Source organism: Nicotiana tomentosiformis, chromosome 7, assembly GCF_000390325.3.
Source record: "Nicotiana tomentosiformis chromosome 7, ASM39032v3, whole genome shotgun sequence".
In the NCBI taxonomy this organism is placed as follows: domain Eukaryota; kingdom Viridiplantae; phylum Streptophyta; class Magnoliopsida; order Solanales; family Solanaceae; genus Nicotiana; species Nicotiana tomentosiformis.
The window spans coordinates 126307441-126379529 of NC_090818.1; the positions used below are offsets into that span (position 1 = coordinate 126307441).

General features: G+C 42.2%; 3 protein-coding genes across 3 annotated transcripts; 1 reads left to right on the plus strand and 2 right to left on the minus strand.

Moving 5' to 3' along the window:
• Positions 1 to 25234: 25234 nt before the first annotated feature.
• On the minus strand, positions 25235 to 26752 carry LOC138896340 (uncharacterized). The gene is made up of 5 exons (XM_070181140.1): positions 26738 to 26752; positions 26151 to 26620; positions 25808 to 26057; positions 25586 to 25762; positions 25235 to 25393 (listed from the first exon to the last, which is right to left on the minus strand). Exons 1-5 carry the CDS (start codon positions 26750 to 26752, stop codon positions 25235 to 25237), a joined length of 1071 nt encoding a protein of 356 aa, XP_070037241.1.
• An 829-nt stretch (positions 26753 to 27581) lies between these two features.
• LOC104095558 (UPF0481 protein At3g47200) lies at positions 27582 to 29428 on the minus strand. Its single transcript, XM_009601708.4, has one exon. It carries the CDS (start codon positions 29323 to 29325, stop codon positions 27976 to 27978), a length of 1350 nt encoding a protein of 449 aa, XP_009600003.1. The 5' UTR covers positions 29326 to 29428; the 3' UTR covers positions 27582 to 27975.
• Positions 29429 to 31925: 2497 nt separating this feature from the next.
• LOC138896341 (uncharacterized) lies at positions 31926 to 34265 on the plus strand. Its single transcript, XM_070181141.1, has 4 exons — positions 31926 to 32167; positions 32945 to 33495; positions 33757 to 33939; positions 34021 to 34265. Exons 1-4 carry the CDS (start codon positions 31926 to 31928, stop codon positions 34263 to 34265), a joined length of 1221 nt encoding a protein of 406 aa, XP_070037242.1.
• Positions 34266 to 72089: the final 37824 nt, after the last annotated feature.

Sequence of the window (72089 nt, forward strand, 5' to 3'; positions counted from 1 at the left end):
TTCCGGGTGGTTAATGGATTTGTGAAGTTGAAAATTGCAACTGGAGCTGCTACTTCTGCTATTTCTGCACCTGCGGAAGAAAGGGTCGCAGGTGCGAGGAAGGTGTCCGCAGGTGCGGAAGCTGGGTGATTAAGTGAGTTGCACAGGTGCGGTCGCGCAGGTGCGAGAAAATGGCCGCATGTGCGAAAAACCTGGGCAGAAACCATAAATAGAACCCTTCGCGATTTTGGTGCATTCTTCACCATTTCTATTCGGTTTTTGGAGCTTTTGGGAGAGATTTGAAGAGGGAATCAAGGGGATTTCGTTGAGGTAAGTTACTTGAGCCCTAATACTTATATATATGGTGATTTTCCTTTGTTTAATCATGGTAATTAGTGAAAATGAGGGGTTAGGGTTTGGAAATTTTGGAAAAGTAATTTAAGGATTTGAAGGACCAAACGATGTCGGATTTTGATGAATTTGGTATGGTTAGAATCGTGAGTGAATGAGATTTCTAGTTTTGTGATTTTTTTCGGATTTCGAGACGTGGGCCCGGGGCCCGGGTTTGAGCCAATTTCGGGTTTTGGTCTAATTTTGAAGCTTTTCTTGTGGAATTCATTCCATTAGGGTATATTGATGGTATTATACCGATTGTGAATAGATTTGGAGCATTTGGAGGCCGAGTCCAGAGGCAAGAACATTGCGGGGTAGATGTTTGACCGGTTTGAGGTAAGTAACGATTGTAAATCTAGTCTTGAGGGTATGAAACCCCGGATTTCGTATCATTCTATTATTTTGAAGTGACGCACATGCTAGGTGACATGCGTGTGGGCGTGCACTATTGGGAATTTGTGACTTGGTACGTCCCGTAATAACTGTAAAGTTGCATACTTTGTTGAAACCATTGATACTTATATGTTTTAGAAAGATTTTCTGTAAATTGGGCCGAATGTCATGGTTGGGCCTTGCGCCAATGCTGTTTGGCCCCTTAGGGGCTGTTTATTCATCCTCTCACTATTTTTGATTGACAATTCTATACTCAGTCATGTCTATACTTGTTTACCGCATAACTCAGTTTTATGACTCTATTTTGATGCATATAAATGTTTTGGGCCGAATGCCCCATTTTACTGAAATGCCCGAGTGGCTTGATTTGTGAGGATGAGTGTCGATCGGGGCTGCCCGCCTGCAACATACTTTATGACTGAGTGAGGTCGAGGGCCTGATTTGTGAGGATAAGTGTGGATCGGGGCTTCCCGCCTGCAGCATACTTTATGACTGAGTGAGGCCGAGGGCCTGATTTGTGAGGATGAGTGTGTATCGGGGCTGCCCGCCTGCAACATACTTTATTATTATCGCACATGAGTTGTCCATGCAGATTATAACGCTTGGGCTGAAGGAGCCCCTACGGAGTCTGTACACACCCCCAATGAGCGCATGTACCTACTGAGTGCGAGTGCCGAGTGCTGAGTGACTGGGAGGCATGAGTGATTGTGAGGTATTCCCGAGTGGCACGAGTGACTGTGAGGTTTGCCCGAGGGGATGTATATGAGTGATGTTTTGCCCGAGGGGCTGTTTATGATTTTATCATTTTTCCTCACTTTTGCATTGAGCCTTCGTTTGAAAAATATCTTTAAATGTTTTTTTTACTGGAACTGGGTTTAAACGAGATGTTTGATTCAAATCCTGATTTTAAAAGCATGTGGTATTCTACTGAGATTTTCCTGATATGAACGTTATATGCTTTACTGCTCGTCACTACTACTCAGTCTTTATTTATTGTTGTTACTTACAGAGTTGGCGTACTCACGTTACTCCCTGCACCTTGTGTGTAGATTCGGGTATAGCTGGACACGGTAGCGGTTATTGAGTGTTCTGGTTGCAGATTTTCTTGGAGATAGCAAGGTAGCTATTTGGCGATCGCAGCCCCTACTCTTCTCCCTCTTATCTTCCTCTAGTTGTATTTAGCTATTTTTTCTAGGATGAGCATGACATAGGTTAGTTTTGGGTCATGACAGATTGGTATCAAAGCCTAGGTTACATAGGTCTCATGAGTCATGAGCGGGTTTAGTAGAATCTTACGGATAGGTGCGGAGACGTCTGTACTTATCTTCAGGAGGCTGTAGAACCTTTAGGAAACTTCACATTCTTGGATTCTTGTCGTTCGAATTTTTTTATTTTAGTAATTAAACATCTGTTGTTTCATTCTCTCACAGATGGTGAGGACTCGTACTACCGGTTAGGAGGGCCAGCCACTAGTACCACCAGATAGGGCCGGGAGAGGCCGATGCCGCAGTAGAGGCCATGGTAGGGGCAGAGGTGCAGCCCGTACAATAGTTGGGGTAGTACCTACAGATCCATCGGTTGTCCCAGATCAGGACCAAGTTCCAGTTGTTGATGTACCAGCTCAGGCACCAATTGTGCCTATTGTGATTCCAGGCCTTCAGGAGGCCCTAACTCATATTCTAACAGCTAGTACTGGCCTTGCTCAGGCGGTCTCTATTTCGACGGCCGCAACCACTTTTCAGGCTAGGGGAGGCAGTCAGACTCTCGTCGCTCGCACACTTGAACAAGTTATTCAGGGACTTCAGACACCAGCGGCACCACCAGCCCAACCTTTTGTTATTGCTCAGGATTATGTGGTTCCTGCTATGCCTGAGGATGATCAGCGCAGGTTGGAGAGGTTTGGGAGACTTCAGCCACCACCTTTCAGTGGCACAGAGAGAGAGGATGCTCAGGACTTTTTGGACATGTGTCAGAGGATACTCCGTACTGCTGGTATTTTGGAGAATTGTGAGGTCTCATTCACTACCTTTCAGTTTTCTGGGGATGCACTCAGATGGTAGGAGACTTACGAGAGGCGTAGGCCTGTTGGTGCAACACCCCTTACTTGACAGCAGTTCTCCGTGGTCTTTTTGGAGAATTTTGTGCCTCGATCCCGCATATAGAAGTTGCGTAGATAGTTTGAGTGGCTCCGCCAGGGTGATATGTCCAGTGTTAGTTCTGCCATCAGCTTCAGGTTCTTACACCGTGTATTGTGATGCCTTGAGGATAGGCATTGGTGGTGTTTTGATGCAGGAGTGTAGGGTGATTGCCTATGGCTCGCGCCAGTTGAAGACCCATGAGAAGAACTATCATGTCCATGATCTTGAGTTAGCAGCTATTGTTCACGCCTTGAAGATTTGGCGTCACTATTTGTATGGGGTTCATTATGAGATCTATACTGATCACCGGAGTCTGCAGTATCTGTTAAAGCAGAAGAATCTTAATTTGCATCAACGGAGATGGTTGGAGCTTCTTAAGGACTATGATATCAATATTTTGTACCATCCGGGGAAGGCCAATATTGTGGCCGATGCTTTGAGTCGCCGGGAAGAGAGTTTGGGGAGTTTAGCATATCTTCCAGCAGCAGAGAGACCTTTGGCATTGGATGTTCAGGCCTTAGCGGGCCAGCTTGTCAGATCGGATATTTCAGAGCCTAGTCAGGTATTGGCTTGTGTGGTCTCCAAGTTTTCGCTTTATGACCGTATCAGGGAGCGTCAATATGATGACCCTCACTTGCTCGTTCTTCAGGACAGGGTTCGGAGAAGTGATGCTAGAGATGTGACTATTGGTGATGATGGGGTGCTGAGAATGCATGGCCGGATATGTGTGCCTAAAGTAGATGGGCTTCGAGAGCTGATTCTTGAGGCGGCCCACAACTCGCGGTATTCCATCCATCCGGGTGCCGCGAAGATATACCAGGATTTGAGGCAGCACTATTGGTAGAGGTGGATGAAGAAAGATATAGTTGGGTTTGTGGCTCGGTGTCTAAACTGTCAGCAGGTTAAGTATGAGCATGAGAGACCAGGTGGCTTGATTTAGAGGTTAGAGATCCTAGAGTGGAAGTGGGATCGGATTACTATGGACTTTGTAGTTGGGCTCCCACAGACTTCGAGGAAGTTCGACACTATTTAGGTTATTATGGATCGGCTAACCAAGTCCACACACTTCATTCTAGATGGTACTACTTACTCTTCAAAGCGGTTGGCTGAGATTTACATATGAGAGGTCCTTCGCCTGCATGGTGTCCCAGTTTCCATCATTTCAGATAGGGGTACTCAGTTCACATCGTAGTTTTGGAGGGCCGTGCAACGAGAGTTAGGTACTCAGGTTGAGTTAAGCACAGATTTTCACCCTCAGACGGACGGGCATTCCGAGCGCACTATTCAGATATTGGAGGACATGTTGCGTGCTTGTGTCATTGACTTTGGGGGTTCATGGGACTAGTTTCTACCACTCGCGGAGTTTGCATATAACAACAGTTATCAGTCGAGTATTCAGATGGCTTCGTAGGAGGCTTTGTATGGGAGGAGGTGTAGATCTCCGGTTGGATGGTTTGAGCGGGGTGAGGCTAGGCTCTTAGGTACAGACTTGGTCGAGGACGCATTAGATTAGGTGAAAGTGATTCAGGAGCGGCTTCGCATGGCGCAGTCCAGGCAGAAGAGCTACACAGATAGGAAGGTCCGTGATGTGTCTTTTATGGTTGGGGAGAAGGTTTTGCTGAAGGTATCACCCGTGAAAGGTGTTATGAGGTTTGGGAAGATGGGCAAGTTGAGCCCCCGATTCATTAGGCCTTTTGAGGTGCTTCAGAGGATAGGAGAGGTGGCTTATAAGCTTGCCTTGCCACCCAGCTTGTCGAGTGTGCATCCAATGTTTCATGTTTCCATGCTCCGGAAGTATATTAGAGATCCGTCCCATGTTTCGGATTTTAGCACGGTCCAGTTGGAGGGTGATATGACTTATGATGTGGAGCCGGTGGCTATTTTAGATCGGCAGGTTCGAAGGTTGAGATCAAAGTATATAGCTTCAGTGAAGGTGCAATGGAGAGGTCAGCCTATGGAGGAAGCCACCTGGGAGACTGAGCGGGAGATGCAGAGCAGATATCCATGCCTATTCGAGACTCCAGGTATGTTTCTAAACCCGTTTGAGGACGGACGAATATTTAAGAGGGGGAAGATGTAACGACCCGACCGGTCGTTTCGAGAGTTATAGCCCCATTTTCCCCATTTCTACTTCTTTTTTGTTATTCAGCTGTATTATGTTATATCAAGTTAGTTGGTTCGGGACCGGAGTGGTTTCAGAGTGAATTGAGACACTTAGTCTCTTAAGTAGAAACTTAAGTTGCAAAAGTTAACCGGATATTGACCTATGTATAAACGATCTCGGATTTGAATTCTGATGGTTCCGTTAGCTCCGTTAGGTGATTTTGGACTTAGGAGTGCGTCCGGAATGTGATTTGGAGGTCCGTGATAGAATTAGGCTTGAATTGGCGAAATTGGAAATTTGACGATTTCAGTCGGCAGTGAAAAGTTTGATATCGGGGTCGGAATGGAATTCCGGAAGTTGGAGTAGGTTCGTAGTGTCATTTGTGACGTGTGTGAAAAATTTGAGGTTATTCGGACATGATTTGGTTGGTTTTGGCATCAGTTGCCGAATTTGGAAATTTAGAAGTTCTTAGGCTTGAATCCGAGGGTAATTTGGTATTTGGATATTGTTTTGAGTGATTCGAAGGTTCGACTAAGTTGGTATATTGATATATAACTTGTTGGTATTTTTGGTTGGGGTCCCGAGGGCCTCGGGGTGATTCCGGGTGGTTAACGGATTTGTGAAGTTGGAAATTGCAGCTGGAGCTGCTGCTTCTGCTATTTTCGCACCTGCGGAAGAAAGGGTCGCAGGTGCGAGGAAGGTGTCCGCAGGTGCAGAAGCTGGGTGATTAAGAGAGTTGCGCAGGTACGACTTCTTGGACCGCAGTTGCGGTCGCGCGGGTGCAAAAAACCTGGGCAGAAACCATAAATAGAACCCTTCGCGATTTTGGTGCATTATTCACCATTCCTTTTCGGTTTTTGGATCTTTTGGGAGAGATTTGAAGAGGGAATCAAGGGGATTTCGTTGAGGTAAGTTACTTGAGCCCTAATACTTGTATATATGGTGATTTTCCATTGTTTAATCATGGTAATTAGTGAAAATAATGGGTTAGGGCTTGGAAAGTTTGGAAAAGTAATTTAAGGATTTGAAGGACCAAACGATGTTGGATTTTGATGAATTTGTTATGGTTAGACTCGTGATTGAATGAGCTTTTTAGTTTTATGAATTTTTTTGGATTTCGAGACGTGGGCCCAGGGGTCGGGTTTGATCCAATTTCGGGCCTTTGTCTAATTTTGAAGCTTTTCTTGTGGAATTCATTCCATTAGTGTATATTGATGGTATTATACTGATTGTGAATAGATTTAGAGCATTTGGAGGCCGAGTCTAGAGGCAAAAACATTGCGGGGTAGATATTTGACCGGTTTGAGGTAAGTAACGATTGTAAATCTAGTCCTGAGGGTATGAAACCCCGGATTTTGTATCATTCTATTATTTTGAAGTGACGCACATACTAGGTGACGGGTGTGTGGGCATGCACTGTTGGGGATTTGTGACTTGGTCCGTCTTGTAGCAACTGTAAAGTTGCATACTTTGTTGAAACCATTGATACTTATGTATTTTAGAAAGATTTTCTGTAAATTGGGCTGAATGTCATGTTTGGGCCTTGCGCCAATGCTGTTTGGACCCTTAGGGGCTGTTTCTTACCATCCTCTCACTGTTTTTGATTGTCAATTCTATACTCTGTCATGTCTATACTTGTTTACCGCATAACTCAGTTTTATGACTCTATTTTATTGCATATAAATGTTTTGGGCCGAATGCCCCGTTTTACTGAAATGCCCGAGTGGCTTGATTTGTGATGATGAGTGTGGATCGGGGCTGCCCACCTGCAGCATACTTTATGACAAAGTGAGGCCGAGGGACTGATTTGTGAGGATGAGTGTGGATCGGGGCTGCCCGCCTGTAGCATACTTTATGACTGAGTCAGGCCGAGGGCCTGATTTGTGAGGATGAGTGTGGATCGGGGCTGCCTGCCTGTAGCATACTTTATTATTATCGCACGTGAGTTGTCCGTGAAGATTATAGAGCTTGGGCTGAAGGAGCCCCTCCGGAGTCTGTACACACCCCCAGTGAGCGTAGGTATCTACTGAGTGCGAGTGCCGAGTGCTGAGTGACTGGGAGGCATGAGTGATTGTGAGGTATGCCCGAGTGGCAAGAGTGATTGTGAGGTATGCCCGAGTGGCACGAGTGACTTTGAGGTTTGCCCGAGGGGCTGTATATGAGTGATGTTTTGCCCGAGGGGCTGTTTTTGATTTCATCATTTTTTCTCACTTTTGCATTGAGCCTTCGTTTGAAAAACTGTTGGAAAAATATCTTTAAATGATTTTTTTACTGAAACTAGGTTTAAACGAGATGTTTGATTCAAATCCTGATTTTAAAAGTATGTGGTATTTTACTGAGATTTTTCTGATATGAACGTTATATGCTTTATTGCTCGTCACTACTCCTCAGTCTTTATTTATTGTTGTTACTTACTGAATTAGCGTACTCACGTTACTCCCTGCACCTTGTGTTTAGATTCGGGTATAGCTAGATACAGTAGCGGTTATTGAGTGTTCTGGTTGCAGATTTTCTTGGAGATAACAAGATAGCTGTTTGGCGTTCGCAGCCCCTACTCTTCTCCCTCTTATCTTCCTCTAGTTGTATTTAGCTATTTTTTCCAGGCTGAGTTAGCCTTGATATTGTTAGATAGATTTTAGCAGATGCTCATGACTAGTGACACCCCGATGTCGGGCTTTTCTTTTCCGCACTTCTTTTTTTCTTGATTTGAACTCTTTTAATGGAGGTTTATGTTAAATAACCTTGAAATTATCTTAAAAATAAAATATCGGTTGTTTTGGAAATGAGTCGGCTTGCCTAGTTCCACGATAGGCGCCATCACGACAGGGCTTAGTTTTGGGTCGTGATAGATTGGTATCAAAGCCTAGTTTACATAGGTGTCACGAGTCATGAGCGGATTTAGTAGAGTCTTGCGGATCGGTACAGAGACGTCTATACTTATCTTCAGGAGGCTGCAGAACCTTTAGGAAACTTCACATTCTTGGATTCTTGTCGTGCGAATTTGTTGATTCTAGTAATTAAACATCTGTTGTTTTATTCTCTCACAGATGGTGAGGACTCGTACTACCGGTCAGGAGGGCCAGCCACCAGTACCACCAGCTAGGGCCGTAAGAGGCCGAGGCCGTGGTAGGGGCAGAGGTGCAACCCGTACAACTATTGGGGCTGTACCTACAGATCCACCGATTGTCCCAGATCAGGACCAAGTTCCAGTTGTTGATGCACCAGCTCAGGCACCACCTGTGCCTATTGTGATTCCAGGCCTTCAGGAGGCCTTAGCTCAGATTCTGACAGCGTGTACTGGCCTTGTTCAGGCGGTCTCTATTTCGACAGCCGCAGCCACTTCTCAGGCTAGGGGAGGCAATCAGACTCCCGTCGCTTGCACACCCAAACAGGTTATTCAGGGACTTCAGACACCAGAGGAACTACCAGCCCAGCCGGTTGCTGTTGCTTAGGATTATGTGGTTCCTACTATGTCTCAGGATGATCAGCGCAGGTTGGAGAGGTTTGGGAGACTTCAGCCACCACTTTTTAGTGGCACAGAGAGCGAGGATGCTCAGGACTTTTTGGACATGTGTCAGAGGATACTTCGTACTGCTGGTATTTTTGGAGACTTGTGGGGTCTCATTCATTACCTTTCAGTTTTCTGGGGCTGCACTCAGATGGTAGGAGACTTATGAGAGGCATAGGCCTGTTGGCGCAGCACCCCTTACTTGACAACAGTTCTTCGTGGTCTTTTTGGAGAAGTTCGTGCCTCGATCCCACAAAGAGGAGTTGCATAAACAGTTTGAGCAGCTCCGCCAGGGTGATATATCTGTGACACAGTATGAGATACGGTTCTCCGAGTTGGCCCGTCATTCTATCTGGTTGGTTCCCACGGACAGAGAGAGAATCATAAGGTTTATTGATGGCCTCACTTATCAGCTACAGTTGTATATAACCAGGGAGCGGGTTTCGAGTGCTACCTTTGATGAGGTTGTCGACATTGCTCGGCAGATTGAGATGGTTCGCGGTCAGGAGAGGGTTGAGCGGGAGGCCAAGAGGCCTCGTGGTCAGGGTGGATTCAGCGGTGCTCCTTTTGGGGGTCAGTTCCAGCATGGTAGAGGTCGTCATTTCAGATAGGCTCAGTCAGCTCGGCCATTTCATCGGGGTGCATCATCTGGCCACGGTTCTCATAGTTTCTCATCAGGTCCACTCATCACTTAGTGCCCTTCAAGTTCAGAGTTTGTCCCGTGCTCCACCTGTTCACGGCTCTTCCATGCTAGGTTCTTCTACTAGTCATACTGGTGCTAGGGGTTCCCTTCAGTTTCTGCCGCCAACACCAGGGAGCTTTTTTGAGTATGGGGAGCTTGTGCATATGTGGAGGAAGTGTCCTCATCGTCATGGCGGTCTATCTCAGTAGAAGAGTCAGCCTCCGATTACAGTACTAGCTATCTCACCACCCACCCAGTCAACTAGGGGTCGCTCTAGAGGGGGAGGCATATCAGGGGGGTGGTCAGGCCCGTTTCTATGCTCTCCCTGCCAGACTAGATTCTATTGCTTCAGATGCTGTGATTATAGGTATTGTCTCAGTTTGCCACAGATATGCCTTAGTATTATTTGACCCTGGTTCCACATATTCATATGTTTCCTCGTATTTCGCCTATTTTCTGGATATGCCCCGTGAGTCCTTAGCTTCATCTATACATGTATCAAATCCTGTGGGCGATACTATTATTGTGGACCGCGTATATCGGTCATGTGTGGTGACTATTGGGGGTCTGGAGACCCGAGTAGATCTATTGTTGCTCAATATGGTTGACTTTGATGTGATATTGGGTATGGATTGGTTATCTCCATGTCATGCTGTTCTAGATTATCACGCTAAGACGGTGACGTTAGCTATGCCGGGAATTCCGAGGGTTGAGTGGAGCGGTTTTATAGATTATGTACCAAGTAGGGTGATTTCATATTTGAAGGCTCAACGCATGGTTGAGAAGGGTTGCCAATCTTATTTGTCTTTTTGTGAGGGATGTTAGTGTAGAGACCCCCGTCATTGATTATGTTCCGGTGGTACGTGATTTTTCGGATGTGTTTCCTGCAGACCTATCGGGCATGACGCCTAACAGGGATATTGACTTTGGTATTGATTTGGTGCCGGGCACTTAGCCCATTTCTATTCCACCGTATCGTATGGCACCGACAGAGTTGAATGAATTGAAAGAACAGCTTCAGGAACTCCTCAATAAGGGGTTTATTCGGCCTAGTGTGACACCTTGGGGTGCACCGGTTCTATTTGTGAAAAGGAAGGATGGTTCCATGAGAATGTGTATTGATTACAGGCTGTTGAACAAGGTCACAATCAAGAACAAGTATCCTTTGCCTCGTATTAATGATTTATTCAACTAGCTTCAGGGAGTGAGGGTGTTCTCCAAGATTGATTTGAGGTCCGGTTATCACCAGCTGAATATTTGGGATTCAGATATTCTCAAGACAGCTTTCAGGACCCGATATGGCCATTATGAGTTCTTGGTGATGTCTTTTGGGCTGACCGATGCCTCACCACTGTTCATGCATTTGATGAACAGTGTATTCCAGCCCTATTTGGACTCATTCATCATTTTATTCATTGACGACATCTTGGTGTACTCTCGTAGCCAGGAATAGCACGCTCAACATTTGAGGGTTGTATTGCACAGATTGAGGGAGGGGAAGCTTTATGCAATTTTCTCTAAATGTGAGTTTTGGCTCAGTTCAGTAGCATTCTTGGGGCACGTGGTGTCCAGTGAGGGTATTCAGGTGGATCCAAAGAAGATAGAGGCGGTGCAGAGTTGGCCCAAACCGTCCTCAGCCACAAAGATTAGGAGCTTTCTTGGTTTGGCGGGTTACTACCGTCGCTTTGTGGAGGGATTTTCATGTATTGCATCGCCCTTGACCAAATTGACCCAAAAGGGTGCTCCATTCAGGTGGTCGGATGAATGTGAGGAGAGCTTTCAGAAGCTCAAGACTGCTTTGACCATAGCTCCAGTGTTAGTTTTGCCATCAGAGGTTAGAGATCCCAGAGTGAAAGTGGGAGCGGATCACTGTGGACTTTGTAGTTGGGCTCTCACGGACTTCGGGGATGTTCGATGCTATTTGGGTTATTGTGGATCGGCTGACCAAGTCCGCGCACTTCATTCCAGTTGGTACTACTTACTCTTCAGGGCGGTTGGCTGAGATTTACATCCAAGAGGTCGTTCGCCTGCATGGTGTCCTAGTTTCCATCATTTCAGATAGGGGTACTCAGTTCACATCGCAGTTTTGGAGGGCCGTGCAGCGAGAGTTGGGTAATCAAGTTGAGTTAAGCACAGATTTTCACCCTCAGACAGACGGGCAGTCCGAGCGCACTATTCAGATATTGGAGGACATGTTGCGTGCTTGTGTCATTGACTTTTGGGGTTCATGGGACCAGTTTCTGCCCTCGCGGAGTTTGCATATAACAACAGTTATCAGTCGAGTATTTAGATGGCTTCGTACGATGCTTTGTATGTGAGGAGTTGTAGATCTCCGGTTGGATGGTTTGAGCCGGGTGAGGCTAGGCTCTTAGGTACAGACTTGGTCTAGGACGCATTAGATAAGGTGAAAGTGATTCAGGAGCGGCTTCGCACGGCGCAGTCCAGGCAGAAGAGCTACGCGGATAGGAAGGTCTGTGATGTGTCTTTTATGGTTGGGGAGAAGGTTTTGCTGAAGGTATCACCCGTGAAGGGTGTTATGAGGTTTGGGAAGAGGGGCAAGTTGAGCCCCCGATTCATTAGGCCTTTTGAGGTGCTTCAGAGGATAGGAGAGGTGGCTTATAAGCTTGCCTTGCCACCCAGCTTGTCGAGTGTGCATCCAGTGTTTCATGTTTCCATGCTCCAGAAGTATATTAGAGATCCGTCCCTTGTTTTGGATTTCAGCACGGTCCAGTTGGAGGGTGATATGACTTATGATGTGGAGCCGGTGGCTATTTTAGATCGGCAAGTTCGAAGGTTGAGGGCAAAGGATATAGCTTCAGTGAAGGTGCAATGGAGAGGTCAGCCTGTGGAGGAAGCCACCTGGGAGACTGAGCGGGAGATGCAGAGCAGATATCCATGCCTATTCGAGACTCCAGGTATGTTTCTAGACCCGTTCGAGGACGAACAGATATTTAAGAGGGGGAAGATGTAACGACCCGACCGGTCGTTTTGAGAGTTATAGCCCCGTTTTCCCTATTTCTACTTCTTTTGTGTTATTCAGCTGTATTATGTTATATCGAGTTAGTTGGTTCGGGACCGGAGTGGTTTCAGAGTGAATTTAGACACTTAGTCTCTTAAGTAGAAACTTAAGTTGGAAGAGTTAACCGGATATTGACCTATGTGTAAACAATCTCGGATTTGAATTCTGATGGTTCAGTTAGCTCCGTTAGGTGATTTTGGACTTAGGAGTGCGTCCGGAATGTGATTTGGAGGTCCGTGATAGAATTAGGCTTGAATTGGCGAAATTGGAAATTTGACGATTTCAGTCGGCAGTGAAAAATTTGATATCGGGGTCGGAATGGAATTCCAGAAGTTGGAGTAGGTTCGTAGTGTCATTTGTGACGTGTGTGCAAAATTTGAGGTTATTCGGACATGATTTGGTTGGTTTTCGCATCGGTTGCCGAATTTGGAAATTTAGAAGTTCTTAGGCTTGAATCCGAGGGTAATTTGGTATTTGGATGTTGTTTTGAGTGATTCTAAGGTTTGACTAAGTTGGTATGTTGATATATGACTTGTTGGTATTTTTAGTTGGGGTCCCGAGGGCCTCGGGGTGATTCCGGGTGGTTAACGGATTTGTGAAGTTGGAAATTGCAGCTGGAGCTGCTGCTTCTGCTATTTCCGCACCTGCGGAAGAAAGGGTCGCATGTGCGAGGCCGCAGGTGCGAGAAAGGTGTCCGCAAGTGCGAAAGCTGGGTGATTAAGAGAGTTGCGTAGGTGCATCTTCTTGGACCGCAGTTGCGGTCGCGCGGGTGCATGAAAATGGCCGCAGGTGCGAAAAACCTGGGCAGAAACCATAAATAGAACCCTTCGCGATTTTGGTGCATTATTCACCATTTATTTTCGGTTTTTGGAGCTTTTGGGAGAGATTTGAAGAGGGAATCAAGGGGATTTCGTTGAGGTAAGTTACATGAGCCCTAATACTTGTATATATGGTGATTTTCCGTTGTTTTATCATGGTAATTAGTGAAAATGAGGGGTTAGGGCTTGGAAATTTAGGAAAAGTAATTTAAGGATTTGAAGGACCAAACGATGTCGGATTTTGATGAATTTGGTATGGTTAGACTCGTGAGTGAATGAGATTTCTAGTTTTATGAATTTTATCGGATTTCGAGACGTGGGCCCAGGGGCCGGGTTTGAGCCAATTTTGGGTTTTGGTCTAATTTTGAAGCTTTTCTTGTGGAATTCATTCCATTAGTGTATATTGATGGTATTATACTGATTGTGAATAGATTTGGAGCATTTGGAGGATGAGTCCAGAGGCAAGAACATTGCGGGGTAGATATTTGACCAGTTTGAGGTAAGTAACGATTGTAAATCTAGTCCTGAGGGTATGAAACCCCAAATTTCGTATCATTCTATTATTTTGAAGTGACGCACATGCTAGGTGACGGGCGTGTGGGCATGCACTATTGGGGATTTGTGACTTGATCTGTCCCGTAGCAACTGTAAAGTTGCATACTTTGTTGAAACCATTGATATTTATATGTTTTAGAAAGATTTTCTGTCAATTGGGCTGAATGCCATGTTTGGGCCTTGCGCCAATGTTGTTTGGAACCTTAGGGGCTGTTTCTTACCATCCTCTCACTGTTTTTGATTGAAAATTCTATACTCTGTCATGTCTATACTGTTTTACCGCATAACTCAGTTTTATGACTCTATTTTGATGCATATAAATGTTTTGGGCCGAATGCTCCGTTTTACTGAAATGCCCGAGTGGCTTGATTTGTGAGGATGAGTGTGGATCGAGGCTTCCCGCTAGCAGCATACTTTATGACTGAGTGAGGTGGAGGGCCTGATTTGTGAGGATGAGTGTCGATCGGGGCTGCCCGCCTGCAGCATACTTTATGCCTGAGTGAGGCCGAGGGCCTGATTTGTGAGGATGAATGTGGATTGGGGCTGCCCGCCTGCAGCATACTTTATTATTATCGCACGTGAGTTGTCCGTACAGATTATAGCGCTTGGGCTGAAGGAGCCCCTCCGGAGTCTGTACACACCCCCAGTGAGCGCAGGTACCTACTGAGTGCGAGTGCCGAGTGCTGAGTGACTGGGAGGCATGAGTGACTGTGAGGTATGCCCGAGTGGCAAGAGTGATTATGAGGTATGCCCGAGTGGCACGAGTGACTGTGAGGTTTGCCCGAGGGGCTGTATATGAATGATATTTTTCCCGAGAGGCTGTTTATGATTTCATCATTTTTGCTCATTATTACATTGAGCCTTCGTTTGAAAAACTGTTGGAAAAATGTCTTGAAATGATTTTTTTTACTGGAACTGGGTTTAAACAAGATGTTTGATTCAAATCCTGATTTTAAAAGCATGTGGTATTTTACTGAGATTTTCCTGATATGAACGTTATATGCTTTATTGCTCGTCACTACTGCTCAGTTTTTATTTATTGTTGTTACTTACTGAATTGGCGTACTCACGTTACTCCCTGCACCTTGTGTGTAGATTCGGGTATAGCTGGACACGGTAGCGGTTATTGAGTGTTCTGGTTGCAGATTTTCTTGGAGATAGCAAGGTAGCTGTTTGGCGATCGCAGCCCCTGCTCTTCTCCCTCTTATCTTCCTCTAGTTGTATTTAGCTATTTTTTTCAGGCTGAGTTAGCCTTGGTATTGTTAGACAGATTGTAGCAGATGCTCATGACTAGTGACACCCCGATGTGAGGCTTTTCTTTTCCGCACTTCTGTTTTTCTTGATTTGAACTCTTTTAATGGAGGTTTATGTTAAATAACCTTGAAATTATCTTTAAAATAAAATATCGGTTGTTTTGGAAATAAGTCGACTTGCCTAGTTCCACGATAGGCGCCATCACGATAGGGGTTAGTTTTGGGTCGTGACAAGTAGTACCTTGAAGTCTCCTAAAATTAGCATCACATTCTAACCCCGAGGCTGATAGCTCGCACCTGGATCTGCACACGAAAACATATGCAGGGAAAGGCATGAGTACACCACAATGGTGCCCAGTAAGTGCCAAGCCTAACCACGGTCGAGTAGTGACGAGGTCATGTCAAGGCCCTACCAGAGTAAATATAATAAATTAAACAGTAAAAAATATAAGTAAAATTTATGGTGGCACAGTTAAAGAGATTCTCGAAAATTTAACGATTAAGGTAGCCCTCGGCTCAAAACAAGGTAAACACAATGAGAAATCTCCCGGGATACCGTCCCGTAGTTCTGAATAAATATGCAGTATATGGGGATCTCCCAGAATACGTCTGTAGTCCCAAAGTAAATATACAGTACTGGGGGATCTCCCGGAATACGTCCGTAGTCCCAATTTAAATATGCAACGCAAGATGAAATGGCAGATATGGCATCGAGTTATACAGTTACAGAACACAGATAAGGAAAATAGGGATTTAACTAAGCATGACGCACAGAATGTCAAGTAGGCAGTTAAAACACGTAAGCATGCTTTTCTAGTCTAAACTAAACAATTAAATATATTAGTACAATTTAATAAGAGAAACACTTTATGATTTAAAAAAGATAAACAAGATTTTTGCAATAACAGCCCGTGTACGTACTAGTCACCTCACGTACACGACGCCCACACACCAAATAATATCAAGATATCCTAAGGGAAAAGTCCCCAACACAAGGTTAGGCAAGCCACTTACCTCGAACCGCTCAAATCAACTCGATATCATGTTCTTGCCACGAGTATCCGACTCCAAAAGGACCAAATCTATTCAAACTAGTTGCATAATGTAAATATAACTACAAGTAACTAATTTAACTAATTAATTTGAAGCTAAAGCGTGAAATTAGGAAAAATGCCCAAAAAGTCTCCCCGGGCTCACGTTTCGAAATCGGGTAAAAATTACAAATTATGAACACCCATTCACTCACGAGTTCACTCGAACAAAAATCATCTAAATCCGACGTCAAATTCCTATTCAAATCTCACATTTTCAATTGGGGAACCTTTTCCCCCCATTTCCAAACTTTTACCCTCAAATTCCTTAATTAGACTAGGAAAACAATAATATATTATTGTATTATGATCAAAATAGAGTTAGAATTCATTACCCAATAGTTCTCCTTCAAAATCCCTCGAGAAATCTTCTCTCATCGATCTCCAAATCAAATTTTGTTTTATGAAATTTTAAACCCTCGAAATCCCCTTTTCTGCCCAGCGATTTCCGCATCTGCGCTCATGGGGCCGTATCTGCGGTCCCGCACCTACGGAAAAATCAACGCAGGTGCGGAAGTCACTTATTGGGCTGGGTCTGCATCTGCGACCCTTGGGCCGCATCTGCGGCTCCGCTTCTGCTGATGACCGGCCGTACCTGCGAGTTTACACCTGCGGACTCCCCTCCGCATCTGCGAAACACCAGAACCAGCAATGCACCAGATTTTCCTAAGTCTAAATTTCTCCCTGTTAAGCATCTGAAACACACCCGAGGCCCCCGGAACCTCAATCAAACATACCAACCAATCTTAAAACACCATACAAACTTAGTCGAGCCTTCAAACCACATCGAACAACACCAAAATCCTGAATTAAGCACGGATTCAAGCCTAAGAATTTAAAATTTTCCAAATTCTACAAACGACGCCGAACCACATCAAATCTAATCCGAATAACCTCAAATTTTACACACAGGTCACAAATGACACTACGAACCTTCAACCACTTTTGGAATTCCATTCCGAGCTCGATATCAAAATTTTCACTATCGGCAGAAATCGCCGAAAAACTAACTTTCGCCAATTCAAGCCTAAATCTACTACAAACCTCCAAAACATATTCCGGGCGTGCTCCTAACCCCAAAATCAATCAACGGAGCTAACAGGTTTGATGAAATTCCATTCCGGATCCGTCTTCATATAGTTCCGACTACGGTCCAAACTCCAAGGCTTAAACTCACAACTAGGGACTAAGCGTCCCAAAACTCTTTGAATTCTATAACCAATCACTCCGGCAAGTCACAAAAATAAAAACAAATATGGGGAAAGCAGATATTAGGGGATCGGAGCTCTAATTCTCAAAATGTTCGGCCGGGTCGTTACATCCTCCCCCTCTTAAAACAATCGTTCGTAGACATACCTAAAACTGTGAAAAGATGAGGGTACTGTTCGGTCTCCCAAGTTGCCTTCTCGACCGGCTGACCTCTTCACCGGACCCTTACTGAAGCAATATTCTTTGACCTAAATTTTGTGACCTGCCTGTCCAAAATGGCTACTGGTTCCTCAATATAAGATAGATCTTTATCCAACTGGACTGAGGTAAAATCCAATACATGAGTCGGATCACCGTGATACTTCCGGAGCATAGACATGTGGAATACCGGGTGAACTCCTGCTAGGCTGGGAGGCAAGGCAAGCTCATAAGCAACCTCTCCAACGCACCGCAATATCTCAAAAGGACCAATGAACCTCGGGCTCAGCTTTCCCTTCTTCCCGAACCTCATGACACCTTTCATAGGCGATACCCGAAGCAAGACCCGCTCACCAACCAAAAATGCCAAATCACGAACCTTACGGTATGCATAAATCTTCTGCCTAGACTGGGCTATGAAAAATATCTCCTGAATCACCTTCACCTTATCCAGGGCATCCTGGACTAAATCTGTACCCAACAATCAGGCCTCGCCCGGCTCAAATCATCCCACTGGGGACCAGCACCGCCTACCATACAAAGCCTCATACGGTGCTATCTGAATGCTGGACTGGTAACTATTATTGTAGGAAAACTCTGCAAGTGGCAAGTATTGGTTCTATGACCCTCCTAACTCCATCACACAGGCACGAATCATATCCTCAAGAATCTGAATCGTGCACTCGGACTGCCCGTCCGTCTGAGGGTGAAAGCTTATGCTCAACTCCTCCCTAGTAACCAACTCCTGCTGTATGGCTCTCCAAAACCGTGATGTGAACTGTGTACCTTTGTCTGAAATGTAGGCGGAGAATTGGGTCTGAACTAGTACCCAATTGATGGATACTGGAATACCATGAAGGCGGAGAATCTCTCTAATATAAATCTCAGCCAACCTCTCAGACGAATAAGTGGTCAACACTGGAATAAAATGAGCTAACTTGGTCAGTCGATCCACGATCACCCAAATAGCATCGAACTTTCTCAAAGTTCGAGGAAGTCCAACCACAAAGTCCATGGTGATCCGCTCCCACTTCCACTTTGGTATCTCTAACCTCTGAAGTAATCCACCCGGTCTCTAATGCTCATATTTAACCTGCTGACAGTTGAGACACTTGGCCACAAACCCAACTATATCCTTTTTCATTCTTCTCCACCAATAGTGCTGCCTCAAGTCCTGGTACATCTTTGCGTCACCCGGATAAATGGAGTACCGCGAGCTATGGGCCTCCTCAAGAATCAACTCCCAAAGCCCATCTATATTGGGAAAACAGATCCGGCCCTGCATCCTCATCACACCGTCATCACCAATAATCATTTCTCTGGCATCGCCTCGCCGAACCCTGTCCTGAAGAACTAGAAGATGCGGATCATCATACTGGCGCTTCCTGATGTGGTCATAAAGAGAAGACCAAGCAACCACACAAGCTAATACCCGGCTAGGCTCTGAAATATCCAATCTCACCAACTGGATGGCTAAGGCCTGAACATCCAAGGCTAACGGCCTCTCAGCTGTCGGAAGATATGCCAAACTCCCCAAACTCTCTACCTGGCGACTCATGGCGTCGGCCACTACATTGGCCTTCCCCGGGTGGTACAATATAGTGATATCATAGTCTTTAAGTAGCTCAAACCACCTCCGCTGACGCAAATTAAGGTCCTTCTGCCTGGACAAGTACTGCAAACTCTGGTGATCAGTGTAAATCTCACAGGGAACCCCGTACAAATAATGATGCCAGATCTTCGGGGCATGAACAATAGCTGCTAACTCGAGATCATGAACCAGATAATTCTTCTCATGCACCTTTAACTGTCTAGACGCGTAGGCAATCACCCTAACGTCCTGCATTAATACCGCTCCAAGGCCAATCCTTGAGGAATCACAATAGACAGTGTAGGACCCCGAACCTGTAGGCAATACTAATACTGGGGCTGTAGTCAAAGTTGTCTTGAGCTTCTGAAAGCTCTTCTCACACTCCTCGGTCCATCTGAACGGAGCACCCTTCTGGGTTAGCCTGGTCATAAGTGCTGCAATGGATGAAAATCCTCCCACAAAGCGACGGTAATACCCCGCCAAACCAAGGAAACTGCGGATCTCCGTAGCTGATGACGGTCTAGGCCAACTCTGCATTGCCTTCACCTTCTTCGGATCTACCTTGATCCTATTATAAAACACTATGTGGCCCAAGAATGCCACTAAATCAAGCCAGAATTCACCCTTAGAAAATTTTGCATACAATTTCTTCTCCCTCAAAGTCTGAAGCACGGTCCTCAGGTGCTTCTCATGATCTTCCTGAGACCAGGAATATACCAGGATGTCGTCAATAAATACAATGACTAAGGAATCAAGATAAGACCGGAATACATTGTGCATCAAATGCATAAAGGTTGTTGGGGCATTGGTCAGCCCAAATGACATGACAAGAAACTTATAGTGACCATATCTGGTCCTGAAAGCAGTCTTCGGGATATCCGGCTCCCGAATCTTCAACTGATGATAGCCAGAACGCAAGTCAATCTTGGAAAACACCTTGGCACCCTGTAACTGGTCAAATAAGTCATCAATACGAGGCAATGGATACCTTTTATTCACTGTAACCTTGTTCAACTTTCGATAATCAATACACATACGCATAGAACCATCCTTCTTCTTCACAAATAAGACAGGAGCACCCCAAGGTGACACACTAGGCCGAATGAAGCCCTTATCAAGTAACTCCTGTAACTGCTTCTTCAACTCTTTTAATTCAGGAGGAGCCATATGATATGGAGGGATAGAGATGGGTTGACTGCCCAGCAACAAATCAATGCCAAAATCAATATCTCTGTTGGGCGACATGCCCGGAAGATCAGCTGGAAACACATCTGGAAAGTCCCTCACTACTGGAACTGACTCAACTGTAGGGGTATCAATACTGACATCCCTCACATAGGCCAAATATGCATCACTCTCCTTCTCAACCATTCGCTGAGCCTTAAGGAATGAAATGACCCTGCGGGGAGTATACTCTAAGGTACCTCTCCACTCTAATCTCGGCAAGCCTGGCATAGCCAGCGTCACGGTCTTAGCGTGATAATCAAGAATAACATAATGGGTGACAACCAGTCCATGCCCAAGATAACATCAAAATCTACCATACTGAGTAATAACAAATTGGCTTTGGTATCAAAACCACTAAGAGCAATCAAACACGACCGATATATGCGGTCCACAACGAGAGAATCCCCCACAGGAGTAGATACATAAACAGGGGAACTCAAAGAATCCTGAGATATCCCCAAATGTGGAGCAAAATAAGAAGACACATATGAGTACGTAGAGCCTGGGTCAAATAATACCGATGCATCCCTATGACAGACGGGGACGATACCTGTGATGACTAAACCGATGCAACGACCTCTAAACGGGATGGAAGGGCATAGTACTTGGCCTGGCCTCCCCCTCTAGGGCAACCTCGACCTCACCGACCTCCACCTCGAGCTGGTTGAGGAGGTGGGGTGGTAGTTGGTGCTGGAAGGATGGACGGAGGACCCGGTGGAGCACGTAGAGGCTGATAAGTCTGTGGAGGTGCACCCCTACTGGATCTGGGGCAATCTCTAACCAGGTGACGACTGTCACCATACTTAAAATAACCTCTCGGAGGACGTGGCGGTTGAGACTGACTTAGACCTGGCATGCTGGACTGGTCGGTGATAGCACCTCGAGTAGGAGGCATACTGGATACTAGCGGTGCATAATAGGGCTCTTGAGGTCTAGGAGGAGTTGGGATACCGCTGGTTACTGGAAGAGCTGAATGAACAGGGTGACTCACAAAAACCCTACCATAGCGTGCTACTGGTGCACGAGCTTCTGAGTAATGACCGGTCTCTCGAAACCTCTTGGCCTCTCTCTCCTCTCTGTCCCGGGTGAACATGCCCTCCACTCTCCTAGCAATGCTCATTGCCTGCTGATAAGTTATGTCCATCTTCAACTACCTGGCCATACTGGTCCGAATACTGGGGTGGAGTCCCTCAATGAAGTGACGAACCCTCTCTCTGACTGTAGCAACCAGAGCTAGTGCATGGTGAGCTAACTCACTGAAACAGACTGCATACTCCGACACAGTCATAGCACCCTGACGCAACTGCTCAAACTTTACGTGCCAAGCATCCCTGAGGCTCTGAGGAACATACTCACGTAAGAACATCTCTGAAAACTAAGTCCAAGTGAGTGAGGCTGCCTCATCCAGACTACTCAGCACATAGGCACGCCACCACTGATATGCTACTCCCCTAAGCTGGAAAATGGTGAAAGAAACCCCACTCGTCTCCACAATGCCTATAGTGCGGAGAATACAATGGCACTCCTCAAGAAAACCCAGAGCATCATCTAAATCTAGTCCGTTGAAAGTAGGTGGGTGGTACTTCTTGTACCTCTCAAGTCTGAGCTGCTCTGCCTCAGAAGCATCTACCCTGATCTCATGCTGAACCGGAGCCACTGAGGGCATAGGAATATACTATAGGGCCTGATCAACCTGGACCCTCTGCTCAGGAGTGCGGGTTGCGGGAGTCTGTGCCCTTCCCCCGACCTGAGATGTGGCGGGAGCTATCGGAAATAGTCCAGCCTCAGCCAGAGTGCTGAACATGCTCAAAAACTAAGCTAAAGTCTCCTGGAGTGCTGAAGTAGCAATAGGGATCTCTGGCGCTGGCCCTCCAACTGGAGCTGTTGGGGGCTCCTCTGACGCAGCTCTCGCAGGTGCTCGGGCTGCACCACACGGTCGTCCTCTACCCCAACCCCGGCCTCTGGCGGCTCTAACAGGGGGCTCGGGTGCCTGATCTTCGGTCCTCCCAGTACGGGTCCTCACCATCTGTGAGAAAAAATAGAATAAAAGCTTAGAATATATTTTTTTAGGCGTGAATAACTCGCATGACAAGGAAATCAAAGAAATATGATTGTTCTTAACAGTTACATAGCCTCCCGAAGATAAGTACGGACGTCTCCGCACCGATCCGCAAGACTCTAATAAACCATCTTGTGACTCGCGATTCGTACGAACCTAGTGCTCTGATACCAACTTGTCATGACCTAAATTAACCCTCCATAAGGTATCGTGATGGAACCTAGTATTTACGACTAGGTAAGCCTAATATTGCAAAAAATATAAAGAAAACACAACATTTTAAAGATAAACAACATATTATAAATAGCCAAGAGTAGTACCACTCGGCATATACAAAATAAATTCCCAAGACCCGGAATATCACTAAGTCACAAGCTGCTATAATCTATGTAGCTCTATACAAAAGTCTGAAGATAATAAAGAAAGTCTCTAGGCGAGGGAGTAGAAGGGGACTCCGAAGATCTGCGGACGCAAGCAGTAGTACCTTGAAGTCTCCTAAAATCAGCAGCACGTACTAACCCCGAGGCTGATAGCTCGCACCTGGATCTGCACACGAAAACATGTGTAGGGAAGGGCATGAGTACACCACAATGGTACCCAGTAAGTGCCAAGCCTCACCTCAGTCGGGTAGTGACGAGGTCAGGTCAAGGCCCTACCGGAGTAAATATAATAAATTAAACAGTAAAAGATATAAGTTAAATTTATGGTGGCACATTTAAAGAGATTCTTGAAAATTTAACAGTTAATGTAGCCCTCGGCTCAAAACAAGGTAAACACAGTGGGAAATCTCTCGGAATACAATCCCGTAGTTCCGAATAAATATACAGTACAAGGGGATCTCCCGAAATATGTCCGTAGTCCCAAAGTAAATATGCAGTGCTGGGGGATCTCCCAGAATACGTCCGTAGTCCCAAAGTAAATATGCAATGCTGGGGGATCTCTCGGAATACGTCCGTAGTCCCAAAATAAATATACAAGACAGGGGGATCTCTCGGAATACGTCCGTCCCAATTTAAATATGCAACGCAAGATGAAATGGCAGGTATGGCATCGAGTTATACTGTTTATACTGAACACAGATAAGGAAAATAGGGATTTAACTAATCATGGCGCACATAATATCAAGTAGGCAGTTAAAACACGTAAGCATGATTTTCTAGTCTAAACTAAACAATTAAACATATTAGTACAATTTAATAAGAGAAGCAATTTATGTTTTAAAAAGGATAAACAAGATTTTTGCAATAACAACCCGTGTACGTACTCGTCACCTCACGTAAATGGCGCCCACACACAAAATAATATCAAGATATCCTAAGGCGAAAGTCCCCAACACAAGGTTAGGCAAGCCACTTACCTCGAACCGCTCAAATCAACTCGATATCACGTTCTTGCCACGAGTATCCGACATCAAATGGCCCGAATCTATTCAAATTAATTGCATAATGTAAATATAACTACAAGTAACTAATTTAAGTAATTAATTCGAAGCTAAAGCGTGATATTAGAAAAAATGCCCAAAACGTCTCCACGGGCCCATGTCTCGAAATCGGGTAAAAATTATAAATTATGAACACCCATTCACTCACGAGTTCACTTGAACAAAAATCATCTAAATCCGACGTCAAATTCCCTTTCGAATGTCAGATTTTCAATTGGGGAACCTTTTCCCCCATTTTCAAATTTTTATCCTCAAATTCCTTAATTAGACTAGGAAAACAATAATAGATTATTGTATTATAATCAAAATAGAGTTAGAATTCGTTACCCAATAGTTCTCCTTCAAAATCCCTCGAGAAATCGTCTCCCACCGAGCTTCAAATCAAATTTTGTGTTATGAAATTTCAAACCCCCGAGCGATTTCCGCATCTGCGCTCATGGGGCCGCATCTGCCGTCCCGCACCTGCAGAAAAATCTACGCAGGTGCGGAAGTCACTTATTGGGTTGGGTCCGCATCTGCGACCCCTGGGCCGCATCTGCGGATGACCAGCCGCACCTGCGGACTCATCTCCGCATCTGCGAAACACCAGAACCAGCAATGCACAAGATTTTCCTAAGTCCAAATTTCTCCCTGTTAAGCATCCGAAACATACCCGAGGCCCCCGGGACCTCAACCAAACATACCAACCAATCCTAAAATACCATACGAACTTAGTCGAGCCTTCAAACCACATCGAACAATGCCAAAATCCAGAATTAAGCACGGATTCAAGCCTAAGAATTTAAAATTTTCCAAATTCTACAAACGACGCCAAATCACATCAAATCTAGTCCGAATGACCTCATATTTTACACACAGGTCACAAATGAGATTACAAACCTACAGCTACTTTTGGAATTCCATTCCGAGCTCGATATCAAAATTTTCACTATCGGTCGAAATCGCAGAAAAACTAACTTTTGCTAATTCAAGCCTAAATCTACTACAGACCTCCAAAATACATTCCGGATGCGCTCCTAACTCCAAAATCACTCAACGGAGCTAACGGGGTCAACGGAATTTCATTCCGGGTCCGTCTTCACATAGTTCCAACTACGGTCCAAACTCCAAGGCTTTAACTCATAACTAGGGACTAAGCATCCCAAAACTCTCTGAATTCCATAACCAATCAATCCGGCAAGTTCCAAGAGTAGAAAAAAATATGGGGAAAATAAATATTAGGGGATCGGGGCCCGAATTCTTAAAATGACCGACCGGGTCGTTACACAATCTATATCTCCCCTTATACTTTTCACCTGGCAATGTATCATTTTAGCATCATCTTTAAGACCAGTGATAATGAGATGATTAGTATCCCACAACAACCAAATCCTTCCATTCCTAGCATCCTTATAATTTGTCACAACATTCCATCCAGGAATAATAGCTTTTGAAATCCTTTGAGCATTCCCTTCCTTAACTTTAGTTTCTACAAGACCTACTAACTTTATTTTGTTGCTCCTAATATACTCCCTAACCTCCTTCTGTTTATATCATTTATTTACACCCCTTGTATTCCAAAACAACCAATTCGTTACTATTGATTGCTACTTCCATCGCTATCACCAAGTGGAATGTGTACTTCATATCTACTTATAGATACTGCCTTAAACCTATTTCTCACTAGGATGGGAGACAAATGAGGGAAGTTGATGAGGTTAAGTTCATGACTTTGCACTGCTTTGCCTTTATCATCCTGTTTCTCAGCTACAGGCACCAAGTTTTGCTAAGTATTGCTCTTCTTAGGTTCAGGTGTTTGTGTTGCTCTTCTATGAACTTCAGCTTCCAGATTGGTGACAGCTTGTTGTTGAGTCTTAGATGAGGATGTATGCAGTGGCTCAGATGCATTAGTTATAGGACCTTTAGTTCACCATTCCTGTATGATTACCTTATTACTCCTTACTTTCTTAGGCTGCATTGGCTGCTGCATCATAGGTCTTGTTTGATTGGAATACTTGTGTCCCACAACCAAGCATTTGTCATAATAGGCAGGTTTCCGGTCATAGGTAACAACTTGCATAAACTTCTTTCCAGTTGGATCCATAACCATAACTTCAGTTGGCAGCTATGTAGTAACATTAACCTCAATAAGCATTCGAGCAAAGGATACCCGGGTCTTCTTAGTGGTGCACTCATCAGCAAAAATAGGCTTCCCAATCACACTAGCAATTCTACTGAGTGGGCCAACTTCCCAACAAGACATAGGCAACTTAGGAAATTTGACCCATAATGGAATAACAGTAGGAAATTCTTCATTGAAATCAAAGTCAGGGGTCCATTGTTTTAGAATGATAGGCTTGTTGGCTATATAATAAGGGCCAACACATAGTATTTCATGAGCATCTTCAATAGTTTGAAATCTAATTATGTAATAGCCTTCATCATGGTAGAACAGATCAGGCTCAGCAACATGTGATCAGTGTAAATTAATGTATCTCTTCATCGCATTATACCCTGGTCCATCTCCTAAAATATATGCAATCAATGCACACCTCCATTTGTTTTCTTCCGCTTCTACCTCTGATTTGTCTAATTGAACCATAGGCTGACCATCTACAATCTGCGGTGGGATATAGGAAAGTGACATACCATTTGTAGTGAATCTATTCTTCTGGAACAAAGTTGCCCATGGAGCTTTAGGTTCAGCTTCACTTGCTCTTACCACCTCTGCCTCTGCTGATTTCTCCGACGAATTTACTTGATTTTGAGCTGGCTTGAGCACATTTACTGTTCCATTGGCTGGTACTGTCAAAGTTGCTGCTACAGAACCAACTGACACTGGCGAAGTTAGATCTAGTCTCTTAGAGATGTTAGGATGGATCGATGTAGAACCAAATTCACATGCAACACCTTCCTTAGCTGGATCTGCATTTTGAGTTGTTGATGGTGGAGTAGCTTCTGGTGCTGCTTTCTCTATCAATGGCTAATTTCCAGTTATTGTCGAGCTTACAAGAGTAGTTAATGGGTATTTACGAGGTCGACCACGTCTTCTGCCTCTCCCTTTCGCCATGGCTACGCAAGCGGTGTACGTTTAACTAACGTGCGCCGAGAGCATTACGAAGGAGTTTTTAAGCGGTTATTCCTACTAGTTGTCACTTGTCTTCTTTTCTTCGATTTCACAATATTTAAAGGGACCCTTTTCAATGGGTATACTTGAAATTTATTGAAAACATATAGATACCTCAATATACAAAATTTGAGGAAGATTGGAGGTGATTTGGACTGGTTTGGTATCAAATTCGTAATTAAATCGAGTTCAAAAAATCCTTCTGCAACACATGTATCAAACATGTATCACGCATGTATCTCACACACATGTATACATGGATATATATGTGATACACAATTGATACAAATATGATACATATGTGATACACAGTGTGATACATATATTATTTTTTATGTTAATTTATTACTTCGAATTTTCAATTCAAACCAACTCAAAACTCCACCAAATCAGCCCAAAACTGAGATTCAAGCTCCTTAAGATGTATCCAATCTATTCTAATAATATTCACTCAAAAGAAAGCAAAATATTGACCCTTTTTGTTTTGCTACAAATAACTAATTGGCTAATATTAGTAATATTTGGCTGATATTAGTAATATTTTATAAATTGGCCAATTTTTGTAATGAGCTACTTATAATTAGACATAGCTTGGTAGTTTCCCTTTTGTATTTTGTCCTTTTAAGTACTCATAAAAATATCCAATTTTAATCTAAGTAATTCTTTCAATTTTATTTTACTAAATTGCTTCATTTGCTTCTATGATCTTCTTTTGGTTTGCAATTTTTTATTAATTCAAAATACATAGCTTGGTTCATCTCTAATTTACAAGACGGACGGATAAAATTGTGATCATGTTAATTTAAAGGGAAAAGACTAACAAAGAAATCCCTGAGATATATAATTCATAATACAATGAGGGGCCTAGTTGCTTAGATCTAGTACTATTCAATTGATGAATAATTAGAGCTGCTAATAAAGTATTGCGAAAATGACAAAACTAACAACAACAATAACAAATCAGTGCAATCCCACAAGTTGGGTCTGAGAAGGATAATGTGTACGTAGATCTTACCCCGACCTGAGAAGATAGAGAGATCTCTTGCGAAAATGACAAAACTATCAGAAATATTTATTTCCTAGACCATTGTTCTCAAAAAGCAAACCAAAAGTTTAAAGACATTACCTAGTTATTTTCTCTAAATTGATGAAACTACTTGACATAAACCAAGCCCACAAATCAAATATTGAAATTATGGTGCAAGCCCGAATCAAGAAGGAGGGTTAACATAACTCAGAATTGCGTAAAGTGCCTGTAGAACAGCCAATACCAAAAGAATTAAAGCAGCCAATGCTGAAATAAAAGACCAAGGAGAGCTAAAATAAGTGTACTTAAAACTAGCCCAATAAACATGCCAACTACTCTTATAATAATCATTCACCTTATTAAACAATTCCAACAAATAGCACTCATCAATATCAAACATAACATCTTTCCCAAGATTGTTAATGAATGTAGCAACCTCAGCATCTGTCCCAAAATAATTCTCAAGTATGTTGCAATCACACAAGTATTCAACATCCTTGTATGTGTTTACCAAACAATCAAGCAATGTTGCATAGGTTGTCATATGCTTTGAACAATCAACATGACATTGCTCATATGCCACACAATTTATCAAGAATGAACTCATGAAATCATCTATTGTAATTGTTGGCATTTCAATGAATCCTCTATTGAATTTTACAGCCAAGAATGTCTCTTCTTTTCTAGGTTTAAGCTTAATTCCCGCGCGACGAAGCTTGGAAATACATTGTATTACATGTGTAGGTGAGTTTCTTCTTTTTTTAGGGTTTTCATCATCTATGAAAATGTAACTTGATCTAAGAAAATCAAGTAAGTGTTTGCCTTCAAGATTGCAAAACTTTTCAAGAACTTCATTAGGCCTTTGTAGTGTATAGTTAAAGAAAGTCAAAGCTAATTTGGCTAAAGAAGGAGTTGATTCCTCACCTGGCATTTTTGTGAACTCAAACAAGGATTGGAGTATGAAAAAAGGGATTTGATTCTCGAGTCGGATTAAATCCCTTAAGAAAAAAGGGTATATCCAAGACATCGAGATAAGTGGATCATCTTTCTCCACAGGAACTACCCCTCCGAATTTACGAAAAAGTTCAATAATGAAACAACCATCAAGAACCAACATTTCTACAAACTCATCTCTATCGAAAAGTATAGCCTCAGAGTAACATTCCCTTGCTCCCATTTCTAGTGGTTGAATCACTTTCAAATAGTCCTCTAAATTAAGACCTTTTTCCTCAGTTCTCTTAAGCAAAGTGCCCAAAAATCTCCATTTGTGTTCTTCAATCATCTTGACATGATCCTTGCCATGGTGGTATGGACCAATTGACACTATTTGAGGCTCGTAGGATCGCCCATTGACATTAATGAAACTTTGAGGTACACGAAAAATACAACAAGAACTTCGGCCGGCCGATTCGCTTAGAAGTTGAGGTGGTTGGGAAATTTTTTGTTGCATCAATTCTAGTTGATTCTTGTTTACTTCCCAATTGATTGTGATAACATGTTGATCATCTTGGTTTTCAATGGGATAGTGACTCATTTTGATTTTGGTGAGAGAAATGCAGATTTTAGAACATAATTTCTTTGATTGAGTACTAGATATTTATGGAAGAGGACCAATAGGTGCATGGTACGTAAAGTATGTGGGGCGATAGGGTAATGAGCTGGAGAGGAACTATTAGGAACCAAAATAATTGAGTTAGGAGTGATATTTATTTATTAATAGGCAACTAGTTCAGCACCACCAATTATTTTTCTTTAAACTATGAGCAGTTATTTGCTTAGGGTATATTGTTGTTAACCTGTGAAAGCGCTTCCCCCACAACTTTAAAATATATGTTTAAACTATGAGCAGTTATTTGCTTAGGGTATATGGTGTAATTTAAACATATATTTTAAAGTTGTGGGGGGGGGGCGCTTTCACAGGTTAACAACAATATACCCGGTATAATTCTATATTGTGAGGTCTGGGAGGGTAAAGTGTACACAGACCCCTTACCCCTATCTTGTGGGGGTAGAAAGGTTGTTTCAAAAAGACTCTTGGTTCAAGAAAAATAATTCTCAGCAGGTTTGACGAGGAGAATAGTAATAAGGAGGTCATGTCGGAAATACTAAAGATAAGAACATTATTAACAAAAATAATAAAGCATTAATATAACCAAGCAAGGGAAACAACAAATGCTACTGGACACCACAAATAAGAAAATACTAAAATAATAAAAAACAAATAACTAAAACAAACATAGCAGATACGGAGTCCTAAACTTGACAACCTACTAACCTTTTATCCTAATCATCGATCTCCATATCTTCCTATCTAAGGTCATGTCATCCTAAGCTGCTTTCGGAGATTAAGTCTTTTGTAATTCATATTTTCTGGCTTTAAGAACAGAAAACAGAAAAGAAGAGTTATAGCCTATAGGAACGGTTAATTTGATTATTAGCAATAACATAAACATACACTAAATTTTCTCTCAATTCACTTTTGTACTTTAAGTTTTCTTATGGATTATTTTTAACTTAAATAATTAATTAAGGTGTCTGCCAATCTAATGTGCCCTTGCTTCTCTTATCATTTGAAATACTTTGAACCTACACCAACAGAATTTTTTATATTAAATACTTAAATAAGTGGACATTGCCTGTGCGCTAAAAAAACAAAATTTTGTAATACGTATAGAATACAATTTAGCAAATTCGTCTAACATTGTCATGCACCTCTAGATGGTTATGCTAGGCACTTGTGAATTGTGACAATTTTATTTTTTGCCGAATAGCCTAGTAGACCCCTGTATTTATTTGGTTTAATATCCCGGTCCTCCTACTTTACTTGTTTTCTAGACACTTCTATTTGATCAAAACCTAGATAAAAACGAGTGTCTAGATAAAAACAAGTGGAGTAGGAGAACCGAAATATCTAACCGGAACAAGTACATAGGTCTACTAGGTTTTTCTAATATTGACTAGGTCTTTCAATGTGCCATATTATGTCCAGGCCCATAAGTATTTAGTATTTGTTTTTTGAAAAAAATGACACTATATAGCTGTTAGATACAAAAATATACAAATTTTATATACTTTTGTGAATACCTAATGTAAATGGTTTAAGCCGAGGACTAAAAGTGATATTTTCCCTTTTTTCCTTTACTCGAAGCCCTGCCATATTAGCCCATAGGCCAATTATATAGGGAAAAAGACAGGACTACCCATAAAAGTGAAAATATTTACCCATGCTCTACCCATAAAAGAATTCTACCCATTAAATAATTACAATCCCCTACCCATTCAATAAACAAACATAGTATCTCAAAATAACTATCCACGTTAATACCCTACCTATAAAAATGGAAAAGCTACTCAAATTTGGCAGAATTTCACAAAACTTAGCGCACAAAAATTGAGATTTTCACCAGCACCACAGAATCGTGAAGATGCTGATTTCCACCAGCATCACATCGTGAAGACCGCAAGCGTGAAAAAACAGAGCGAAGATATTGATTTCTCTTTCAAATTCGACTTTCTCTTCTTAAATTTTGCAGAAGTATCAATCTGTTAGAATCATAGCAGCTGATTTGACTTTCGAAGATACTGAAACTTTTGATGCTCAAATTCGCATCGTATTGTTCCGATTTTGATTTCGCAGATTACAGAAGCTTAGCGCTCAGACTTCTGAATTTTTAACTGAAAAATATGTTCTCAGTTTGAAGATCTGGAGATCGGGAGGTTTGAATCATAACAACTGATTTGAGTTCGAAAAATATTCTGTTAAAATTCAGTATTTGACGTCAACACTGTTGATATTTGCACTGTCGAGATTCGATTTTGTACATAAAAGTAGTTATAACTTCAGATCTGTATAATCATGAAAAATATATCAATTCTGCTGTAGCATAGTGGAGAATGAGATGATAACCATAATTTCATAAACTTTCATGTTGATGCAATTCTAATAAAGACCAGTTGGAAATTTGAACAACTTCTCAAAGAGATTGCAAAGCAATTGCAAAAGGACAGTAACACAATAGTTATTAAGTATGCTATTGCTCAAGGATATCCACCAATTACAATTTGCAGCGATATGAGTGTTAGTGTTTACATGGAATTGAAAAAATCAAGTGCAGGGATGACAACACTCCCACTATGTGTGTCGTTTGCTCAAAATACTATAGTTCCAACACCTCCAGTTTCGACGTTGCTATAATTTCATCAGAAATTGCACAATTTGAAAGCAGTGATATGATTAGTACTTTTGATGTTCAAGAAGGAGATGACATTGGTATAGAACTTGATGATGCAAACATCATAGCTGATCAATTTCATCAAAAAGTTGAAAAAGGACAAATTTACAAAGACAAGAACCTGCTGGCTCTCGTTATGAAACAGTATGACGTTAGAGAAAAATGTCAATATCGGGTTAATAAATCATGCCCAAGAAGGTTCGTCTGCATTTTTTCAAGTAATAAAAAACTATGTGATACCTATATAGTATATCAGGATTCTATATGAGTATAGAATTGTACTGATTTTTGTGTGTGTGTTTTTATCAGTAAAATATGATACCGATATAGTGTGTGTGTGTGTATATATATATATATATATATATATATATATATATATGCTAAATCAGTATACTATGTGAGTATAAAATTATACTGGTTTGTCTATATTTTTTATCAGTAAAAGATGATACTGATATAGTATATCATAATTTTATATGAGTATACTATGGGAGTATAGAACTGTACTGGTTTGTGTGTGTGTTTTTTATCAGTAAAACATGATATTGTTATAGTATATATGTATGCTAAATCAGTATACTATGTGAGTATAAAACTGTACTGATTTGTTTGTATTTTTTATCAGTAAAAGATGATACTGATATAGTGTATAAGTATGTTATATGAGTATACTATGTGAGTATAGAATTGTACTTATTTGAGTGTGTGTTTTTTATTAGTAAAACGTGATATTAATATAGTATATATGTATGCTAAATCAGTATACTATATGAGTATAGAATTATGCTGGTTTATCTGTGTTTTTTATCAGTAAAAGATGATACTGATATAGTACATAAGTATGCTATATGAGTATAGAATTGTACTGATTTTTTTTTGTCAGTAAAACATGATACATAACTATATTTGTATTATAAACAGATATATCCTTGATTGTGTGGATGAAAGGTGCACTTGGAAACTTAAAGCATCAAGCCTACGAGCATCAAATCTTTTCAAAGTGACAAATTTCAATTTTGTCCAGAGTTGTTTAAATGATAAGAGATTTTGTTTACAAAAGCAAGTTGTCTCAACTTTTATTGCAGTTGTGGTTCAAGATAAACTTGTTGACCCGAAAACTATATATACACCAACAGATATCCAGAGAGACATCCAAAAAGCATATGGTATGGACTTAAGCTACATGCAAGCATGGAGATCAAAAGAAAAGGCAATGCAATTGTTGAGAGGAACACCAAATGAGTCATACAAGAAAATACCAACATATCTTTACATGTTAGAGTATGTTAACCCAGGATTAGTGACACGACTACACACTGAAGAAGATGAGAGCTTCTTATATGCATTCATAGCTATATATACATCGATTAGAGGCTGGATCTATTGTAGGCCAACAATTGTAGTTGATGGAAGTTTTTTAAAGTCAACATATAGAGTGACCATACTCACGGCTTTCACACAAGACGCAGAGGGTAAGAAAGAAAGTTGTTTCAGAATCAGTATTTAATAATTGATGTACTTTACTATTTTAAAAATGCAATATAATTACATTCAGTTAAATAAGCAAAAAAGATATTCAAATATCATATGATACCAATATGGTATACAAGTATACCAACAAAGTATATAATTATTTTGCTACATACCTGTACCTACCTATGACTATACTAATATATAAAACGATATATTAATATTGTATGTTGTAACTAATATTTTTTTCTTTGGTTTTACAGGACAAATTCTACCCCTTGCATATGCAATTGTTGATTCGCAAAATGATGCATCGTGGGAGTGGTTCTTTGTGCAGTTCAGAGAAACCTATGGACAAAGAGAGGGAATGTGTATTGTATCCGACATGCATGATGGTATATGGAGAGCAACTACAATTGTTTATCCAAAAGTTTCTCATTGTGCATGTATGTTCCATCTGTTGAAAAACATAAAAACGAACTTCAGGAAGAGCCAAAAATAAATCAAAGAAGTATACTTTGTGTTAGCAAGAGCATATACAGTTAAAGAATTCAACAGGCATATGGCAGAGTTAGAAGCTATTGATAGTAGAGTGAAAACATATCTGATGGATATTGGATATGATAAATGGTCCCGGGCACATTCCAAGGCAAATAGGACCATAACCATGACATCGAATATCGCAGAATCAGTAAATGTAGCAAACAAGCACGCAAGAAACTTCCCAGTTGTGAATTTGCTTGACTTTATGACGACGTTGATTAAGAAATAGAATTACACCAATCGAAAGGGTGTCGTGGAATCATTTATGAAGATCGGGGTAAAGTATAAAAAACTATTGGCAGATAATGTTATCTTATCATAGACAATAACGGTATGCATTTTCAGAATCATAAAAACACTACATGTATTGTAGTTTTACTTCTGCACTTTAGAGATTTCACTAAACAACTGTATATTGTTATTAAAAATATTATTACTTCATACAGCTAATGAAGTAATGAGGAGGTCGTGTGAGCTATGCGTAAGATGAGTAGGGGCAGAGCGACCGGGCCAGACGAGATTCCAGTAGAATTTTGGAAGTGTGTGGAGAGAGCAGGTTTGAAGTGGTTGACTAGGCTGTTTAATGTTATTTTAAGGCGAAGAGGATGCCAAATGAGTGGAGGTGGAGCATGGTGGTTCCATTGTATAAGAACAAAGGTGATATCCAGAGTTGTAACAATTATAGGAGTATCAAATTACTGAGTCATACCATGAAAGTGTGGGAGAGGGTGGTTGAAGCGAGGGTGAGGATGACAGTGTCTGTATCCGAAAACCAGTTCGGGTTCATACCGGGTCGTTCGAATACAAAAACTATACACCTTGTTAGGAGGTTGGTGAAACTGCACAGAGAGAGGAAGAAAGATCTGCACATGGTGTTTGTTGACCTAGAGAAAGCGTATGACAAGGTTCCTAGAGAAGTTCTCTGGAGATGCCTGGAGGCAAAAGGTGTGTCAGTTCCCTATATTATGGCAATTAAGGACATGTATGATGGGGCTAAGACTCGGATTAGGACAGTAGGAGGTGACTCTGAGCATTTTTCAATTGTAATGGGGTTACACCAAGGTTCTACGCTTAGCCCGTTCTTATTCGCCCTGGTGATGGACGCGTTAACACACCATATTCAAGGGGAGGTGCCATGGTGCATGAAATTCGCCGATGACATAGTTTTGATTGATGAGTCGCGAGCCGGTGTTAACGAGAGGCTGGAGGTTTGGAGACAGGCTCTTGAGTCTAAGGGTCTCAAGCTGAGCAAGACGAAGACGGAATACCTGTTGATACCCAATTTTTCTCTCATATTTTTCAAATATATATATATACTTTCAAAATAGTGCATATGTATTATCATTTGATTTACAAGCATATACAAGTATTTTCATAATTTTCCATAATTCTTAAAGGCTTTAAATCAATTTATTTCCGCATGTTTATTATATAAATACCCATTAATTACCTTACAAATAATTTTTATGATTATTTTATCATATAAAGTCATCATTTACACCCATATTAGGTTTTAAATATTTTTAGTATATTTTTTATAATTACATTTGCATTTTAAAGGCTAAAATTGTATATTTTTGCAATAATAGCCTATATGTACTTATAATTACTTTATTTATGAAAAAATAACCTTTTTATATTTTTATAATGTTGAATATTTGTTTTCAATCATTTTTATGCACAAATGATATTTTTATTATTATTTTTACAAATTATTTTATTGGTTAAATTTGGGTATTTAAAATCTGGCCCTATTTTTAAAATTAATTTCGGACCTAAGACTACCCAAACTATCCAAGCTAGCCCAAGCCCAATACTCCTAACCCAATTACACTTACCCATTCATTAAAACACGACCCCAGTCAGTTTAAATCTCGGTCGTTGATCAAAGATGATCAACGACCCATAAATAATCACCCCCTTTCCTTATATCTCCCTCCTCTCTACCCTAACCCTCATTTTCCTAAACCCGCTGCCCTTATTTCCCCTCTGCTGATGAACCCTAATTCTGCCGCCTCACCCAAATCCCCCAAAACCTTGTTCCTAATGGGATTCTTTCCCTATTCCCTTGTCATTTCAGTGTTTTCCCTTATTTGGTGCTATGTTACGGAGTGACTTAGGTACTTGCCTAAACATGGCAAGTACCCTGCTCTGATTCTGTCCAAATCTAGGTTTGTCTCTTGAATCTGGACAACCTTGAGTCCAAGCACGTTATTTTGTAACGATTCTCTCATATTTCATTGATTCGCACTAAACCCTAAAGGTTAGGGTTCCAGATATTTCTTTGATTCGAACCTAAACTGGTTCAAACTCTGATTTCTAGCATTTTTCCGTCTATATTCATTCTATTACTTGTGAATCTGCTTATTTTTGTCGATTCCCTTCACTTACCTAATTTAGGGTTTCAGACCCTTTTACTTGAATCAAATCTGGTTCGATTCTAGGTTTCCTTTTGAAGAATTTCTTACCTATGTTTATTTTTATGTTAATATGTGATTCTTGCCTTTATTTTCTACCAATTTTGTGGTTTACCTAACTTAGGATTTCAGACCCTTTTACTTGAACCAAATCTGGTTCGATTCAGTATTCCTTTTTTATAATAATCTCTTGTCGGTTCATTATATGCCCATGTGATTCTTTACCTTATTTCCTACTGATTTTGTGTATCTTCACCTAAAATTTGGGGTTTCAATCCCAATGACTTGAGCACTTCCCTTTTAATATTTTAATTAGCTATTTCTATGCTCTAGTCTCAGCACTATTTAAACCCCTCCCTACTCCCCTTTGAAAAGAAAAAGAGAAGATTCAGAGTTCAAAAAACCTTTTCACTACTATATACCAAAAGCTGTGTACTCTTGCTCTCTCTTGAGCAATAATATTCTGTGTTTTGATTCTTGGCCGGCTGAAAGCCAAGGCCAGAAATCTTTTTGCTTCTGTTTTGTGCTATTTGCTATACTGTTGGATTCCTTTTCCCTGTTCATCTTAACTGGTGAGTTATTGAATCCTCTGCCCCTTTCATTATGATTATTTGCTCAATGTGTTACTTCCATTAGGCCATGTTACCCTAAATGCTATTACTTGTAGTTAAGACATGACGAACTTAGTTTGAATTGATTAATGAAATTTGCCTAATTCTGTGTTATTGAGAACTATCTTTTAGAGTTAAACATGCTTTCATACCTCTTTAGCCATGTATAGATGTGTGCCTTAACAAATTTATAATGTTTGTTTGTTGAACTTGTTACGGCATGTTTAGTTCTGTTCTCACTATGTTATGATACCTCTACTAGATTGTCTTAATCAGTTCCTACTGCTAATCAATGTATTTTCTTTCTATGACTTAGCATGATCTGAAATCTCTGTTATCATTGTGAACATGTTTATGAACTGGCCTTATTAGCATGTGACTTTGTTAATTCTTAAAAACTTGACTTAGTCTGCCTAAGTTCAAGCTTGTCTACCATTTGTTTGTATATGCTAAATATGTGACTCTGTCCTAAAGTGGATTCCCTAATTCATTCTATTCCCCTTATCCTTCTGAATTCCTACTCCTAGCTGGCTGAAAGCCAAAGCTATTTAGATTCTGTCCTCTGACCTCCCTAGTGTGAGCACTGCTCAGGGTTCATATGAGACCCTTGTGAACTCTAACACACTAGGACATGGTCCCTAGCCTTTCTTTGAACTGTTTCTGATCAATCTCTCTAGTGTGAGCACTACCCTGGGTTCCTTAAGCCCTTGGAAACTCTGACACACTAGAGATTTGGGTTATGTATGCTTATCCTTGAAATATGGGTGAATCATTCACTACTGTGAGTTGAAGGCTTGGCATGTCCAGGTGTATTTGGGCATGCTGTAGGCTCCCTATAGTTTTACTTACCTTGTAATTTATTCATTAAATTCTAGTATGTAATAATTATTTTTAATAACAATTTTGGGGTATTAGTAAAAATGGAAAAGGGTTCTTATTTTATACTTGCTATAAAGTGGGGGTAGAAATCTTTCCTATAGGGTTAATGCTGTGATGTTGGATGTTATATGTTAGAAATCATGCTTCTAAGTGTCTTATTGTGTTCAGTCATTATGTGTTAGCAACCATGTCCATAGGCTCAATGTTTGACTCAATTATGTTCCGTTACAAACCATGCCTATAGAAATGGTATGGTCCAATGTGTGTGTGAATTCCTGCTTGCATACTGTTTCGTTCAGATTATAGAAATCATGTCTACAAGATTCAAAAACTGTTTAGATTGTAGAAATCATGTCTATAGGATTCAAAACTGTTCAGATTATAGAAATCATGCCTATAGGATTCAAACTGGATCAAGTTATAGAATGCACGCCTGAATCTGTTTAATTGTTGTTTATGCCCATTTTCTGTATTGTTACCTTCATTAGAAAATATGCCTATAGGATTAAAACAAATAATTCTAGGTTTGTTTCTGTGACCTGCCACTATTTACTATCGCACAAAATACCTAGATACCATGCTGGTAGGCTTTATTGTATCATGCTAAAATCAGTAGGCAAACTTTGTAGGTCTTAATAATTGCCTTAAGAAATTGACTTTGTATATGACTGTCTGCTCGTTCGTCAGTATCACATAGATATCCTGCCTATAGGATTTTGCAATAAATAAAACCTGTTAATGCTAATCAGTTTGGCGTGTATTTGATGTCTAAATGCGGAGGGTAACTTGAGCCCATACTTGTTTCTATTTAAAAGTCCTAACTATTTTTTGTATGTCGCCTAGTTTTTTCCTTTTGAGCAACCTAAGTTAAGGTCTAGAACTACCCTGAAATAGAGGTCCAAATGCCTCTTGGACCATAGGCATGGGACCGGTACTGCACGCATAGGGTACGACTTAGAATCAAGTAGAGCGCTTTAGGTAAACAACTTAAAGATAGTAATTGGGTAGCAGGAGATGATAGTCTGTGCCCTCTGAATAATATGAGTAACACCCTGTCTTGAGGGAGTTACGAAGTATTATTTATGTTGCATGAGGTGATCCTTTAATCTAAAAAACTTAGGACCCCCCATTCCTGTTAAAATAGTTCTTTCTTTGTCCAAATTGTTTCTTTTCTCTTAGACTAATTCACATGATTTGAGTTCGGCCGGGACCCACTGTTGTGGACCTCGAGGAGTGCCTAACACCTTCTCCTCGAGGTAATTTGAGCCCTTACCCAATCTTTGGTGACGCAAACTAGTAAACCTAAGTCATTTGCAAATAGGTGCCTTAACGCACCTTAATCCGTTAGGTGGCGACTCTCTCTTTTAATAACCCTTCTTTTTGAAAGAGTTGTCAATGTCAAAACCCGATTTCACGAGAAAGAGGGGCGCGGCAGCATGGCGACTTTGTTGGGGATATCCTTAGGCTCTTACCATAATGAACTTGGTCTGTGTGAATTAGTCTCCCTCGATAAGCGTGTCTTTATTATTTTATGCTCAAATTCACCATTTATTTGCTACATGCACACCCCCTTCCCTATTTTCCCTTTTACATGAATTTACATGCAACTTTTCATTTAACCTTGTTCGCTGGCTTTAATCTTTATGTCTTTCCCAATCCTTACCCCTTTTACCGCTTTATTATAATTTTTCCAATTATGAGAACTAACTCCTTCTTTATTTTTCTCTCTTTCATGTCTTTACATTTATTAAATACCGTATTTATCGCTTTCATCATGCAAAATACTTGACAAGGTGTTGTTTTATTTTTTGCATAATTACATGCTCTTCATCATATTTAACTCATGCGCAATTAATACCATAGCGACACTTGATGAGTGTCTGCGTTCTTCCTATATTACCCTTTTTAAATTTGGAAAGTCTTATTCGCGGTAAAACTAGCCGATCAGCAGTGCAATCGACAGTTCCGTGCCTTTCCCTCTCAAGTTATCCGTTTGAGGGTGCCGGTCTAAACTTCTATAGAAAACCCTACTCTGATGTTAACTGTGCATGCATCATGTCCAAACCTAGCATGAGTTAGAATATTGTCCGCATAATAACTCTCTTAGGAAAGCCTTGTCCAAAGTCCATCGGGATTTCCATAATCCTAACGGGTACGATCATGATATGTGCATTATTTGGAGAAAACGTGCCGATATGCTAATCATTAATGTGTAAGTAGTCAAACCTGGAGGGGGAAAGGGATGACTTTATTTGTTTTGCAGAAATGAGGCACGAAGTCCCCAGGTTTGGCATGGTCCGAAGTATCTCACCTCTATTGATAGACTGGTGGTAAAATCTCTCGCCAAGCGACAAGAACCATGTGAAAAGAATTCTTGGAAATTTACTGGACATTCAGCCAAACAATGTACTGATCGAGGCTGCTACTATGTTTTGGGATGAAAAGAGGGTTGTTTTCCGTTTTGGTAACATAGAGATGACTCCCCTTCTTGAGGAAATAAGAGGTTTTTCCGGGCTACCCTGGGATAGCCCTGGTCTGCTGGTACCGGAAAATCATACTTCTAGGGGATTTCTGAAAATGATGGGTCTTAGAAAGAATGACGAGTTAGTCTGCCTGAAAAAGTCCTACATATCTTTCGACTTCCTCTACAAGCGTTATGGGCACTGCACATCCTACCGTATCTATCATGATGAGTTTGCCATCACTTCCCTGGGCTGGACTCATCGTCGGATTTTTGTGTTCATCGTCTGTTTTCTGGGTATGATAGTATTTCCAATTCAAGGAGACAGGATTCACACTCGTTTAGCTATGGCTACCAAGACCTTAATGGAAAGGATTGAGGGACAGACTTACACTATTGTCCCAATGATCATGGAAGAGATATACCGTGCTTTGTACCGTTGTAAGAAGGGATTCAGACATTTTGAGGGTTGTATTTTATTACTGCAAATATGGTTGTTGGGGCATCTTCAAGGAGGACAGTACCGTCAGGAATTTTTGCAGCAACCATGGAATGACCACATAGCCTTTCACCATCCAAAAAGAATGACTTTCATCCCAGACAGGTTTGCATAGCCGGAAAACGCCGTGATTGGGTACACTTCTTTAGCAATTTGACTGATGACAAGGTCCATTGGATGTTCGAGTGGTTCCCTACTAGCGAGTTTATCATCAGGCCCAGGGGTGTTCCTCACTTAGTGCTGATTGGGTTGAGGGGTATCTATCCTTATGCTCCTATCAGGGTCATGAGACAGGTTGGGCGAAAACAAGTCATGCCGCGAGTTTCTAAGATGGTTCACTACAAAGCAGACTTTCAGGGTAGTACCAATCCATTCAAGTGTGAGGCCCAACACATGTGGAATCTGAAGATTATTGTGGAAAAGGATGCCATCGAACCAGATCGGTACCACACCGGTCATGTGTATTTTTACCTATCATGGTTGAATGATGACATAGCAGGAGAAGTCGAGCCAGGGATCGAATAAGGAAACAGGGTCATAGACGATGTTGTTGAAGCACAAGTAAAATACAAGAGGTTGCGCAAGAGAATCCTTGAGTCTGAAGCCAGACATTTGTAACCACACAAGATAGACATGGAATCAATCAATGAATGGAGGGAAGTTGCTGCAAAATCAATAGAGAGTTTGGAGTACTTAGAGTAGGGTCTGATGGAACTTGAAGGGAAGATGAGGAAAAGGATCGTGGATTGTCAGAATGCAGAGGGCAACGAAGGAGGACACCTAGCAAGGGCGTATGTGCTGGAGGACATGCGCGACCTGGGGAATCTGATCGATGGGGCCAAGAAGGCCAAGCTTGGAAAGGGTCCCTTCGAGACCAAATAGAATAGAATTGCTGTTTATTTGCTTTTCTAGAGTCGTTTTAGAAATTGATTGTAATAAGGCAAATTCCACTAGCAACTTTTTTAATTATTGTCATTTTAGAGGTTTGATCTATTTATTACATTAATGAAATGAGGCAGTTATCGGCATCAAGTTTCTCCAAATCTATGTGTCGCTAGGCCTACCTCAGGCACAATGAGGTCTCCAAAATTAGGACGCGAATTTATAATTCCGCAACACATGTTTAAATACTGCAAATATCCTTCCAAAATCCCCCACTGACTTGTTTACCTTTTTGTTTTTCTTTGTTTTGATTATTCCCATCCCCTAAGGTTGGTTCTTGCATACTGGCATCATCAGCGTATCATACCAGATCCAGAGGCCCTCCACCACCTCCTCCTCCAAGTGATCCTAAAAGTAAGGGAAAGGCTAAGATAGATGACATGAGTGGTATCAGGAAAGATAACGTTGCGCATGCGAAAATTGTTGAAACTTCAGATGGTCGGAGTACTCCGGCATAGAATGATTTGGTTCTACTGTTGGAGCAAAAAATACTGGAATTACAAGGGGAACTTGAGCAGGTCCGCAACTTGGCAAACCTCTCCCTCACCTTAAATGTCCCGAATATTAACCAACAGAATGCCCAAAACCCAACACCTCCTCAAAACACACCAAACCAACATCCACAAAACCCTCCCGCACCTCATCAATATGCCACACCTCCTCAAAATTCTAACCCTCCACCAGTGCCAACTCCTCATCAACACCAACATCTTCCGACTCAGTATCCACAAACTACTACCTACCATACTCCTCAAAATACACCGTAACTTACCCCCAATCCGCAGAACTCAATCAATGATCATCACTACACCCAAATCCCCGGTATCCACCAAAGTAACCCCATATACGTAGAAACTCTACCTCACCCTACTTAACAAACCACATACATACCAGAATACACCGAGAAGGACCTGCTCATCAAGAATATGGTAGAGGAACTTAAGAAGCTCACAAACCGAGTCCAGGGTGTCGAAGGGGGTAAAGGCATTGAGGGTTTGAACTATGAAGATTTGTGTATTCAACAAGACGTAGAACTACTGGAGGGTTACAAACCTCCCAAGTTCGAGATGTTTGACGGAACAGGTGATCCGAAAGTGCATTTGAGAACATATTGTGACAAGCTTGTAGGAGTTGGCATGGATGAAAGAATATGTATGAAGCTGTTCATGAGAAGCCTCATTGGAGACGCCCTGTCTTGGTACATCAGTCAGAACCCAAAGAAATAGGTTAATTGGGTAGGCATGGCATCAGATTTCATGGATCGGTTCAGGTTTAACACAGAAAATGCACCAGACATTTTCAATACTCAAAATCTCAAGAAGAAGCCAACGGAAACTTTCCGCGAGTATGCTACTCGGTGGAGGTCTGAAGCTGTAAAAGTAAGGCCAGCGCTAGAAGAAGAACAGATGAATAAGTTCTTTGTCAGAGCTCAGGATCTGCAATACTATGAAAGATTGATGGTTATTGAAAACCATAAATCTTCTGATATCATCAAGTTGGGAGAGAGAATAGAAGAAGGGATCAAAAGTGGAATGGTGACAAATTTTGAAGCACTCCAAGCCACAAATAAGGCCCTGCAGTCAGGAGGTATCTCCAAGAAGAAAGAAGTAGGTGCAGTAATGGTAGCCCAAGGTCTGAAGTCTCCTCCCACATACCAAACACCTCCACCCACATATCAGCCTTCACCTCCTAGATACCAACAGCCTGCCACCACTTACCATACCTATAACACCCAACCCGCATACTACCACTCACCACCAGCCCGCCAAAACTACCAAAAACCTAGACCAAATTTCGACCGCAGACCACCCAGATAATACACCCTAATTTATGAACTTGTACACCAATTGTACGAGAGATGAAGGTTGCCGGTTATATCACTCCCATTCCCATTGTCGACATGGAAAATTCCTCCCAATGGGTCAATCCAAATAATACATGTGCCTATCACTCAGGCATGAAAGGTCATATTATTGATGAGTGTCGTACTTTGAAGGATACGATTCAGACATTAATTGACACCAAAGTCATACAAGCAAATGAAGCTTCACCCAATGTCCGTAACAATCCTTTCTCGGATCACAGGGGTAGAGGGTTAAACATGATAGATACCGATGAAGAATGGGACTCAGAGGGGTCAATTGGACTCATTCGAGAAGGGGATAATCCTGAAACATCTCCAGCCACTCTCACACCTATCATGGTACAAACTCACGCACCAATTGAAGTTGAGGTAGTTGCACCAACTCCGTTTGAGGTTGAAGTAACAACACCCTTCACTGTGATGGTAGCACCTACACTGTCTTATAAGTCTAATGCTATACCATGGGATTATGTCACAGAAGCAAGAAGGAAAGGAAAAGGGAAAATGGAAGAAACTGGTGCAGCACAAGGTATGACCAGAACTTGTAGGGTTTACACGCCCGAGCATTTGGGGGGAACAAGTGAAGAAGCCGCTTCCAAGCAGCCTATCATTAAAACCGGCCCGGATGATCTTTGGAGAAAGGTACAAGCAAGGGAGTATTCTGTGGTTGATCATTTGAACAAAACCCCTGCTCAGATATCCATTCTATCACTACTGCAGAATTCTGAGGCACACAGGAACGCGTTGATAAAAGTGTTGAATGAGGCTTGTGTATCTAAAAACATTACCAGTGGAGAGATGTCCAATATGGTAGGACAAGTGTTGGAAATCCACAAGATCACTTTTCATAAAGGCGAGCTACCACCAGAAGGACTAAGTCACAACAGGGCACTGCATATCATAGTGAAATTTGAGGATAAGTTCATTGCCAAAGTCCTGATAGCTGGGGGTTCGAGTCTTAACATATGTCCACTAACTACTCTGAAAAGATTGGGTAAAAGCCTGCACGAGATACGAACAGGAAGAATGAATGTGAAAGCATTTGATGGGTCTCAAAGGGTCACAATTGGGGAAACCAACCTCAGCCTACAGATGGGCCCAACCTGGTTTGATGTTGAGTTTCAAGTGTTGGACATATCTTCTACCTACAACCTATTCTTGGGACGACCTTAGATATATGTCGCTGGGGCCATAGCTTCTACTCAGGTCATGAAGTTTAAGTGGAACCATCAGGAAGTGATCATCCATGGGGACGAAAGTAATCCCATTTACACCAATCAAACTATTTCGGTCATCGAGAATAGAAGGAAGTTGGGTGGAGAAATATACCACCGCATCGAGTGCGCCAATGCAATTGAAAAGGACAAATGGTGGAGCAATAAGATAGAAGGCATATTGGCATGGACAGGGTATGAGCCTGGCAAAGGTCTCGGCAAGAATCTCCAGGGGATCACCAAACCAATACAGCTAAAGCGTCACATCACAACTTTTGGGCTTGGGTATGAATACACCTGGCACAAGTATCAGAATTAGTCGTCACCATGGCGTGGTCCTTATTACCCTATAGAGCAACTAGTACCATATTTGAGCCAATCATTTTACCAAGCTGATATGATATGGGAGCCCGAAGAAGATGAAGTTCTAGCCGGTACAAGGAATCTGTTTTTGAATGATGGAGACATGGATTGCAGTGCGATAGTTGAGGAGGAAGAGGAGGAAGGCCTCATTATTCAGACCTTGGAGAAGGGAGTTGTTCTCAAAAACTGGACTGCTGCACTATCAAGGGCCCATCGAGTTCCTGGGTAGCCTGGCAATTAGCATCATTTATTTTTAAAAGCAATTTTTATGAGCATTTAAGACGTTTTCAGCATTTTGTTTTAAGCATGTTTTGTTTTGAAATAATTGCTCGGGTCATTGAGCCGCACCTGTTTGACGTTTTCAAGATTAATCTAAATACATTGATGTTTTTTTATTATCCTTTACGTTTTTTTCTACAACATTATTATTACCTACCCCGATGAACTTACGACTGTGACATGTAATGAGACAACACAACATAAGGATAATGATTCAGGGGATCTAGGAGAGGATGTAATGCCCGAGGAAATTGTTAGAGAAGTGGAAAACTTTGAAAACAAGCCTAAGTCCAATTTGGATGAGACTGAAACAGTTAATCTAATAGACTCCAAAACAGTCAAGGAAACACGTATAAGTATTCACCTGTCACCATCAGAGAAAGAAGAATACACTCGTTTCCTGAAGGAATATGAGGATATATTTGTATGGTCCTATGATGATATGACCGGCTTGAGCACGTCCATAGTGGCTCATAAACTACCTACCAATCCAATATGTCCGCTAGTAAAGCAGAAGCTCAGAAAGTTCAAGCCAGATATGAGTTTGAAAATCAAAGAAGAAGTCACCAAACAGATCAAAGCTAAGGTTCTCAGAGTGGTTGAATATCCAACTTGGTTGGCTAAAATCGTGCCAGTACGAAGAAGGATGGGAAAGTCAGAGTATGCGTTGATTATCGGGACCTAAACAGAGTAAGTCCCAAAGATGATTTCCCGTTACCCAACATACACATACTGATCGACAATTGCGCCAAGCATGAACTCCAATCCTTTGTGGATTGCTTCGCGGGATATCATCAGATCTGGATGGATGAAGAGGATGCTGAAAAGATAGATTTTATCATACCATGGGGGTGAACTGCTATAAAATGATGTCGTTCGGTCTGAAGAATGCTGGGGCCACTTATATAAGGGCCATGACAACTATTTTCCACGACATGATACACAAGAAGATAGAGGTATATGTGGATGATGTCATCATCAAATCCAAGAAGAGTACAGATCACATATCAGACTTGAGGAAATGTTTTAATCGGCTTCGGAGGTACAATTTGAAATTGAATCCCGCAAAATGTGCCTTCAGGGTCCCCGCAGGAAAGTTATTAGGGTTCATCGTCAACCGCCGAGGAATTGAGTTAGACCCGTCAAAGGTCAATGCTATCCAGGATTTACCTCCGCCAAAGAGCAAGAAGGACGTGCTGAGTTTCTTTGGACATCTCAACTACATCAACTACTTCATAGCACAATACTGTAATATGTGAGCCGATTTTCAAAATGCTGAAGAAGGATGCCGTCACTAGTTGGACAGAAGATTGCCAAAAAGCTTTTGACAAAATCAAGGAATACTTCTCCACACCACCAGTCCTAGTCCCGCCAGAACCTGGTAGACCACTACTACTCTATGTTTCCGTACTAGATGGGGCTTTTGGTTGTGTCTTGGGACAACACGATGAGACAGGGAGAAAAAAGCAGGCCATATATTATCTGAGCAAAAAGTTCACACCCTACGAAGCACGGTACTATTTGCTGGAACGCACTTGTTGTGCTCTGACATGGATAGCCCAGAAACTGAGGCACTACTTCTGTGCTTATACCACATATATCATATCGAGGATGGATCCTCTGAAGTACATCTTTCATAAGCCTATGCCTACAGGAAAGCTGGCTAAATGGCAAATATTGTTGAGCGAATTTGACATCATCTATGTAAATCAGAATGCAGTTAAAGGACATGCATTAACAGATCATCTTGCGAAAAATCCTGTAGGAGGAGAATACGAACCACTGAAAATGTATTTTCCTGATGAAGAAGTGTCGTTCGTAGGAGAAGATATCGCCGAAGCCTACGACGGGTGTAAAATGTTTTTCGATGGAGCCACAAATTTCAAAGGAGTGGGTATTGGAGCCGTTTTGGTGTCAGAAACAGGTCAACATTATCCGGTATCAGCGAAACATAGATTTCCATGCACCAATAATATGGCAGAATATGAGGCTTGTATATTGGGGCTCAATTTGGCCGTTGACATGAATATCCAGGAATTACTGGTAATTGGCGATTCAGATCTGCTAGTACATCATGTGCAGGGAGAATGGGTGTAACGACCCGGTTGGTCATTTCGAGAGTTATAACCCCATTTTCCCCATTTCTACTTCTTTTTGTGTTATTCATCTATATTATGTTATATCGAGTTAGTGGGTTCGAATCCGGAAGGAACTCGGAGTGAAATGAGAGACTTAGTCTCATAATTGAAAACTTGAATTAGAAAAGCGGACCGGATATGGACCTATGTGTAAACGACCTCGGATTTGAATTTTGATAATTCCAATAGCTCATGGTGATTTTGTTCTTAGGAGCGTGTCCAGAATATTATTTGGAAGTCCATAGAGAAATTAGGCTTGAAATGCCGAAAGTTTTATTTTTGAGAAGTTTGACCGGGGGGTTGACTTTTTGATATCGGGGTCAAAATCTAATTCTGAAAATTGGAATACCTCTGTTATGTCATTTAGGACTTGTGTGCAAAATTTGAGGTCAATCAGACGTGATTTGATAGGTTCCGGAGTTTTTTGTAGAAATTAGAAATTTCAATGTTCATTAGGCTTGAATTGGGGTGTAATTCATGGTTTTATCGTTGTTTGAGGTGATTTGAGGATTCGACTAAGTTCGTATGATGATTTAGGATTTGTTGGTATATTTGGTTGAGGTCTCGAGGGCCTCGTGTGAGTTTCGGATGGTTAACGGATTAAAAATTGAACTAGAACAGCTGCTGCAATTTCCTTCTGTTGGAAATTGCTTCTGCCTAGAAATCGAGCCCAGATGTGAGCCCAAATCGAGCTCAGGGTCAAGGGAAATGATCGAAGCCCAGATCGAGCTCAGGGTCAAGGGACACGATCGAAGCCCAGATCGAGCTCAGGGTCGAGGGCCACGATCGAAGCCATGATCGAGCCTAGAGTCGCGGGCCACAATCGAAGCCATGATCAAGCCCAGAGTAGAGGGCCACGATCGAAGCCATGATCGAGCCCAGAGTCGAGGGCCACGATCAAAGGCATAATCGAAGGCCAGGATCTAGAACCAAGAACGAGGGGCAGGACCGAGGACCAAGATCGAAGACCTCGACCGAAGGCCAAGATCGAGGCAAAAATCGAAGATGTCTGGGCAGAATTATAAAAACAGGGATTTCGTCCCATTTGCCATTTTTGACAAATTGGAGCTTGAGGAGAGGCGATTTTTGATATTTTTTCAAGGAAAACTTGAGGTAAATCCCTTGTGATCATTTCTACTCCATAATATTGAATTATCATCGAATAATCCAACTAGATTGCATGATTTTGAGGTGTAAATCGGAGATTGAAACTTAGAAATTTGGAAATAAGATTTGTAGATTTGAGGGTCGAGTTGAGGTCGGATTTTGATAAAATTGATATGGGTAGACTCATGGTTGAATGGGCTTTCGGATTTTATAAATTTTGTTGGGTTCCGAGACGTGGGCCCCACAAGCAATTTTTGAGCCAATTTCGGGTTTTGGTCTAATTTTGAAACTTTTCTTGTGGAATTCATTCTATTGGTGTATATTGATAGTATTATACTGATTGTGAATAGATTTGGAGCATTTGGAGGCCGAGTCCAGAGGCAAGAGCATTGCGGGATAGAGATTTGACCGGTTTGAGGTAAGTAACGATTGTAAATCTAGTCGTGAGGGTATGAAACCCCAGATTTTGTATCATTCTACTATTTTTAGTGATGCACATGCTAGGTGACGGGCGTGTGGGCGTGCACTATTGGGAATTTGTGACTTGGTCCGTCCCGTAAAAACTGTAAAGTTGCATACTTTGTTGAAACCATATGATACTTATATGTTTTAGAAAGCATTTCTGTAAATTGGGCTGAATGCCATGTTTGGGCCTTGCGCCAATGCTGTTTGGACCCTTAGGGGCTGTTTCTTACCATCCTCTCATTGTTTTCGATTGAAAATCCATACTCAATCATGTTTATACTTGCTTACCGCATAACTTTATTTTATGACTCTATTTTGATGCATATAAATGTTTTGGGCCGAATGCCCTATTTTACTGAAATGCCCGAGTGGCTTGAGAGGTTTATGACTGAGTGAGGCCAAGGGCCTGATTTGTGAGGATGAGCCCCTCCGGAGTCTGTACACACCCCTACTGAGCGTAGGTACCTACTGAGTGCGAGTGCCGAGTGCTGAGTTCTGAGTGACTGGGAGGCATGAGTGATTGTGAGGTATGCCCGAGTGGCAAGAGTGATTGTGAGGTATGCCCGAGTGGCAAGAGTGATTGTGAGGTATGCCCGAGTGGCACGAGTGACTGCGAGGTTTGCCCGAGTGGCTGTTTATGATTTCATCATTTTTGCTCACCTTTGCATTGAGCCTTTGTTTGAAAAACTATTGGAAAAATATCTTTAAAATGATTTTTATTGGAACTGGGTTTAAACGAGATGTTTGATTGAAATCCTGATTTTTAAGAGCATGTGGTATTTTACTGAGATTTTATGATATGAACGTTATATGCTTTATTGCTCGTCACTACTGCTCAGTCTTTATTTATTGTTGTTACTTACTGAGTTGGCGTACTCACGTTACTCCCTGCACCTTGTGTGCAGATCCAGGTGTAGCTGCACACAATAGCGGTTATTGAGTGTTCTGGTTGCAGATTTTCTTGGAGATAGCAAGGTAGCTATTTGGCGATCGCAGCCCCTGGTCTTCTCCCTCTTATCTTCCTCTAGTTGTATTTAGCTATTTTCCGGGCTGAGTTAGCCTTGATATTGTTAGACAAATTGTAGTATGTGCTCATGACTAGTGACACCCCGATGTCGGGCTTTTTCTTTTCCGCACTTCTATTTTTCTTTGATTTGAACTCTTTTAGTGGAGGTTTTATGTTAAATAACCTTGAAATTATCTTTGAAATGAAAATATCATTTTTTTTTGGAAATGAGTCAGCTTGCCTAGTTCCACGATAGGTGCCATCACGACAGCGGTTAGTTTTGGGTTGTGACAGATTAGTATCAGAGCCTAGGTTAGATAGGTCTCACGAGTCATGATCGAGTTTAGTAGAGTCTTGCGGATTGGTACGGAGACGTCTGTACTTATCTTCAGGAGGCTGCAGAACCTTTAGGGATCTCCACATTCTTGAATTCTTGTCGTGTGAATCTGTTGATTCTAGTAACTAAACATCTGTTGTTTCATTCTCTCACAGATGGTGAGGACTCGTACTACCGGTCAGGAGGGCCAGCCACCAGTACCACCAGCCAGGGCCGCAAGAGGCCGCGGTAGAGGTCGTGGTAGGGGCAGAGGTGCAGCCCGTACAACAGTTGGGGCAGTACCTACAGATCCACCGGTTGTCCCAGATCAGGACCAAGTTCTAGTTGTTGATGCACCAGCTCAGGCACCACATGTGCCTATTGTGATTCCAGGCCTTCAGGGGGCCCTAGCTCAGATTCTGACAGCGTGTACTGGCCTTGCTCAGGCGGTCTCTATTTCGACGACCGCAACCACTTCTCAGGCCAGGGGAGGCACTCAGACTCCTATTGCTCGCACACCCAAGCAGGTTATTCAGGGACTTCAGACACCAGAGGCACCACCAGCCCAGCCGGTTGCTGTTGCTCATGATTATGTGGTTCCTGCTATGCTTGAGGATGATCAGCGTAGGCTGGAGAGGTTTGGGAGACTTCAGGCACCACCTTTCAGTGGCATAGAGAGAGAGGATGCTCAGGACTTTTTGGACAGGTGTCAGAGGATACTCTGTACTGCTGGTATTTTGGAGACTTGTGGGGTTTCATTCACTACCTTTCAGTTTTCTGGAGCTGCACTCAAATGGTGGGAGGCTTACGAGAGGCGTAGGCCTGTTGGCGCAGCACCCCTTACTTGGCAGCAGTTCTCCGTGGTCTTTTTGGAGAAGTTCGTGCCTCGATCTCGCAGAGAGAAGCTGCGTAGACAGTTTGAGCGGCTCCGCCAGAGTGATATGTCTGTGACGCAGTATGAGATGCGATTCTCCGAGTTGGCCTGTCATGCTATCTGGTTGGTTCCCACAGACAGAGAGAGGATCATGAGGTTTATTGATGGCCTCACTTATCAGCTACAGTTGCTCATGACTAGGGAGCGGGTTTCGGGTGCTACCTTTGATAAGGTTGTCGACATTGCTCGGCAGGTTGAGATGGTTCGCGGTCAGTAGAGGGTTGAGTGGGAGGCCAAGAGGCCTCGTGGTCAGGGTGGATTCAACGGTGCTCCTTTTGGGGGTCAGTTCCAGCACGGTAGAGGTCGTCATTTCAGACAGGCTCAGTCAGCTCGGCCATTTCATCGGGGTGCATCATCTGGCCATGGTTCTCACAGTTCTCATCAGGGCCACTCATCACTTAGTGCCCTTCCAGTTCAGAGTTTGTCCCGTGCTCCACCTGTTCAGGGCTCTTCCATGCCAGGTTCTTCTACCAGTCATCCCAGTGCTAGGGGTTCCCTTCAGTTTCCACCGCCAGCACCAGGGAGTTGTTTTAAGTGTGGGGAGCTTGGGTATAAGTGGAGGCAGTGTCCTCATCATCATGGAGGTCTATCTCAGCAGATGAGTCAGCCTCTGACTACAACACTAGCTATCTCACCACCCGCCCAGTCAGCTCGGGGTGGAGGTCAGTCAGCTAGGGGTCACCTTAGAGGGGTAGGCAGATCAGGGGTGGTCAGGCTCATTTCTATGCTCTCCCTGCCAGACCAGATGCTATTGCTTCAGATGCTGTGATTACAGGTATCGTCTCAGTTTGCCACAGAGATGCTTCAGTACTATTTGACCCTGGTTCCACGTATTCATATGTTTCCTCGTATTTCGCCTATTTTCTGGATATGCCCCGTGAGTACTTAGTTTCATATGTACATGTATCTACTCCTGTGGGCGATACTATTATTGTGGACCACATATATCGGTCATGTGTGGTGACTATTGGGGGTCTGGAGACCCGAGTAGATCTATTATTGCTCAGTATGGTTGACTTTGATGTGATATTGGGTATGGATTGGTTATCTTCATGTCATATTGTTATAGATTGTCACGCTAAGATGGTGACGTTGGCTATGACAGGAATTCCGAGGGTTGAGTGGAGCGGTTCTGTAGATTATGTACCAAGTAGGGTGATTTCATATTTGAAGGCTCGGCGCATAGTTGAGAAGAGTTGCCTATCTTATTTGGCTTTTGTGAGGGATGTTAGTGCAGAGACTCCTGTCATTGATTATGTTCCGGTGGTACGTGATTTTTCGGATGTGTTTTCTACAGACCTACCGGGCATGCCGCCTGACAGGGATATTGACTTTGGTATTGATTTGGTGCCGGGCACTCATCCCATTTCTGTTCCACCGTATCGTATGGCACCGGCGGAGTTGAAGGAATTGAAAGAACAACTTCAGGAACTCCTTGATAAGGGGTTTATTTGGCCTAGTGTGTCATCTTGGGGTGCACCGGTTCTATTTGTGAAAAAGAAGGATGGTTCCATGAGAATGTGTATTGATTATAGGAAGTTGAACAAGGTCACAGTCAAGAACAAGTATCCTTTGCCTGGTATTGATGATTTATTCGACCAGCTTCAGGGAGCGAGGGTGTTCTCCAAGATTGATTTGAGGTCCGGTTATCACCAGCTGAAGATTCGGGATTAAGATATTCTCAAGACAACTTTCAAAACCTGATATGGCCATTATGAGTTATTGGTGATGTCTTTTGGACTGACCAATGCCCCAGCAGCGTTCATGTATCTGATGAATAGTATATTCTAGCCCAATTTGGACTCATTCGTCGTTGTATTCATTGACGACATCCTGGTGTACTCTCGTAGCCAGAAAGAGCACGCTCAACATTTGAGGGTTGTATTGCAGAGATTAAGGGAGGAGAAACTTTATGCAAAGTTCTCTAAATGTGAGTTTTGGCTCAGTTCAGTAGCATTCTTGGGGCACGTGGTGTCCAGTGAGGGTATTCAGGTGGATCCGAAGAAGATAGAGGCGGTGTAGAATTGGCCCAGACCGTCCTCAGCCACGGAGATTAGGAGCTTTCTTGGTTTGGAAGGTTACTACCGTCGCTTTGTGGAGGGATTTTCATCTATTGCATAGCCCTTGACTAAATTGACCCAAAAAGGTGCTCGATTCAGGTGGTCGGATGAATGTGAGGAGAGCTTTCAAAAGCTCAAGACTGCTTTGACCACAACTCCAGTGTTAGTTCTGCCATCAGCTTCAGGTTCTTACACTGTGTATTGTGATGCCTTAAGGATAGGCATTGGTTGTGTTTTGATGTAGGAGGGTAGGGTGATTGCCTATACCTCGCGCCAGTTGAAGACCCATGAGAAGAACTATCCTATCCATGATCTTGAGTTAGCAGCCATTGTTCATGCCTTGAAAATTTGGCGTCATTATTTGTATGGGGTTCATTGTGAAATCTATACTGATCACCGGAGTCTGCAGTATCTGTTAAAGCAGAAGGATCTTAATTTGCGTCAGCAGAGATGGTTGGAGCTTCTTAAGGACTATGATATCACTATTTTGTACCATCCGGGGAAGGCCAATATGGTGGCCGATGCTTTGAGTCTCCGGGCAGAGAGTTTGTGGAGTTTAGCATATCTTCCAGTAGCAGAGAGACCTTTGGCATTAGATGTTCAGACCTTAGCAGGCCAGTTTGTCAGATTGGATATTTGGGAGCCTAGTCGGGTATTGGCTTGTGTGGTCTCCAGGTCTTCTCTTTATGACCGTATCAGGGAGCGTCAGTATGATGACCCTCACTTGCTCGTTCTTCAGGACATGGTTTGGAGAGGTGATGCTAGGGATATGACTATTGGTGATGACGAGGTGCTGAGAATGCAGGGCCGGATATGTGTGCCTAATATAGATGGGCTTTGAGAGATGATTCTTGAGGAGGCCCACAACTCGCGGTATTCCATCCATCCAGGTGCCGCTAAGATGTACCAGGATTTAAGGTAGCACTATTGGTGGAGGCGGATGAAGAAGGATATAGTTGGGTTTGTGGCTCGGTGTCTAAACTGTCAGCAGGTTAAGTATGGGCATCAGAGATCGGGTGGCTTGCTTCAGAAGTTAGAGATCCCAGAGTAGAAGTGGGAGCGGATCACTATGGACTTTGTAGTTAGGCTCCCACGGACTTCAAGGAAGTTCGACGCTATTTGGGCTATTGTGGATCGGGTGACCAAGTCCGCGCACTTCATTCCATTTGCTACTACTTACTCTTCAGAGCGGTTGGCTGAAATTTACATCCGAGAGATCATTCGCCTGCATGGTGTCCCAGTTTCCATCATTTCAGATAGGGGTACTCAGTTCACATCGCAGTTTTGGAGGGCTGTGCAGCGAGAGTTGGGTACTCAGGTTGAGTTAAGCACAACTTTTCACCCTCAGACAGACGGGCAATCCGAGTGCTCTATTCAGATATTGGAGGACATGTTACGTGCTTGTGTCATTGACTTTGGGGGTTCATGGGACCAGTTTCTGCCACTCGCGGAGTTTTCATATAATAACAGTTATCAGTCGAGCATTCAGATGGTTCCGTACGAGGCTTTGTATGGGAGGAGGTGTAGATCTCCGATTGGATGATTTGAGCCGGGTGAGGCTAGGCTCTTAGGTACAGACTTGGTCCAGGACGCATTAGATAAGGTGAAATTGATTCAAGAGCGGCTTCGCACAGCGCAGTCTAGGCAGAAGAGCTACGCGGATAGGAAGGTCCGTGATGTGTCTTTTATGGTTGAGGAGAAGGTTTTGCTGAAGGTATCACCCATGAAGGGTGTTATGAGGTTTGGGAAGAGGGGCAAGTTGAGCCCCCGGTTCATTGGGCCTTTTTAGGTGCTTCAGAGGATAGGAGAGGTGGCTTATAAGCCTGCCTTGCCACCCAGCTTGTCGAGTGTGCATCCAGTGTTTCATGTTTCCATGCTCCGGAAGTATATTGGAGATCCGTCCCATGTTTTGGATTTCAGCGCGGTTCAGTTGGAGGGTGATATGACTTATGATGTGGAGCCTGTGACTATTTTAGATCGGTAGGTTCGAAGGTTGAGGTCAAAGGATATAACTTCAGTAAAGGTGCAATGGAGAGGTTATCCTGTGGAGAAGGCCCCCTAGGAGACCGAGCGGGAGATGCGGAGCAGATATCCACGCCTATTCGAGACTCCATGTATGTTTCTAGACCCGTTCGAGGACGAACGAATATTTAAGAGGGGGAGGATGTAACGATCCGGTTGGTCGTTTCGAGAGTTATAACCCCGTTTTCCCTATTTCTACTTCTTTTTGTGTTATTCAGCTATATTATATTATATTGGGCTAGTGGGTTCGAATCCGGAAGGAACTCGGAGTGAAATAAGACACTTAGTCTAATAATTGAAATATTGAGTTAGAAAAGTGGACCGGATATGGACCTATGTGTAAACGACCTCGGATTTGAATTTTGATGATTCCAATAGCTCCGTATGGTGATTTTGGTTTTAGGAGCGTGTCCGGAATATTATTTGGAAGTTCGTAGAGGAATTAGGCTTGAAATGCCGAAAGTTTTATTTTTGAGAAGTTTGATCGGGGGTTGACTTTTTGATATCGGGGTCAGAATCCAATTCTGAAAATTGGAATACCTCTGTTATGTCATTTAGGAATTGTGTGCAAAATTTGAGGTCAATCGGACGTGATTTGATAGGTTCCAGAGTTGTTTGTAGAAATTGGAAATTTCAAAGTTCATTAGGCTTGAATTGGGGTGTAATTCATGGTTTTATCGTTGTTTTGAGGTGATTTGAGGATTCGACTAAGTTTTTATGATGTTTTAGGACTTGTTGATATATTTGGTTGAGGTCCCGAGGGCCTCGTGTGAGTTTTGGATGGTTAACGGATCAAAAATTGAACTAGAACAGCTGCTGCAATTTCCTTCTGTTAGAAATTGCTTCTGCCCAGAAATCGAACCCACATGTGAGCCCAGATCGAGCTCAAGGTCGAGGGACACGATCGAAACCCAGATCGAGCTCAGGTTCGAGGGACACAATCGAAGCCCAGATCGAGCTCAGGGTCGAGGGCCACGATCGAAGCTATGATCGAGCCCAGAGTCGAGGGCCACGATCGAAGCCATGATCGAGCCCAGAGTCGAGGGCCAAGATCGAAGCCATGATCGAGCCAAGAGTCGAGGGCCACGATCGAAGGCATAATCGAGGGCCAGGATCAAGAATTAGGATCGAGGGGCAGGACTGAGGACAAGGATCGAGGACCTCGATCGAAGGCCAAGATCGAGGCAAAAGCCGAGGATGTCTGGGCAGAATTATAAAAATAGGGATTTCGTCCCATTTGCCATTTTTGACAAATTGGAGCTTGAGGAGAGGAGATTTTTGATATATTTTCAAGGAAAACTTGAGGTAAGTCCCTTGTGATCATTTCTACTCCATAATATTGAATTATTATCGAATAATCCGACTAGATTACATGATTTTGAGGTGTGAATTGGAGATTGGAACTTAGAAATTTGAAAATAAGATTTCTAGATTTGAGGGTCGAGTTGCGGTCGGATTTTGGTAAAATTGATATGGGTAGACTCGTGGTTGAATGGGCTTTCGGATTTTGTAACTTTTGTCGGGTTCCGAAATGTGGGCCCCACAGGCAATGTTTGAGCTAATTTCGGGTTTTTGTCTAATTTTGAAGCTTTTCTTGTGGAATTCATTCTATTAGTGTATATTGATGGTATTATACTGATTGTGAATAGATTTGGAGCATTTGGAGGCCGAGTCCAGAGGCAAGAGCATTGCGGGGTAGAGATTTGACAAGTTTGAGGTAAGTAACGATTATAAATCTAGTCCTGAGGGTATGAAACCCCGGATTTTGTATCATTCTACTATTTTTAGTGATGCACATGCTAGGTGATGGGTGTGTAAGCGTGCACTGTTGGTAATTTGTGACTTGATCCGTCCCGTAACAACTATAAAGTTGCATACTTTGTTGAAACCATATGATACTTATATGTTTTAGAAAGAATTTCTGTAAATTGGGCTGAATGCCATGTTTGGGCCTTGCGCCAATGCTGTTTGGACCCTTAGGGGCTATTTCTTACCATCCTCTCATTGTTTTCGATTGAAAATCTATACTCAGTCATGTTTATACTTGTTTACCATATAACTCTATTTTATGACTCTATTTTGATGCATATAAATGTTTTGGACCGAATGCCCTATTTTACTGAAATGCCCGAGTGGCTTGAGAGGTTTATGACTAAGTGAGGCCGAGGGCCTGATTTGTGAGGATGAGTGTGGATTGGGGCTGCCCGCCTGTAGCATACTTTATTATTATCGCACGTAAGTTGTCCGTGCAGATTATAGCACTTGGGCTGAAGGAGCCCCTCCGGAGTCTGTACACACCCCCAGTGAGCGCAAGTACCTACTCAGTGCGAGTGTCGAGTGCTGAGTGACTGGGAGGCATGAGTGATTGTGAGGTATGCCCGAGTGGCATGAGTGATTGTGAGGTATGCCCGAGTGGCAAGAGTGATTGTGAGGTATGCCCGAGTGGCACGAGTGACTGTGAGGTTTGCCCGAGTGGCTATTTATGATTTCATCATTTTTGCTCACCTTTGCATTGACCCTTTGTTTGAAAAACTATTGGAAAATGTCTTTAAAATGATTTTTATTGGAACTGGGTTTAAACGAGATGTTTGATTCAAATCCTGATTTTTAAGAGCATGTGGTATTTTACTGAGATTTCCTGATATTAACGTTATATGCTTTATTGCTCGTCACTACTACTCAGTCTTTATTTATTGTTGTTACTTAATGAGTTGGCGTACTCACGTTACTCCCTGTACCTTGTGTGCAGATCCAGGTGTAGCTGGACACAGTAGCGGTTATTGAGTGTTTTGGTTGCAAATTTCCTTAGAGATAGTAAGGTAGTTGTTTGGCGATCGCCACCCCTGCTCTTCTCCCTCTTATATTCCTCTAGTTGTATTTAGCTATTTTTCGGGCTGAGTTAGCCTTGATATTGTTAGACAAATTGTAGTATATGCTCATGACTAGTGACACCCCGATGTCAGGCTTTTTCTTTTCCGCACTTCTATTTTTCTTTGATTTGAACTCTTTTAGTGGAGGTTTTATGTTAAATAACCTTGAAATTATCTTTGAAATGAAAATATCATTTTGTTTTGGAAATGAGTCGGCTTGCCTAGTTCCATGATAGGCTCCATCACGACAGGGGTTAGTTTTGGGTCGTGACAATGGGCTACAAAGAATACCAAGATATTACCATATCTATATCATGTGTAAGAGATGATGAAGAGGTTCACGAAGATAGAGTTTAGACATGTCCCGAGAATCCAGAATGAGTTCGTAGATGCATTGGCCACTTTGTCCTCCATGATACAGCATCCGGCAAGAATTTCATCGACCCCATTCCAGTAAGGATTCATAATCAGCCATCTTACTGTGCTCATGTTGAAGAAGAAGCAGACGGGAGTCTATGGTTCCATGATATCAAGGAGTACTTGGCAAAAGGAGAGTACCCGGAGCATGCAAATCATACTAAAAAATGCACGCTCCGAAGATTGTCCAACCATTTCTTCTAAAGTGGAGGATTTATGTACAGAAGGACTCCAGAATTAGGATTATTACGGTGTGTTGACGCCAAGGAAGCCTCCAAACTACTTGAAGAGATACACGCCGGAACCTATGGCCTACATATAAATGGTTTCGTCCTAGCCAAGAAGATACTCAGAACCAGATACTTTTGGATGACTATGGAAAACAATTGCATCTGGTATATCCAGAAATGTCATCAGTGCCAAATATACGCAGATATGATACGGGTGCCACCAAATGAACTCAATGCAATGAGTGCACCTTGGTCTTTTGCCGCTTGGGGAATGGATGTCATTGGACCAATCGAACCCGCCGCTTCAAACAGGCACATGTTCATTTTAGTGGCCATAGACTACTTCACAAAGCGGGTCGAAGCTGCATCCTACAAAGCTGTAACCAAGAAAGTCGTCGCAGATTTTGTCAGAGATCGTATTGTTTACCGATTTGGGGTTCCAGAGTCCATCGTCACTGACAACGCCGCCAATCTCAACAGTGACCTAATGAAAGCTATGTGCGAGACCTTCAAAATCAAGCACAAGAATTCCATAGCATACAGGCCTCAAATGAATGGAGTTGTGGAAGTCGCCAACAAGAACATTAAGAAGATACTAAGGAAGATGGTAGAGAATCACAAGCAGTGGCACAAGAAGTTATCATTTGCCTTATTGGGATACTGTACCACAGTCCGCACATCAACCGGGGAAACTCCTTACCTATTGGTCTACGGTACTGAAGCTGTCATCCCCACCGAGGTAAAAATTCCTTCCTTGAGAATTATACAAGAATCTGAGCTCAGTGATGTGGAATGGATAAGAAGCCACTACGAGCAGTTAGCTCTCATTGATGGGAAAAGAATGAAAGCGGTGTGTCATGGTCAGCTTTATCAGAACAGAATGTCCAAAGCTTTCAACAAAAAGGTTAAACCTAGATAGTTCACACCAGGGCAGCTGGTGCTGAAACGGATCTTTCCACATCAGGATGAAGCCAGAGGAAAATTCTCACCCAACTGGCAAGGGCCTTATACGGTTCATAGGTACTAACAGGAGGAGCACTCATACTCGCAGAAATAGATGGAGAGATTTGGCCAAAGCCTATCAACTTAGATGCAGTCAAAAGATGCCATGTTTAAAGCTGTTTACATTTATGCAATTAATGTAACTGAACTACGCTTGACTGATTCCCGTTTAAAAGGGGATACTGTAACGACCCGACCGGTCGTTTTGAATATTTGCACTTCGCTCAGTTGTTTGAAGGCATGAGTAGCTCCGTATGATGTACTTTAACTTGTGTGAATCGTTGGTTTCGGGTCTCAGGTATTTCAGAATCGAATTGGAAGAAGGAATTTCATTGTTGAAGCTTTAAATTGGGAGAGTTGACCAAAATTTGACTCTTTAGCATTTGACCTCGGATTGGAATTTTGATGGTCCCGTTAGCTCCGTATGGTGATTTTGGGCTTAAGAGCGTGTCCGAAATATTATTTGGAAGTCCGTAGAGGAATTAGGCTTGAAATGTCGAAGGTTTTATTTTTGAGAAGTTTGACCGGAAGTTGACTTTTTGATATCGGGGTCGGAATCCGATTCTGAAAATTGGAATACCTCTGTTATGTCATTTAGGACTTGTGTGCAAAATTTGAGGTCAATCGAATGTGATTTGATAGGTTCCGGAGTTGTTTGTAGAAATTAGAAATTTCAAAGTTCATTAGGCTTGAATTGGGGTGTAATTCATGTTTTTAGCGTTATTTGAGGTGATTTGAGGATTCGACTAAGTTCATATGATGTTTTAGGACTTGTTGGTTGGTTGAGGTTCCGAGGGCCTCGGGTGAGTTTCGGATGGTTAACGGATCAAAAATTGAACTAGAACAACTGCTGCAATTTCCTTCTGTTGGAAATTGCTTCTGCCCAGAAATCAAACCCAGATGTGAGCCCAGATCGAGCTTAGGGTTGAGGGCCACGATTGAAGCCCAGATCGAGCTCAGGGTCGAGGGCCACGATCGAAGCCATGATCGAGCTCAGAGTCAAGGGCCACGATCGAAGACATAATCGAGGGCCAGGATCGAGAACCAAGATCGAGGGGAAGGATCGAGGACCAGGATCGAGGACCTCGATCGAAGGCCAAGATCGAGGCAGAACCGAGGATGTCTGGGCAGAATTATAAAAATAGGGACTTCGTCCCATTTGCCATTTTTGATAAATTGGAGCTTGATGAGAGGCGATTTTTGATATATTTTTAAGAAAAAGTTGAGGTAAGTCCCTTGTGATCATTTCTACTCCATAATATTGAATTATCATCGAATAATCCGACTAGATTACATGATTTTGAGGTGTGAATCGGAGATTGGAACTTAGAAATTTGGAAATAAGATTTATAGATTTGAGGGTCGAGTTGAGGTTGGATTTTGGTAAAATTGATATGGGTAGACTCGTGGTTGAATGGGCTTTCGGATTTTGTAACTTTTGTCGGGTTCCGAGACGTGGGCCCCACAGGCGATTTTTGAGCCAATTTCGGGTTTTGATGTAATTTTTGAAGCTTTTCTTGTGGAATTCTTTCTATTAGCGTATATTGATGGTATTATACTGATTGTGAATAGATTTGGAGCATTTGGAGGCCGAGTCCAGAGGCAAGAGCATTGCGGGGTAGAGATTTGACCAGTTTGAGGTAAGTAACGATTGTAAATCTAGTCTTGAGGGTATGAAACCCCGGATTTTGTATCATTCTACTATTTTTATTGATGCACATGCTAGGTGATAGGTGTATGGGCATGCACTGTTGCAAGGACCTCGATCGAATGCCAAGATCGAGGCAAAAACCGAGGATGTCTGGGCAGAATTATAAAAATAGGGATTTCGTCCCATTTGCCATTTTTGACAAATTAGAGCTTGAGGAGAGGCGATTTTTGATATAGATTCAAGGAAAACTTGAGGTAAGTCCCTTGTGATCATTTCTACTCCATAATATTGAATTATCATCGAATAATCCGACTAGATTACATGATTTTGAGGTGTAAATTGGAGATTGGAACTTAGAAATTTGGAAATTAGATTTGTAGATTTGAGGGTCGAGTTGAGGTCGGATTTTGGTAAAATTAGTATGGGTAGACTCGTGGTTGAATGGGCTTTCGGATTTTATAACTTTTGTCGGGTTCTGAGACGTGGGCCCTACAGGCGATATTTGAGCTAATTTTTGAATGTTTATGGAAAAATCATTATTATCTCTTAGAATTAATTCCAATGAATTTTATTGACTGAAATGAATTATTTGTGACTAGATTCGAGGCATTCGGAGGCCGATTTGGGAGGCAAAGGCATAGCAGTGTAAAAAGTTTCGCGTTTTGAGGTAAGTAACGATTGTAAATCTAGTCCTGAGGGTATGAAACCCTGGATTTTGTATCATTCTACTATTTTTAGTGATGCACATGCAAGGTGATGGGCGTGTGGGCATGCACTGTTGGGGATTTGTGACTTGGTCCGCCCCGTAACAACTGTAAAGTTGCATACTTTGTTGAAACCATTGATACTTATATGTTTTAGAAAAGGTTTCTGTAAATTGGGCTGAATGTCATGTTTGGGCCTTGCGCCAATGCTGTTTGGACCCTTAGGGGTTGTTTCTTACCATCCTCTCACTGTTTTCGATTGAAAATCTATACTCAGTCATGTTTATATTTGTTTATCGCATAACTCAATTTTATGACTCTATTTTGATGCATATAAATGTTTTGGGCCGAATGCCCTATTTTACTGAAATGCCCGAGGGCTTGATTTGTGAGGATGAGTGTGGATCGGGGCTTCCCGCCTGCAGTATACTTTATGACTGAGTGAGGCCGAGGGCCTGATTTGTGAGGATGAGTGTAGATCGGGGTTGCCCGCCTGCAGCATACTTTATTATTATCTCACGTGAGTTGTCTGTACAGATTATAGCGCTTGGGCTGAAGGAGCCCTTCCGTAGTCTATACACACCCCTAGTGAGCGCAGGTACCTAATGAGTGCTAGTGCTGAGTGACTGGGAGGCAAGAGTGATTGTGAGGTATGCCCGAGTGGAATGAGTGACTGTGAGGTTTGCCCGAGAGGCTGTATATGAGTGATGTTTTGCCAAGGGGCTGTTTATGATTTCATCATTTTTGCTCACCTTTGCATTGAGCCTTTGTTTGAAAAACTGTTGGATAAATGTCTTTAAATGATTTTTTCTGGAACTGGGTTTAAACGAGATGTTTGATTCAAATCCTTATTTTTTTTAGAGCGTGTGGTATTTTACTGAGATTTTTGATATGAACTTTATATGCTTTATTGCTCGTCACTACTGCTCAGTCTTTATTTATTGTTGTTACTTACTGAGTTGGCGTACTCACGTTACTCTCTGCACCTTGTGTGTAGATCCAGGTGTAGCAGGACACGGTAGCAGTTATTGAGTATTTTGGTTGCAGATTTTCTTGGAGATAGCAAGGTAGCTGTTTGGCGATCGCAGCCCCTGCTCTTCTCCCTTTTATCTTCCTCTAGTTGTATTTAGCTATTTTCTAGGCTGAGTTAGCCTTGATATTGTTAGACAGATTGTAGTATATGCTCAAGACTAGTGACACTCCGCTGTCGAGCTTTTCTTTTCCGCACTTCTGGTTTTCTTTGATTTGAACTCTTTAAATGGAGGTTTTATGTTAAATAACCTTGAAATTATCTTTGAAATAAAAATATTGTTTTGTTTTAGAAATGAGTAGCTTGCCTAGTTCCACGATAGGTGCCATCACGACAGGGGTTAGTTTTGGGTCGTGACAGATTGGTATCAGAGCCTAGATTATATAGGTCTCACGAGTCATGAGCGGGTTTAGTAGAGTCTTGCGGATCGGTACGGAGACGTCTATACTTATCTTCAGGAGGCTGCAGAACCCTTAGGAAAATTTCACTTTCTTGTATTCTATCGTGCAAAAATGATTCAGCTTGAAACATAACTCTTTGAATTTCCTTCCACGCATCTCGTATGCGCACATGAGCACTCGGTATCTGTTGTGCATCGCCGGTTTATGATTCTATGAATGAGGTTCGAGATGTGTATTATGTGTTTTGGTAATGGGCTAGTCTGGAGGACTTGAGGCCAGGTTTAAACCGTAGTTTTGACTCGGTAGCTTCAGTTGTAACCTATGCATTTGGACTCATATGTCCGATAATGTCCTTACGAGTTGAATTGTGACTCGATGAGCAGTGGAATGGCTTTGTGGTGAGTATGATGTAACTGCGGGAAGTGTTAAGACTATGTGAACGTGACGAGAAGTGTTTTCTTTAAATGTAAAGGAAGGCCATTGGGGGCTTGATTTTCGTTTTGATGCGACGTACCATCTCGAGTGTGAATGTTTTGAAGGATCTTTCACGTTGTTAAATTTTGGGGCAAATTAAATCTCATGTCTGTCAATGAGTTTGAACTCAAGAAGAGTATGTGGTTGTGTAGTAATGGTGGTTGCGAATGGGTATTTTGATGTTGATGGCTCAGGAAAGATAATCTTTGAAGAGACTTAGAGTTGGTAACATTTTATTGGTTCAGGTGCGACAGAAATATATTTCGATTTGATGCAGCAGTTGGGTAGCAAAGTATGAGGGAAGACATGACGGGAAGTGTTTTGCGGTGGTTGAAGTACTAGCAGGTCAAGTAGGAGAAGTAGAGGTTGAGAAGTTTCTTAAAGGATATGATTTAACCAAAGTAAGAGTGGCAGATTAGCATATGAATTCACTAGTAGGGTAGTCGTGCTCCTTGAGAAAGTGTAGAATGGTTTGGAATCGTGTTAATATGTGAATCAGCCTGCATACTCTTTTTGGAGTGAGGGTTAGTGTACAAAAAATAAAATACGACAGAAAGGAGTGTGCTTGAAATGAATAGAGGCGTGAAGATGTGATTATTTTGTCAGGTGCAATATGACTTGAGTTCGGAAGGTATTGTTAACGTACAGTTGATGTCAATAGGTAAAGTGCAGACTTATATAAATGGTGGACGAGCATGAACTCAGGAGAATTTACGAATTTCATGGTCGTTGCACTCAGTGCAGTGTCATTGGGAGATGTCGGTAAGGAATTCCACATGTGGGTTATCTCCTGTGTGCAGCTAGCGGTGGCGTGATGTTGATGAAGCTTTTGTGAGGAATATTACTAGCTACCCGGTAGGAGGTCGCGTATGTAATTTTGGCTGGAGATTCAGAATGTTCATGAAAGGCTTAATAAAAGACTTCGAGACGTCTGGCAGGTTAATGGTGCGAGACCTTGGTAATTGAGAAGGAGAAATCCTTACGGGTTCTAATTTTATATAATTGCAACTTAAGGCTAAGTGGGGGAGTCTGCTATCGACGAGTTGATTGCACGGTTATGGGTCGTATTAGTTTCGGTTCGGGGTATACCGATGAATCAGTTATGACTTGTGGAGGTCGAGGTCGAGGATGACTTGGGTAAAGGAATTTTTGGACACAAGTTGTATTACACCCTATGGATGCTCGGTTGCGTAGGAGTGAGGATTACTCTTTATTCCCTTGGGTGTTGATGTGCTAATGAGGCACATGTCGTTTCAGTCTGTTTGGTCGGTTAATTCGAGAATGGTTACAATGGATTCAAGATTTATAAATATGGCTAGAAAACTGGGAGTTGCATTGAACGGTGTTGAGACTCGTTGCATCTCATATCATTGTGAATTATGCATTTCAGTATCAAGAAGATGAAGGAAACGGTTTAAAGATCCTATAAAGTCTCTTCGGAGTAAGCATGTTTGGTTCTGGAACCTTTGGAATACATAAAAAGGGTATTCGGCGGCTTATAAGCCTTAGGGCGGTGTGATTCTATGCTAGAGTTCGTGGGGCCAGTTTTAGTTAAGGATAGAAGTGTTCTAATAAGGAAATAAAATAGCAATTTGAAGGTAATTTGGAAAGGACTTGGGAAAATAGGACAGTTTGGAAGTAGGTTGGGGTAGCACAGTAATAGGTATGATCGGTTATTTGTGTACTTATGACATGGCTAGTATCTACAGGTGCTTCGTGGAATTGCTCCCGGATTTGGCAACCTGTGTGGCTTGGTGAAGTTAGAGGAATTCGGTTCAGATATCTTTATTATGTGCAAATGGATTTCAAAGTGTTCATGATGGGTTCTACCATGGTTTAAACCGGATAATTTTTTCTGATGTACGGAGCGTGTTGTGTGTTATGATTTTCTCCAAGAGAGAAGCAAGAAAGAGGTTTCTGACTAATAAGGTATGTAATTTTCTAGTGACTCAGAGTTGATAATAGAATTCTTATGCTTGTCACATGATGGCATAACAGATGTGGTGTGTTGTGCGGGAATAGGATTTACATGTACCAGGTCATAGTTCAGTTTTGAAGGGAAGGACATAAATTCTTAGGTAGCATGAATGGTTTTCGATGACTAGGTAAATGATATTACTATCTGGTATAGCTTGATGAGAGTGTACATTTCAGAAGGGGCAGTGTGTTTTGATTTATGGGTACTTCGTTGGTATTGCGGCACTCTCCTGGTTGATCGACTGTTGATATTCAAATTTTTGCTAGGTGGCACGGAAGAAGTTTCAAAGTATTTCTCGTGGGAGGATTGAGTATGAGAGAGGTGTTAGGCATTCGGGCGGTGGAGGTGGAATCAAATAGGGTGATTCATGTGTTCTATGGAATTGAAGATTAGGGGTTCTCATGAGCAGATTGTTTCATGGGTGTGGACTGTGAAGTTGTGGCCGAAGCTAGCTAGATGATAGAAGGTGTTATGATTACGTCATTATGGACTTTCGGAGGTTGTTTATCTATTGGTGGCTGACCATAGTTGATTCGGGGCCCAATGGTAGGCCAAATTAGGATGTGTATTCTACACCGAGCCGAATTGATTGGCTCCATACTACTATTATTGAAGGATGTGCCATTCGGTTAATGTGAAGCTTATTCGTGTTCTGGAATGATCTATGAGTTACTCTTCTATGCTACGAAGAGTTGTGATTCGTTAGTTTTATGCACATATGGTGCGGTTCTATTATGGCCTTATAGCGGAATTTGAGCGAGAATAGTATTGGATATTGCTTGGTTGATGACGTATTGGTCATGTTCTTTCGGATTTTATGTGACATGGTGTCGTTTGCTTCTCTATGGTTATAGTAATGCACCTTGGGTAGTTGATGTCGAATTGCGCATGGTTATTGATTTTAGCAGGGTTGCTTGAGGTGTTTCATATGGACCAGTATTTGGATAGGGTCGCGTATTACAGCAGAGTTATGTGGAAATATGATCCCTTGTATAAGATTCGTATGTTATGATTCTTCGGTGTGTGATGGGTTCTTAGCATTGCGTCGGGGTGGTACTCGTCGAGCTTGCAGAACGGTTCTCCTGTTTGGGTCATTATTATGATTGGGTACATTTGGAATGTTGCTATCTGGTGCACAAATTGCACGGGTTGTGGCTTTAAATTGTATTGATGTGTCATGTCACTAGAGTGGTCGTGTTGGAGGAGACGAGGTCATTGGGCCTAGAATGGATGCTATCAGATTTGATTGTGGTATAATTAGGAGGATAATATCGGAAGTCGGCTTTGAAATTGGCTATAGTTCTTGTAGAAGGAACGAGAGCTCCATGACCTGTTGGTCTACTAAATGGCTATGAATTTGGTATGTTTCTTTAATCATCGGCAGTGTACAAAGGTTTTGAAAATGAGGTTTTGTCTGATATGAGTTTATTACTGGCACTGGATTAATTTGAGTCGATACTGTGATTTAAAATCATTGCTTCGAGCATTCGAGCTATGCGGTATTTGAATTTGAGAATTTGAGTTATGGTTACGACTTTTGGTACAGATTTTTCAGACATATACGGTATGTAGATGCAAACTTCTCATCTTATAAGAAATTTCGGATTTTGGAAATTTGATTCGAAGGCTTGTGGGCTAGGTTGAATTGAGAAATTTCAGTTATGTTGTGCTATCGGACCTGTATGGGATAGGGTGGCATGGGATCACCCTGGGTATGTGCATGTGAAAGCTACACAGCGATTTGATGGCTTTTGAAACAACTCTAGGCACGTTTGAGGAGGAACGTATATTTAAATGGGGGAGGATGTAATGACCCGACCGGTCGTTTTGAACATTTGCACTTCGCTCGATTGTTTGAAGGCATGAGTAGCTCCGTATGATGTACTTTAACTTGTGTAAATCGTTGGTTTCGGGTCGCAGGTATTTCAGAATTGAATTGGAAGAAGGAATTTCATTGTTGAAGCTTTAAATTAGGAGATTTGACCAAAATTTGACTCTTTAGCATTTGACCTCGGATTGAAATTTTGATGGTTCCGTGAGCTCCTTATGGTGATTTTGGGCTTAGGAGCGTGTCCGTAATATTATTTGGAAGTCCGTATAGGAATTAGGCTTGAAATGCCGAAAGTTTTATTTTTGAGAAGTTTGACCGGAGGGTTAACTTTTTGATATCGGGGTCGGAATCCGATTCTAAAAATTGGAATACCTCTGTTATGTCATTTAGGACTTGTGTGCAAAATTTGAGGTCAATCGGACGTGATTTGATAGGTTCCGGAATTGTTTGTAGAAATTAGAAATTTCAAAGTTCATTAGGCTTGAATTGGGGTGTAATTCATGTTTTTAGCGTTATTTGAGGTGATTTGAGGATTCGACTAAGTTCATATGATGTTTTAGGACTTGTTGGTTGGTTGAGGTTCCGAGGGCCTCGGGTGAGTTTCGGATGGTTAACGGATCAAAAATTGAACTAGAACAACTGCTGCAATTTCCTTCTGTTGGAAATTGCTTCTGCCCAGAAATCAAACCCAGATGTGAGCCCAGATCGAGCTTAGGGTTGAGGGCCACGATCGAAGCCCAGATCGAGCTCAGGGTCGAGAATGATCGAAGCCCAGATCGAGCTCAGGGTCGAGGGCCACGATCGAAGCCATGATCAAGCCCAGAGTCGAGGGCCACGATCGAAGACATAATCGAGGGCCAGGATCGAGAGCCAGGACCGAGGACCAGGATCGAGGACCTCGATCAAAGGCCAAGATCGAGGCAGAATCGAGGATGTCTGGGCAGAATTATAAAACAGGGACTTCGTCCCATTTGCCATTTTTGACAAATTGGAGCTTGAGGAGAGGCGATTTTTGATATATTTTCAAGGAAAACTTGAGGTAAATCCCTTGTGATCATTTCTACTCCATAATATTGAATTATCATCGAATAATCCAACTAGATTACATGATTTTGAGGTGTAAATCGGAGATTGGAACTTAGAAATTTGGAAATTAGATTTGTAGATTTGAGGGTCGAGTTGAGGTCACTTTTTGGTTAAATTGGTATGGGTAGACTCGTGATTGAATGGGATTTCAAATTTTGTAACTTTTGTCGGGTTCCGAGACGTGGGTCCCACGGGCAATTTTTGAGCTCATTTTCGGATTTTTATGGAAAAATCATTATTATCTTGTGGAATTAATTCCAATAAATTTTATTGACTGAAAGGAATTATTTGTGACTAGATTCGAGGCATTTGGAGGCCGATTTGCGAGGCAAAGGCATAGCAGAGTAAAAAGTTTCACGTTTTGAGGTAAGTAACGATTGTAAATCTAGTCCTGAGGGTATGAAACCCCGGATTTTGTATCATTCTACTATTTTTAGAGACGCACATGCTAGGTGACAGGTATGTGGGCATGCACTGTTGGGGATTTGTGACTTGGTACGCCCCGTAGCAACTGTAAAGTTGCATACTTTGTTGAAACCATTGATACTTATATGTTTTAGAAAGATTTTCTGTAAATTGGGTTGAATGCCATGTTTGGGCCTTGCGCCAATGCTATTTGGACCCTTAGGAGTTGTTTCTTACCATCCTCTCACTGTTTTTGATTGAAAATCTATACTCAGTCATGTTTATATTTGTTTACCGCATAACTCAGTTTTATGACTCTATTTTGATGCATATAAATATTTTGGGCCGAATGCCCTGTTTTACTGAAATGCCCGAGGGCCTGATTTGTGAGGATGAGTGTGGATCGGGGCTGCCCGCCTGTAGCATACTTTATTATTATCGCACGTGAGCTGTCCGTACAGATTATAGTGCTTGGGCTGAAGGAGCCCCTCTGGAGTCTGTACACACCCCCTAGTGAGCGCAGGTACCTATTGAGTGCGAGTGCCGAGTGTTGAGTGACTGGGAGGCAAGAGCGATTGTGAGGTATGCCCGAGTGGCATGAGTGACTATGAGGTTTGTCCAAGGGGCTGTATATGAGTGATGTTTTGCCCGAGGGGCTATTTATGATTTCATCATTTTTGCTCACCTTTGCATTGAGCCTTTGTTTGAAAACCTGTTGGAAAATGTCTTTAAATGATTTTTACTGGAACTGGGTTTAAACGAGATGTTTGATTCAAATCCTGATTATTTTTGGAGCATGTGGTATTTTACTGAGATTTCCGATATGAACGTTATATGCTTTATTGCTCGTCACTACTGCTCAGTCTTTATTTATTGTTGTTACTTACTGAGTTGGCGTACTCATGTTACTCCCTGCACCTTGTGTGCAGATCCAGGTGTAGCTGGACACGGTAGCGGTTATTGAGTGTTCTGGTTGCAGATTTTCTTGGAGATAGCAAGGTAGCTGTTTGGCGATCGCAGTCCCTGCTCTTCTCCCTCTTATCTTTCTCTAGTTGTATTTAGCTATTTTTTGGGCTGAGTTAGCCTTGATATTGTTAGACAGATTGTAGTATATACTCAAGACTAGTGACACCCCGATGTCGGGCTTTTCTTTTCCGCACTTCTATTTTTCTTTGATTTGAACTCTTTAAATGGAGGTTTTATGTTAAATAACCTTGAAATTATCTTTGAAATGAAAATATCATTTTATTTTGGAAATGAGTCGGCTTGCCTAGTTCCACGATAGGCGCCATCACGATAGGGGTTAGTTTTAGGTCGTGACAGATACGTAGGCAACCCTATAGGTTCGATCACAATTCAATAAAATTTCCATTTCCCCCATAATCGGAAACTGGGGCAGAATTTTGAGGAGCACCCTCAAAATTTCGAAGCAAGTTCAGCCAACGGCACTGTATGCGGAACGGCCAGAGATTCGTCTAGGTAACTGGGGCAGAATTTTGAGGAGGACCCTCAAAATTCTATGGCAAGAAGGTCGCAATGTCTCTAACAATGCCGTAGTTATTGGTTCATCTAATCAATTTTTAAATTGCACATTACTGTGTTTTGAATAAGTATGCATGCATATTTTTCGAAAACTTTATTTTTAGCCAGATGCTACCCATGGTAACTCGAACAGGATTCCAACGAGGAGCGGAGCAGACAAAGGCACGAACCAACCTCCCCCGCAAAACTCATGATTTTTCTTTGAATGTAGGAACAAGAAATAGTCGCTAGTACATGCGCACCTTAGAATCACTGTCTTCCACAACAACAAGGCTACCGAACTCATCCATAACTAAGAAATATTCCGCTATCACTTATTATTTATTCGCTGCATGAGACTAAGCATTGTCTCAAATCTTTCATGAGGCTAAGCCCTGCCTCCTCAATTGCATAAGGCTAAGCTCTGCCTTCCCATTGCATAAGATTAAGCATTGTCTCAAATCTTGCATGAGGCTAAGCCCTGCCTCCTCAATTGGATAAGGCTAAGCTTTGCCTTCCCAATGCATGGGACTAAGCATTGTCTCAAATCTTGCATGAGGCTAAGCCTTGCCTCCTCAATTTCATAAGGCTAAGCTCTATCTTCCCATTGCATGAGACTAAGCATTGTCTCAAATCTTGCATGAGGCTAAGCCCTGCCTCCTCAATTGCATAAGGCTAAGCTCTGCCTTCCCATTGCATGAGATTAAGCATTATCTCAAATCTTGCATGAGGCTAAGCCCTGCCTCCTCAATTGGATAAGGCTAAGCTCTGCCTTCCCAATGCATGGGACTAAGCGTTGTCTCAAATCTTGCATGAGGCTAAGCCCTGCCTCCTCAATTGCATAAGGTTAAGCTCTACCTTCCCATTGCATGAGAC

Coding starts and splice junctions, on each gene's coding strand:
- LOC138896340 (XM_070181140.1), bottom strand. Junction 26,058..26,150: donor ATTTTAGGAGATGGACCAGG/GTATAATGCGAT, acceptor TTACATAATTAG/ATTTCAAACTATTGAAGATG. Junction 25,394..25,585: donor AGAAAGTAAGGAGTAATAAG/GTAATCATACAG, acceptor GCTGAGAAACAG/GATGATAAAGGCAAAGCAGT.
- LOC138896341 (XM_070181141.1), top strand. CDS start 31,926: ATGTGTGTCGTTTGCTCAAAATACTATAGTTCCAACACCTCCAGTTTC. Junction 32,168..32,944: donor CTGGCTCTCGTTATGAAACA/GTATGACGTTAG, acceptor TATTATAAACAG/ATATATCCTTGATTGTGTGG. Junction 33,496..33,756: donor TTTCACACAAGACGCAGAGG/GTAAGAAAGAAA, acceptor TTGGTTTTACAG/GACAAATTCTACCCCTTGCA.
- LOC104095558 (XM_009601708.4), bottom strand. CDS start 29,325: ATGAGTCACTATCCCATTGAAAACCAAGATGATCAACATGTTATCACA.